The following is a 57027-nucleotide window of genomic DNA, read 5'->3' on the forward strand; positions in this document are numbered from 1 at the left end:
TGGCACTTGATAACTCCTTCCCCACGGGAGCATCCCCTGGAGGCACTACAATGATTCAGTGGCCTGTGGGAGATGTTCCCTTTAGTAAATGGGGTACCAAGTGCAATGGAGGCAAGAGATTATCAGCCAGCTCATGCCACCTGCCCATGCTGTAGTGGTGCTGGCAAGCTCAGGAGTGGGCCTTGCCAGGTCAGTCCTGTGATGGACCCTTAACCAGTGGGCTCTAAACTGGACAACCACTGACTAGACAAATGCCATGACAAAAATGTTATTGCTAACTCTTATTTTCATGCTCATTCCGCAGGTTCTTAACCTGAACCAAGGCCTCAAATTTGTCTTGGATTGTCACTTCTGAGTGTGAGTCTCTGTACTGTACAACAGATATTGCATGAAGAAATCCTTATTACCAGAAAATTGGTCATTTGTACATGAAAATAAATTCATAACGTTGCAGGTTTCTTGAATGCATTGGGAGATGAGGGAATTCCATTTTGATTCTATGCTTTGATCTTCCAGTTCTTATGCTGAAAACCATCTTGAGGCTTTCAAAAGAGGAGGATAGAAATTAAAATAAACAATATGATGCAGGATATTTTGGCAATTAAAATGATTATAAGGGTTCATTATTTGCACACTGATAAGGAGGGGGATAATTTATATTACAGAATATTCCTAGGAAACCAATCAATATTTCCATGGCAACATGTCTGTTGAGTTCTGAGGCAACCGCACAAAAGTATCTGAACAGTTTGAAGCTTCCTTTGCTTAGGTAATGCTACGATAGGTAGCCAGATGAATACTTTAAAAAGAGAGAGTGGTCTAGTTCACCATAGTGGTCTAGTTCATAGTCCTATGAACTCCTCACAATATATTTAGAAATAGAACAATTCCTTTACAAATAATCACTTTATTTTTGATTGACATAATTATCATTCGATGTGATTTGACAAGGAGTACAGCATTTGTGAGTACATTTTCTCTCAACGGAGACTGGTCTTCTCTCAACAGACGAGCAACTACAGTACAGTGATTTTCAACCTTTTTCATTTCACAGCATACTGACAAGGCATCAGTTTTTTTTTGACAAGGCTCAGTGCACTGCTGGTGGGGAGGGCTCACATTCCCCAATGGCCCTACTAATAAATGACCCTTCCCCAAACTACAGTGGCACACCTGGGGACTGTTTGCAGCACACCAATGTGCCCCAGCCCACAGGCTGAAAATCGCTGCTGTAATATGTGCAGTTTTAAGTGATATGCAAGCAGCTGCCTGCCTTCGTGCAAAGGATTGGGATTCCGCCACATACTGGCACTCTTCTCCAGGAGCAAACTCACCAATGAGCATTCACGATCATTTCCAACCTTGCAGTGCTATATTAGCTTATAGATTAATTTGTGAGTACATATGTTAGCAGACTTGGTTTGTCCTCTCTTATCTTTTATTGTTTCTGTTCTTTTTCTACACATGTACCACCCATGTGCAAATACCAAGCTGGAAGAACGAGTCTCTGGGGACAAACCAACCTGAAAAGCAGCAAAACAAAGGGGCTGCTGTCAATTTTGTGGTTATGTCTAACACTTAATGAAAATTGTGCAGGTTATTTAGATGACGACTCCTGCACACAATTTGGTGTGCTTAAACTGCAGTGATTACAGGGAGACTGAAAGATGCATAACAATATTCAGCACTATTACCTTCCAGCCTGCACATAACTTTAATTTTATTAAGATTAATAAAGCAATGTTCATTGTACCAACTCCACATACGGTCATGGAAGTAAGTTCTACCAAAAATCAAAGGTAAATTTGCATAGCTCTCCACTGGCATACAAATTGGCTATGTAGCTGAGAGAGCCACTAACTGTGGAGAAGGACTTGCATGCACGTATTGGTACAATTGCCACAGTCACCACCACCCATCTTGGCTGCCCAAACTTGTTTGGAGACTCCCCTATGCTTCAAAGGTGGGTTGGTTTGTCACAGCAGAGACTGCTGTTCAGAATGATGGCAATTGGCCTACCAAGGACAGAACCCTACTTTGTGCAGATCTAGCCCTGGGCTTCTCTGGATTTTGATTATTTACTTGGCAGTTACATATACAGTTACTCACACATCTTAAGCAAAGCTGTAGATGTAACATGTCACGCTACATGTTACAATAAGCACGTAATTTGGCATTGCGTGTTTGTTGTTGGCAATTTAGGACGCAATCCTAACCCCTTATGTCAGTGCTTTCCAGCACGGGCATAGTGGTGCCAATGGGACGTGTGCTGCATCCTGCAGTTGAGTGTCACTCAGGGAGGCCTCCTCAAAGTAAGGAAATGTTTGTTCCCTTTCCTCAGAGCTGCACTGCCCTTATGTCAGTGCTGAAAAGCACTAGCATAAGGGGTTAGGATTGCACCCTTAGAGTAGCAGCTATGAGTGTGTGCAATTAAGGATGAGACTGTGGAGCATGTGGGCTTAAACATTTTGCAGACTATCCCCTTCCCATGATTTGCCCCTTGAAGGAAGCTGTCATTGCAAGTGGTTCTCTATGTTTTCAAGTAGGACGGGAGAGGGACAGCTGCAACAGACAGGCAGAGGATGTTCTTCCACAGCTGATTGGCCAGGGTGGGGGGAATGTTGTGCAAATAGGTAACCCAGACCTTGGCTGCCTGCCTCTAGTTTATGGTTTCATTCTCCTTTCACTTAGTAGATGCACTTGAATCTAATTAGTTCTTCAGGTTCAAAGAGTCACTTTGCACAGAAAGTTTACAATCAGGATATGAAAAGAATTACAAAATAGATATGTAGGGGCAAAACACACCGTTTGTATGCCATACAAAAATACTTCCATTTCAGTTGTTCTGTATACAAACTGTATCTTTAACTTGAAATCCACCACAAAGATTTTGGAAAAAACAGAGATGTTTTGTATACAAGAAATCTGATTACATTCAGCCTCACATGCAGCTCAAAGCAAATATAATACACATTCAATTCAGAAAAGTAATAACATTTGTATATTTAAAGGTTGATATAAAACATTTCAAGGTAAGAGTTATCACCTTTTTTTTTCCTGGAAAAAGCTTTGTGCATTTACAAGCTGTATCATAGATAACAATTCAAGAATTGCACATTTTACAGAGTACCTCTCAAGAAAAAAAACCCAGAAGTGACCCTATTTCACACTGCATGCAGATTAGTGCAGGAGCAGTAACCGACGACAGTTACAACTGAATGGTAATAGTTTTTGATTTTAGCAACTAGGGACCCAATCCTATCCAACTTTCCAGCACTGGTACAGCTGCAGTGCAGCCCCAAAGCAAGGGAACAAATGTTCCCCTAGCTTGAGGAGGCCTCTGTGACTGCCTCCCCACCACAGGATGCAGTGCACACCCCACTGGTACAGTTGCATCGGCACTGCAAAATTGGATAGGATTGGGGCCTAGGACATCTCAGAGATAACAAACATAAGCTTTCCATGTGCGACTGTGTCAAATTGACCAAAGGCACAGAAATCCTAGCCAACTACTGCCTGCCTAAAAGCCCAGGAAGCATATCATGACCATTATTGCACTATTTCATCATGTAATGTTTCATTATTCAATTAAAAACTATCTGGATTGATTTAAAAGATGTTCCCAATTAATCAGGCAACAGAGGTTTAACATTATTTCTAATGCAACTACTTACAAAATCCAGGGGTGGCCAATGCAGTCTTCGAAGTGGTATGACCACTCAACACAAGAGGCTATGCAATGGCCACTCTCTCTCTCTCTCTCTCTAACTAAGGCTACAATCCTATCCAACTTTCCAGCTCTGATATATCTGTGCCAACGAAGTGTGCATTAAGGTATACAAATACAGATGCATTTTATAAGCTAGGCTAGTTAAGAAGGCAGATATAGTTTAACAGAAGCAGATATAGTTTCATTGACTTCAATAGAACTGTGGTGGTCTCGTGCTTCCTGACTCCTGGGACCATGACACCAATCCGTCCGGTATTTTTGTTTTTTGCTACCACTAGTTCCTAGCTTGCCAGAGCCTCGCTTTCCACAAGGCCTTGAGGAATAAGGGACATTCCCTTCTGGGTTCTCAGCACATGAGTGCCAGTTTGGTACCTTGTATTTAGCTAGAGCTTAAGGTAGGACTGCAATAGAGACAACACACTGCATTGCAACAGAGACAGTGCAAACAAAACTGGGCTTATTTACAAAGGACACTTTGGTAGCAATCTTTCTCTTAAATAGTTCAGCAATGTAATTCCGCAGTAATACAGCTCAGTGATTTTAGTCCTTTTCTACCAACTCCCCACACTGAATGGCTAGGAGCTTGCTTTATATGAGAACCATTTAGTTAGCTGATTTTCTCTGAAAAATCAACTCTGCTTCCTGCTAACATTGTTAGTCTCCCTCTAGCGTGCAGGCTCCCTGCCTGCACATGACATTCTTCAGTTTAAGCAAGAAACATTCAGTTTAAACAAGCAAGTTCTTCAGTTAAAGCAAAAATACCTGTGCTGCCATTGCTATGGCTAAAAAAGAAATTTGGGCATGGGGGATCCCCCCAGATCCAAACCGTGGATACCAGATCTGCAGATTTGGGGGGTGCCTGTATAAATATTCTTAATATAATATATAGTGTACTCTTTGGGGCTGTTTAGTTCTCCCAGTTGGCCATTTGAGATGGCAACTGTCCTTTCCATTGCATCTTTTTTCAAACTTAAATGCTTTTTGGGAAAAACCTATAGTGTGCATTCTAACCAACTTCACACAGACAGAAAAAGGGAACTGTTTTTAACCTCTGTTCATGACATGAACATATGCTCCTACTTAATATTTGTAATTACAGAAGCATTTCTGCCCACGTTTTGTAGCATAATGGATGCCTCCATTTAGGTTAGTGCACACCATCCAAAATATTTATGTGCTGATATAACAAATTGAGGATTGAGTTGTAAATCATCTTAAATAAAACAAATAATCTAGCAACAGATTATTCCTGATCAAAGCCCTCAAACTACTTATATTAGAGAGTAGTGTCATGGAAGTTGGTGTGCTCCAAAGCAACAGGATTATTCAGAAGCAAGCAATCAATTTCTGGTTCTGGGAATTGAATGCATTCATACAAGATGTCCAGGACAACTATGGAATACAGCTTTTCTATAAGAGAATATCTTAATTACTATCAATCTAATATGAAAGACTCTGGATCAGAGTCCATTTCTTCAATGCTCCATCTTAACAAATCAAAGGAGAAAAATCTACTCCATTTCTCCAAGAAAAGTATTGGTGGCTCAGATCAAGAAAAATACTTTATAGCCTATACAATCCTATTTAATGCACTGTCAAGCTTATAGCTAACTGACCTCTTGAGTGTATTCTCAATGATATGCAAATGCATATTGCAGAGTAGTCTGAACACCAATTTACTAGAGCCTTCTATGTAATGTTTTAATTAATGTATTCTTATGTGAATAGGATTTCTGAGATTTTGGGATATTTGATTAGACACTTAGAGCACAATCCTATCTTGTGCTGTAACAAGCAGGCCAAGAGGCCTGTGCTGTATCCAGTGCAAGGCAGGCCCCAAAGTGACTCAGCCAGAGGTAAGAGGAAACTTTTCTCCTTATCTCCAAGTAAGCCACCACAGCCCCAATGGGTCTCCTAGAACTTACGCCACCTCTGGAGGTGGCATAAGTCCGAGGAGAGAGGAGTGGCTTGCAGCCTCTCCACACTGCTCAGGAACAGAGGCTAGAAACCCACATATCTGCCAGGTCCCAGCCCCACCTCCTGCTCCCCACCCACCCACTCTGGGACAGACCTTCCCCTGCTCCAAACGCCTCCCTCCCACCTCCTCTCCACCCTCCCCACAGCCAACACGAGGCTCCCCTGTGAAGTCTGCTTGGAGGCTGGATTTAGCATCCACAGGCTGGCGTGTGTCCCTGCACCAGCCCAGCCGACTCCCAAGGAAGCACAAACGTGCTTTATGGCACGTTTGTGACACTCCTGGGCCGGCACAAGGGACTTCCGCTGGCCTAAGGGCACCTTAGGATTGGGTCCTTAATTTTGTAATACTTAAAAAAAACTGTGCATTTATCTTAATAAGCATCCCAAATTAAACTGCAAAGGCACAGGGAGACTATACTTCAAAAGCACAGTGAATTGCTTTTGGCACCAAAAACCAGGTCCCCCCCCCCCCCCAAAGAAGCATATCCTTCTGTTTCTCTGTAGCTGAAAAAGTGAAAACTTTTACAATGCATTATTGGTACCCAACCGCTCAGACATTTAGACTATAATTTTGTACAGGGGTTTGTACGTAGTACAAGAATGTAATTACGACTTTTTGGCCTAGAACTTGAAAATCAAGTTACCCATGATTTCACTAATAAAGCAAGCTACTTCTACTTTTTTCCCCTCTATCAGTCATTTCATCTTTTGCATTCCATCAGTATTCTTGCGCAATGCATTTTGCGATGGTGCTCAACTGCATATTTGATGTTCCTTCATATATGGTGCCTGCAATAAACCATCAAGGTAAAAAAATGAATCAAATAAGCATATAAACAGTGACTAAATATGCAGTTAATGAAATAAAAATTCAAACTGTAATAAAGGCAGAGCAAAAAATACTATAATATTCCTACAAGTACTACAATGGGAGTAATTTTGGTAACTATTACGTATTAACCTTTGATTGAAAGCTGAAATTGAGTAAGAAATATCTACAATAAATGATTCACAAAAAACTTCTACTTACCAATCTTGCAGTCCCTGTAATACTTTTCAATAGGATAGTCTTTTGTGAAGCCAACTCCACCCATCCATTCAATACACTTACTGGCTGTTAGAGTTGCAACCTATAAAATGCACCATTAGCATGCTATGAATGAAAAGAAAAATAAATAACAATCCAGCATTTTATTTATTTACTTAATTTATGCCCAGCTTTATCTCCCTGAAGGGCGAGTAACTTCAACACTTATATTCGGTGATGAAGACCATCAGACAATTTGGGAAGTGTATTGCCATGTTTCTGTAATCACTGAATTAAACAATTATCAAATCAGATATAAGTATTATAGAAGATAGTTAAGGATATAAAATAGTAATGTTATAAATAGTAATAGTAATAGTATAAAATCCCAAGTTCAAGAAGAACCATTCCATTGGTTTTGTAAGTTACAGTGTTTCAATTGTAACACTAGCATTACAATCCTACCCACTTACCTGCAATTAAATCACATTGAATTCAATTGGACTTACATGTGAGTAAAAATGCTTAGAACTGTGCTGTACAATAATGTTCAGACTGTTAATGCAGACCCATATAAGTACTCAAGGGCAAACCAGAAGGTATGGGAGGAAAATTCTGTAATCTGGACTTTGGTCTTCCTGAAAAGTGGCACAGAAGCAGAGGATTTTCTTTCGGACATGATCAACAGCACATGGCATGGCTTTCCCTCTTCCAAAAAGCAGCTAATGGTCCATTAATATGGAAATTAAATATTATGGCAGCCCAATCCTAACCAGCACTGGCGTAGCGGGACAGCATGGCCTACGCTTTATCCAGTGCTGTTTAGGAGCAGGTTGGAGATCTCTTCGGGATAAGGGAACATTTTTCCCTTACTCCATGATAAGCCCCAGCATGCCCAAAGGGGTTACTTGGATCCGAGTCAGTGATATGATTGACACTAACTAAGCCTCCTGTAAGGTCTCCAGGCCTGGGAAAGGGACTAGGATATGGTGGAGGCCTCCAGGATGTTGCTTCAGCAACTACATTGGCTGCCCATTCCATTCCAAACCCAATTCAAGGTGTTGGTGACACTGGCGTACCTGGGGGGGGACAGACGGGGCAAATGCCCTGAGTGCCGACCCTCCAGGGGCACCTTTCAGAACCTCGCCCCCCCCAGCGCCCAGGAGCGCTGCGGAGAGGGAGCTTGCTGCCTCTCCGTCAGTGCCGACTGAGCCACCCCCCTCCTTTATAGGAGGATAGGAGACAGGTGCCCTAGAGAGGCACTGACGCTCTAGGGTGCCCATCTCATCTCCTCCTATAAAGGAGGGGGGGTGGCCCAGTCGACGCCGAGATGCTGCCTGGGAAGCAGCTCCCTGCTGCCTCCCAGGAGTGCTCCTGGGTGCCCCTGCTCCGCTTCGGAGGGCATCCCTCCGAGGCGGAGGGGATGTTTCCGGCCCGGGTCGCCCCTGCTCCACCTCAGAGGGCGTCCCTCCGAGGCAGAGGGGAAGCGGCATGCACCCCTCCGACTCTGGAGGAGATGCGTGCTGCTTCCCAGCCCCCACAGAGCCATCCATGCAGCTTACAAGCTGCGCAGAGGTCTCCACTGCAGCAGTCTGGGGCTGCTTCCAGCAAGCTGCTTCCTTGTTTTCAATGGGGGAACGGAGGAGGCAGCTGCACGGAAGTAATTGTGGTGACAATGACGTCACCGCAATTACTTCCAGGTCAGGTGCACGGGGGGGGGCGGAGAAGGGGGTCGAAACAGGGTTTGGGGGGCGGAATACTGGAGGTTGCCCCGGGTGCAGGGACCCCCAAGAACACCACTGGTTGGTGATTACCTTTGAAGCTCTATATAGCATAGGACCAGGATACGTCAAGTACCACCTTCCCCCTTATAATCCTACACATCTCCTACAATAATCAAACAGGGCCCAGGTTAGGATGCTGCTGCCATCTGAACCCAAGGAGATGGCAGTAAAGTGCAGGGCTTTTTCTGCCAGGGCACCATGTTTTGGAACCAACCATCAGAAAATCTGATGACAGCCCCTTCACTATATGCTTTCCAGTGAAGTTTAAAAACATTTTTATTCCACTTGGCATTTGAGGAGGGATGAACTTCCTAGGGATCCCTTTTTGATTTTGCACCTATAGGACTTTGGTTGTTGTTTTTATATTAATTGTATGTTACTGCTGTTTTTACATCTTTTAACTGCAACAGTAGCATTTTAATTGGTTTTATTTAATACTTGCATTAATTGTATTATATATTTTTTGTTGTGCTCCACTTTGAAAAGCAGCACACACAAAAAATCTCTCACATAAAGTCTACAGTAGGAGTTGTCGTGCTGGCAATGGAGACACCAAGCACCCACTGACCACAACCCCTTATCACTAGCAAAATGCTCCCCAAAATGCAAAAGACATTTGGAAGTACCTTCAGACATAGCGGCCACAATCCAGTATAGTCTGAATGGCCTTAAATGCATGTCATATTGTAATGGTTCATAGTCAGTGAAATAAAAACCAGAGAAAAGTCTCAGTAAGTGCACAAGGATCCTAGCCACAAGGATCCTAGCCACTGCCTAGGATCCAGAAAAGCATGGACAAGGACGGTGGCTTGTGTTTCTCAAAAACTAACAGCACACACAACCCTGCATCCCACATAGGACATGTCTACTGTCCATGCTATTTTTTTACTGTACAAAAAGAAAAAACCTATGAGGAATTAGGTAGTGTCATGTCAGCAGCAATTCTTACAGTTACAGCCATCATACTCCAAACCAGCTTTGTAGCACAATTCATATTCCTGAAATTGAAAGGGGGTCCTTCCCCCTTTTTCAATGCTGGTCTTAATGAATTCAGGAGTGGCTATTTTCCATCTGATGGTGTCTCCTTCTCAGCTTCTCCTCTTAAAAAGAGGGAGAGACAGAACCAGAAGAAACACTGCTCACACGTTTACAAAGTAAGCAACAAGCCAAGCTCTCCTGATTAATGATTTCTCAAAGTGAAAGGAACAACACCCCAGAACAACAAATACAACTTACCTCAGCTGCATAATATTTAGCCATGCTTGCTTCTTTTATTACTGGCTTGCCAGTTTCCACAAGTCGGGCTGCATTATAGGTTAGCAATCTCGCAGCTTCTAGCTGTACAGCTACATGAGCGATCTGATGTTGCATTCCCTGTAAGAAGCAAACTCTTCATTAAAACATGACTCAGGGGATAATCAACCCTCCCCTCACCTTATACACCTGAATCCCCATCTTATGAGTGACTGGATGGGCAAAGGGCTAAATCAGAAGTAATAATAATAATAACAACAACAGGTATTTATATACCGCCTTTCTTGGTCTTTATTCAAGACTTTATTCAAGGCGGTTTACATAGGCAGGCTTTATTTAAATCCCTTATTAAATAGGGATTTTTACAATTGAAAGAAGGTTCTTTCTTTCAAGAACCACTACATTCAGGTGTTTCATTCCGATCTGGCTTCACATTCTGGCCTCCATCCTCCCACGCCCAGAGCAGATGGAATAGCTCGGCTTCAGCTTGTCAGCTGCTTCAAGGTCGCACGGTGCCGGTGGCCTCGAACTGGTGACCTTGTGGATGTTATCTTCAGGCAGACGGAGGCTCTACCCTCTAGACCAGACCTCCTGCCAAGTACTTAAAACATTGGAAAAAAAGCAAGTATTTACTATCATTGCCATGCAACACTGCATTTTGTGATAATTATACACCAATTCAAAATAACATTCTTTAAATATGTAAATTATTACAGAAATCACCATCTAAGATAGCAACTGTTTCAAACACAAATGAATTCTGCAACAGGGTGGAGTCACACTTAATGCAACTACTAAGACAGCAATACAAGAGCCCTGGGGTAGATATGGATTAAGATCCACTGCTGAGAATAAAATGAAGTTTATCCCTAAGATAGGAGGCAGGAGGTCTCTTCTAGAGGGTAGAGCCTCCATTAGCCTGAAGATAACGTCTGAAAGTAGCCAGTTCCAGGCAGCTCTGTGAATGGTGAGACCTTGAAGCAGCTGACAAGCTGAGCTGAGTTATTCCACCTGCTCTTTGGTGTGAGCAAAGAAGTGTCTTGGCTGCCTTTCAAGTGAGAGATGAAGGAGCTGCTTGTCAGCCAGCGTGGGAGGCAACTGGGGGCCAGAAGTGATACCTGACCATGAAAGATCCATCTGAAATGCTATGTGGTTCTTGAAAGATAGAACCTTTCTGTTATTGTAAAAATCCCCTCGGGGATTTAGAGATAGCCTGCCTATGTGAACTGCTTTGAATAAAGTCAGAAGAGTAATCCTATAACCTAAAAGGCAGTATATAAATACCAGTATTATTATTAAGATGTAGTAGAAGCTTTTAGTATCAAATTTTGTGGTACCTCTTCTTTTAGGATGTCACAAATGAATGAAATAACCCAATGAAAAGCAGCTCCGAAGCTGTGACATTTTCTGCTATTAAGGATGACATTAACTCTGAGGAGATGCTTTTCAAACTAAATACCCTGATTCTAACGGGGCTAGCTGCAAAAGAGCCTTTATAATAAGGCCTATATCAATTGAACTATAACATCAGTCCTGACATCACCTCTTGTAATAAATGTTTCTCCTTAAAATTTAGACCATTTTCCTCCAAAATGCACTATTGTACCTGAAATTCAAATATACGTTTTCCAAACTGGGTTCTCTCCTTTGTATAAGGAATAGTGTGGTCAAAGCACCCCTGTGCTAATCCCAACATCTGTGAATGAAGAAAAAAATAAAAGAAAGCAAACATTACTTCTATGGCTTGTAAACTGCCTCAAAATACACCTTGCCTCTTAGAAACCCACCATGCGTTGCAGCTCATTAAATTAAAGGTACTTTTCACATACTTACTAATAAACAGTACATTAAAAAAATAAAAAGACCATTTCCTCACTTCTGCTTATGTTTAGGATGGGAGCATTAATGTGAAATATACTTCTCTTTTTCATTCAGAAACTTAACTTGGCCAAAGTACCTCCGCTCAGAAATACATTTTGACCCTTCTGGGCCTCCCCCAATATATTTGTTTGTAGTGCCACCACTACCTTAAATACTATATATTGTATACTATTTAGATAGGGCTACTTCACTTTAATTATATTATTATTGACAACCATTTTAATAGTTTGTTCAAAAGTAATACCACAAGAGAATCCGTTACATATTTTCTGTCCATCTCTAGGTATCAAAAATCAAAGTACTAAGATACATTTGCTACTAATACTCAAAGTGAAATCTAGACTCTAACTAGGTTCCAAGAACCAGGTAATGGGCAGCCCAATCCTTTGCCCTGGCAGTGCCACTCATTCGCATGCTGCTGTTGCGAAAGTTGCGTAAGGCACTTCGCCGTCAGCAGGCGTCACGCGGCACTGACAGGACGCCACAGAGTAGTGCCTGGCGCTAAGTATCCCCACCGCTTGGAGGGGAGGAGGCAAAACTGGACATGGAAGGGCGAGCTGAAGGGTGGATTGGGCCTGGGAGGGACATGGGGATGGTGGCAGATGCTGCTCCAAATCCAACCCCCCCCCCCTCCAAAGCTGTCCAAAGCCGACATGAGTCTGCTTGGTTTTGTGCCAGCTAAGTAGCTAGCACAGATCTGAATAGACCCATTGGGGCTTCTAGAGTTCTGCATGGGGTAAGCAAATATTGGTTTCCTTATCCTGAGGATACCCTCCAGCTCCTGCTCTGGGCCCCAGGCCACACTAGTGGCCATTGCAGCACAGCTGGACAATGCAGCACTAGAGCAGCATGCTGTCCCTCCATGACTTATAGTAACCCAGTTTTGAAAATAAAAGGCTTTCAAAAGCAGTTTGTCATACAATATGGGGGTCAAAGGAAAAAAAAACCTCTCAAAAATCCAAATGGACTTGTCCACACCCTCACTCTACCCAAAGTAGTTCTTGGACCCTAGCCCCGTGCTTAAATCTTACAGGAATCAATGGAACTAAAGTATCAGTGTTTGCTCTTGTGTTGAGCTGATACAGGGCAGAATAAGGATCATGCAACCCTACAACCTGCTTCCAATTTCTTAACCACAGAATAAAGGAAGTCACATTGTTATACCTACATCAGACCTCAGTATTTGACAGTATTACTCACCTGTGCCGCTATCCCTATTCTGCCTTTATTGAGCATTCCAATCGCATATTTATAGCCATGTCCAACCTCCCCCAATATATTGCTCTCAGGAACCTGAGGAATTAAATAAAATTACTCAGTTAATTCCTAAACCTCTTGTCTTTGCCACAGATTAGCATGCACTGAAGTTTCATACTGCAGTCTAGAAGCAAACACAGTGTTCTTTCTAGTACACAAAAATACTTTAAATTTGTCAATTAAGTATTACAACATTCATGCGCACTACCCGTCCCAATTTGCAATACATTTAGTAACTATAAAAAACAAAAACAAAAAAATCAAGTCATCAATATGCCAGTCATCTCAGTTCTATGCTTATCCAACTGTTGTGCCAGGGTTCTATAATAATGACAGAGAGCTTTAAAAGAATGACATTTTCACCTTCACATTTTCAAATGTTACAGGACATGTAGATGTTGCCCTGATTCCCAGTTTATCCTCCTTCTTTCCTACATGGAGGCCTTCTGTATCACGGTCTACTATGAAACATGTTATTCCTTTATAGCCCTTAAAAAAAAAGAAAAAAAGAAGACATTACTTTTACTGGAAAGAATTTCAAAAATTCTATGCATTTTACATTTTGTGCATTGTACTATGATGGATTGCAGTCAGTTATTCAACCCCATTCCAATCAATGGAACCACAGCACTTAAACAGCTGCAACTGACATTTGGATTTCACCTAAGACAGTCTAAATGGCAACGTTCTGTACTGCTGGTTGTGCAACTCAGTGCTAATCCCTCATTTGGATTGTAAATTCCTCACTGTGTCTGCCATTTGTTCCTGCATGGTTTATAGAAATCTGTCTATCCATCCCCTAAAATACTCCTCCATCTGGAAATGCCCTTGTGTCCCATTTCAAATACACACTTATCACCATTCATTTTAGTGTGCTGGAATTCCATGTTCTTCCATTTATAGCTGAACTGTTTTGAAGTGAGCGTAACCTGTTAACTTCAGCGAGATGACTTGAACCATACTAATTATTAGCAAGAACGCAAGAGCAGCCCTGCTGGATCAAACCAGGAGCCTAGTCAGGCCACTGTTGACAGAGACCAGCCTGCTGTTTCCATTAAGTTATGAATACAACAGCCTTCCTCTCTTGCTTGCCTCCCAGCAATTGGTTTGTGGTTCAGAAGTTGGACTCAGACCTGGAAGATCTAAGTTTAATCCTACTCAGCCACAAAGCTTCCTGGGTGACCCTGGGCAAGTCACTATCAACTCACCTACCTCACAGAGTTGTTGTGAGAACAAAAAGAGGGAAGCAACTATAACCACCACCCAGAACTCCGTGGAGGAAGGGCAGTATAAAAACAACACTTTATACAGACTACTGAATACTACCTTTGATCATGGAAACTTCACACAGCTATCAAAGCATGTTCCGTCTGGGAACCTAGACCTTCACGAATTTGTCTACCGCCTTTTAAAGCCAAAATGACCCCGCATTTCTGCTATCTTTTCTTTTTAAAGGGGATGAAGAATGTGGTTAAAATTCATAGTAGGGCCATTTTTCAGGAATTCACTTAAGTATCAAGCAGCTTATTTAAAATGTACAGCCCACCCTATCCTGAAGGCAAAGACATGCTTATAAAAGCATAAACCCCATGGCTAAACAGAATAGACTTGCATTAAAATCTCCTTCCACCTACCTACTGCACCTGAGCTCTAAAGCTAGCACAAACAGGCAAGCTTCTAAAAAGTGCTCAGTTTTAAACTTATAGCCCAATCCTAACTAAATCCTCCGCCCAATCATGCAACCAGAGTGCAAGCTGCATCCTGCAGGCAGGGGTGGGAGGCCGTCACGGAGGTCTTCTTAAGCTTATCCAGGGGTAAGCTTCCATTAGCTCAATGGATCACCTTGGAACTTCACCAGCAACTTGGCTGGTGCAGGTCCAACTTGAGCAAGGAAGAGAGAATGGGGGAAAATGGGATGAGGATATTGGTACAAGTTGCTACCGCCGATATCCACCCCATTCTGTCCACCAGTCTTCCTCCTCTCCTCCTAGACATTTCCCCCATTCTTTCCCCTTCCCACCCACGTTCCAACCCCACCACTTGTTTACCAGCTCTGGCAGGGGCAGAAGGCTCCAGCCCTGCTGCCTCTTGTGGTAGCCGTCACAAAATGACCACCACCAGCATGCTGCAAGTGCTATTGGCAATAATTATACAACAGCAGGACACTGTTTTCACAGTCAGTAAACCCTCCATGCGCTGGCCCAGACCTAGTCAGGATTGGGCTGTTTTCAAGGGGAGGGGAGAAGTTCCATAACCGGAGGGAGGAGCAGCCAACATGAGCAAAGTCACAGCTATTTACAACTATATCCCATTATGTCTTGATACGCTAATATCTTAAATGAAATCAAATGGGAACTATTTCTTTGCTACTTACTGCTGAAGGATTTGCATTTGCCATCACCAAAAACACTCCTGCATGTTCCGCAAAACTAATCCACATCTTTGACCCATTGATGATATAGCAGTCTCCCTTCTTCTCTGCACGAGTCTTCAAGGAAAACGCATCACTGCCAGAACCAGGCTCTGAAAGGCAGAAGCTGCCAATCTACCAGTTAAGAGAAAGTCAAGTCACTTCAGGTACGTTAATTGTACATACAGATTTTGAGCAGGCTGCAAAGTATTAACAAACAGAATATTTCTTTCAACTACTTTGACATCCATTGCACTTTTAATGGTGGACTTTGAAGTGAGTCATGAGATCTTGGCAAGATGGAATGACAAAATTAACTAAATTGATGCGCAAATAAGAGAAGGTAGAACTAAAAGTATATTTTTAAATGCAGCTAGTCTTCCACATTCTAGATCAGGGGTGCCCAAACCCCGGCCCTGGGGCCACTTGTGGCCCTCAAGGTCTCTCAATGCGGCCCTCAGGTTGCCCCCAGTCTTCAATGAGCCTGTGGCCCTCCGGAGATTTGTTGGAGCCCACACTGGCCCAATGCAACTGCTCTCAGTGTGAGGGTGACTGTTTGACCTCTTGCGTGAGCTGTGGGATGAGGGCTCCCTCCACTGCTTGTTGTTTCACACCTGTGATGCAGTAGCGGCAGCAAAGGAAAGGCCAGCCTTACTTTGTGCAAGGCCTTTTATAGGCCTTGAGCTATTGCAAGACCTTCATTCATTCATATAAGTTTATCTGTAATATATTCATTTATTTAAACTTATGTAAATTTATTCAAATTTTAAATGTAAATTAATTATTTTCTTCCCCGGCCCCTGACACAGTGTCAGAAAGACAATCTGGCCCTCCTGCCAAAAACTTTGGACACCCCTGTTCTAGATTACAAATATGATCATTACATGTTTTGATTCATACAAAACCTATTAAGGTATAATCTTGAAATTTCTTGAGATTTCTCATTGCTCTAATACACTTCACCATTGTGCTGGTCTTGGTTTTCCACCCAACCTCATAAATAACTTTAAACTAGAGAATGTGCAGTATCACACCAGATATCAAATCTTGGATACGTCAGAACTTTCAGCAAATATCAGGTCAGGGGACCTCAAAATACAGTCCTTGGGCCACATGCAGCCCACCAATACAGGTTGACCAGTCCACTGAGCCTAGGGGCTTTATAATTAAGTGCACCCTTCCCCATCCTCCCTCAACTCTCACCTGCTACCATGCACCTCCCTCCTTTGTTACGTGAAAATCCCATTTTTTCCTTTTAAGTTGTGATTTTTATATCTGGTTACGTATTATGGACTAAAACTCATGCAGGCCAAGCCTCAAAACACAGGACACACTTCCCCCAGCACACTTTTCCAAAAACCCTGGTAAAAGTCACAAGTTTACACGACCTCTACCTCTCCATGCACACAGCAACAAAGACTTTAGCAGCAAAGACTCCAGCAGCAAAGTCTAAAGAGCAAATTGTTGTCTCAATCACTGTAAATTTAAACATTGTTTAAATGTTTCCTATTGTTGTAGCTTAATCACTCTTAAGTACCGTATGCAGATTTGAACAGCCAGCTGCCCCCCCCCCAAGGAGGCCAGCCTTTGCTGATAGCTGACTCCTTGATCATCCTGTTTTTCTTGCATGCTCCACGTGTCCCACTGTGTGTAGTGAGCATGCGCATCCAGGACAGCTCTAGGCCACATCCGGGTCTAGGTCAGCATCCAGGTCACAGCAAAAACCCTTAAAAGAGAAGGCTGCCATGTGCTCTCTCTCTCTCTCTCTCTGGCTGCCCTCCAAGGCAGAGGTCCTCCATAGGACTCTTCCCCCCTCCCATCCAACTGCTCCTCAGGACAGGTAATTATATCAGGGGTGCTCAATAGGTGGATCGCGATCTACTGGTAGATTGTGAGGCAAAATGAGTAGATCGCGAAGCCGTCTCTCCAAACGGTTAATATGTCAGTTTCGTCTAGTGACTAGACAAAAGTCTAGTGACTAGTCTAGTCTAGTGACTAGACGCCGCTGCAGGAGGAGGGCTGGTGGGAGCAGTGTCTCCCCCGCCTGCCGCCTGCACGCGCAGCCCCTCTCCATGGAAACAGGGAAGCCCCCCGCCCCTTCAGAGGAGGACCTGCGACGCCTCCCTCTCCCTGCTGGTCTCGGGGCGCAGCCACAAAGAGTTTGGGGAGGGCGGGGAGTGGGGAGCTCCTCCCCCCATAGTGCAGCAAGGCTGGGCATGTGCCTCTTGGGGGGACCTGTGGCTGCCCCCAGTATGTGGGGTGGGGAGAGAGGAGAGGCCTCCCATGTGCTTCCTGAAGCATCTGGTGGGCCACTGTGGGGCACAGGAAGCTGGACTTGGTGGGCCTCCTCTGACCTGGTCCAGCAAGGGCTCCATACATCAAAGGGGGTGTCTGTCAGACGCTTCCTTCCCCCTGGTAGATCTCCGGGCCTTGCTGGGTTTCAAAGTAGCTCTCAAGCCAAAAAAGTGTGAGCAGCCCTGAACTATATCTTACGTCTGGAACCTTTTCCCTGTTTCCCCCCCCTTTCCCCATCTTTAGTCAGCAACTGGGTTAAGCAGACCAGGGACCCCTAAAATCCTTCCCTAAAATCTATCCTTTTCTGATCTCCTCAGAATGCACCAAATACACCACACGCAACCACCATGAAAGTTAGGTACACTGTATCCAAGTACTAGGATTCAAGTAGACATATACTTACCATTTTTCCATGTGCATTATGTATACCTGTGTGTTTTTGCAATAAAAATATAATCCTATTGAAAGTTATCTTTCTCCCAGTCTCTTTTCAAGCTAAAAAGGAATTTCTTTGCATTATGCTATCTTGTTATCTAGCCTGCGATCCTGAAGTTTCCAAAAGGGTAATATAATAATTCCCCTTAAAACATAACAGTCCTTTTTGGTAACACCTTGGCTGGGCTGAGTTGCTCTCATTGACAGCCCAGCTGAGAACAAGCAGCCATGCAGCTGCAAATATTTAAGAAAATTCTTGGAGTTATGCACAGTGTGTGTGCATTATTTTCTATAATTGACCTGCTCTAGCCCTCCATAAGGGCAAGACTGCATGATGTGGCCCTAATCCTGAAAGTCTGAAGACTGCGGGCCCAATCCTATCCAACTTTCCAGTACTGCTGTAGACAAAATGCTGCCCTAAGGTAAGGGAACAAATGTTCCCCTCCCTTGAGGAGGCCTCTGTGATTGTCTCCCCACCACAGGATACAGTGCACACCCCACTGGCACAGCTGCACCAGCCCTTGAAAATTGGATAGGATTGGGCCCTAAGACATTAAACTAAGGCATTAAACTAAGACAACAATACAAAATTTAGGCTATTAGCTAGAATAGTGTTTCTCAACGTTTGTCCTTCACTGTACCACTTCACATGGTCCACCTATTCAAAATACCATCAGAAGTAACTGGCGATGGCATCATTGCCAGTTTCTTCTGGGTTGGGAGACCAGTTGTGATGTGATAAACACCAGTAAGAGGCTCAGGGTAAATGGGAGGGCTTTTTTGAGCACGGAAAAGCAAGCTTTGGAGCTCTGCCTGCTGAGCAGAGCCTCCTACCACTGTTCGTTTGCATCATGTTCCTGGTCTCGCTGCCAGGTGGCAGGTGTCCAGGGGTCCTGTGAGTACCACCAGACACCACCTCACATACCACTGGTGGTACACATAACACTGGTTAAGAAACACTGAGCTAGAAGGCAAGTCCTAAACCTGTAATGTAAAGCCCTGCCTATTTTTCTGTAAATATATCCCAAAATACACTGAGTGATATCCTCACATAGGGTTAAACTTCTGTGTTGTCAGGGGAAAATAAGTGCCCATAACTTTCTTGTAATGTTTCTTGACAGATGTAAACAAAAAGTCTAAGGAATGCTGCTTCCTAAATTTCAAGGCATGCTGCAATGCCAACACATGAGTGCAAGAGTGGAAGGGACATGGAGAAGTTAGTCTTCTATCAGCCTTGGGGTAGGTAGGGTACACATACTTGTGAGTTGTGCAACCATGGTCAAGCAGTAGAAGGGCAATAGGAAAAGTAAATACTGTGCATCCAAATATATTTCATAATCCTTGATGGCATGTGGCTACTGAAGATTAAAACATTTCAAGTGAAGTATGAAAGATGAGACAAAACATACTCATAGCTTTACTCATTTATGTGAACAATACTACTTCCTTTCTGGTTGCATCTTGTAAGTTTGGACTGCAATTCTATGCACTAGGAGTAAGCCTCACTGAGTACAACGGGACTGATTTCTAAGTAACAGTGCAATCCTCTACATATTAAGTATAAGAAATGGCTTTCTCTTTCCAGACTGCACTTTATGGCTGTAAAGTGCATTTTGACTGTTCTAAAATGTGCTGCACCACCAGAATTCGTGTTCTGATGATACAGCAGCCCAATAGAATTGGACTGTTAGTTTCTTAGCAAAACAAGAATATGATAGAATTATGCGGCTCACTATTTAACTTGGTCAAAAGTATACTTCACTCACCATGTCTTTTGCCAACCTAGGCAAATAGGTTCTCTTTTGTTCTTCTGTGCCATAAGCTGTGAACAATTTATTGGTCAATGTATTCTGTAGTTCACATACAAGTGATACAGATGGGTCAACTTTGGCTAATTCCTCAGTCACCAGGATGGTAGAAAAAAAAGAAGATCCAGTCCCCCCGTACTCTGGGCCAAGCTCAATACCCATCAGCTAAGAAGGAGAGGGGAAAAAATACAGTTAATAAAATAACATTATGAATGATGAGACTCACAGCTCAGTCCTGAAAGCCACATTGGAAACACTGATTTCTAAAGGAACTGCCAAGTAACTCTTGTCTCTTGATCCTGACCACACTGACAAAACTTTCATTGAATGCAATGGAACCTCCAGGTAAACATGCATGGGATTGAGCTATCAGTGTGCTCAGGCACTCATGGTGAATATCTGCACCATGTAGTGAAACAATGTTATTGCCAAAGCAAGGAATCTTGAAATCAAAGTGGCAGACTACACAGGCCAATACACATTTTGCTTCCTTATATACCAATTCCTGGGTATATTTGGGGTGCCGATTCAAAAAATGTAATCCGTTTTGCCCTATCATGTCTAGTTTTGGAGACATGGCATAGCCTCTTTAGTGAATGGTTCAAGCAGCTTCCTCATGAGGAAGCCTACACCACAATAGAAAAACCTCATTATCTCCACATCATAACCAATGTACAAAAGGTGCACAAACCCCTTGTTCAAATAGACCTTGTAGTACAGAATCATCCAATTTTGCCTCTGCATCCATTTTTTGTACCAATGGTGCAATTCGTTCTTGAGCAAATTTTTTTACTGTAAGGAAGAAAACACACAAACAATTAATTTAGCACTTAGCAAATCAAGGTACACTGTTACCCTAAACAAATGTAATTTCAGAAAATGGGCACTGTCAGTTATTGTGCAGCCAATAGCATTAACAGCCCCAAGTGGATTGTGGTCTTTTGACTGAAGTTTACCTCTCATATTGGCCTGTGCTTAACACTATTGTGGGAGAGGGAGAACACTACTGATCCCCAGCATACCCTCCAAAATAACATAAAATATGCTCTTAGGCTTTGAAAATAATATTTAAAACAGGTTGCAATTATGAACAGGAAAATTGTTTAAAAAACAATTTTTATGTCAATGATGCAATGTAGTATTATGAAGAATGTTCCTGCACTTATTGAAAAAAAAATTGACAAAGCCAACTGTGATCAACTCAAAGAGGTTGAATGGTATTCAAACATATACATTACCCATCTCCTTCATCATCATCTCTTCTTCAGTTAACATCTGAAGTGGAGCATAAGTTATTTCATTTGTGGCTAGGTTTGGCATCGCTTCTGACTGGGAAGATTTAAAGGCACAGGGACGAGTTATCCAGAAGCTTGTATGCAGAGGCATATTTTGTCTTAGCTGGGGACAAAGAAAGAGAGAGCAATAGCACTACAGAAATCAAGCTGTCTTGGAGTTACACAGGCTCTCTGGGCTTCCTACTGTGCTACTGGAAGGAAGAGAAGATTCAGTGAGATGTGGTTAAAAAAACTTCATCACAAGGACAGAACTGTGACAAGGAAAGATATTTTGAAATGGGGTACTCAGGTAGGAAAAAAAATGGAGGGAGAAACTCTGCTTATAGGTGAGCCTACTTGATGATTCCCTTATGATTATAAACAGCATGAAGAACAGCTCCAGTATACAATGCCTGCTGTCACTAACATATATTTTCATTATTAACACTATTTATATACCGCTTTCAACAAAAAATTCACAAAGCAGAAAAAATCAAATAACTAATGGCTCCCTGTCCCAACAGGGCTCACAATCTAAAAAGATGCAGAACACCAGCAGACAGCCATTAGAAAAGACACTGCTGGGATGAGGAGGGCCAGTTACTCTCCCCCTGCTAAATAAAAGAGGAGCACCCACTTGAAAAAGTGCCTCTTACTCAGTTAGCAGGGGTTATATAGTCAATGAAATAAAGAACTGGACTGAGGTTGCTCTGCAAAAGTTTCCCTCTTAAGGGATGTTAAGCTGTATTTCACCATAACATTTATGATGAATATTTGCAACTAAATTCATAAAATTCATAAGAAGGTCACACTCCAGGATGAGCCTTGAGATGGGTTAGGGTCACAAAAATATTAAAAACATGGAATACGGCAATAGGTCAATTGAATATTTTTTTTTTTAGGTTCAGTGGAGCTCTACTGTGTTCTATAGTTCTAAAATGTTTTGAAGTAGGGAGGGCCATTAGGAACACTAGTATTAGCACCCCTACCCCTCAAATTGTTGTGTTGATTCTGGCACAAGCAGTTTTTCCAAACACTGTAATATGAGAAGATATAACTGGCAAAATTCCCTTGCCCTAACATTTAATGCCCTAGGGCTGAAAGGTGTTTAAAAAAACAAACTACATTATATGAGTTTCATGGTCAAGCAGGCATACTAGTAGCAATGGTTCATAAAATTTTCATTCTGTGCTTCAAGTAACATGAAAGTACGTAGAATTCAGCCAATAAAAGGTCAAACTGCAATAAATTTGCTACTCTGTAAGGTGTTCCACAAAATAACCTTCTTCCCACATCACCAACTACTTTGGCAACTTTAAATCAAGACATGTGACATCACAAAGCCCCATTGGTTAAAACACATTTGTGTACAAGCCACTAGGTGAAAGGACCAAAATGTCTGTATGTTTGTCATCATAGATCTTTATGCAATTTGAACTATACCCCACCATGCTGCATGAAAAGACTTTTTCTAAAGCTATTCAAATCTGCTAGGATTCGCCTTGCACAAACATATCAAAATATGGGCTACTTTATGCATTTCTTGCCAAACAAGAACTCTGTGCCAATTTCCTAAACCAACCAGGATTGCACAAAAGACTGTTTTAAAATGAGACTTTGGTCTGCAGTTCATGATGTACCTTAACCCAATACGCCACAGATACATCTTTCTATAAAGGCTCATTCTATAAAACACAAATTTAACTATGCGCTTCCACTTTCTTGGCCCCTCTACAGCCAGATTATAACCATAAGGAGAAAACTGCATAGGATGGTAAAGAGCAGATGTGTAACTAGGGTGAAGTCTGAGGGGCATCCACCCCGGCTGCTGTGTCAAAGGGGTTAGCCCCTCTGGCTCTGCCCTAGCTACTAAGGAGGTGCTGGCAGCTTCAAACCCTGTGGAGAGGAAGCCTCCACAGGAGAAGGAATGGGAGCATGAAGTCACCAGCCTGGAAGTGACCTCATGAGTCCTGTGACATCACTGTCCCGGGTGCCCGGGCAGTGAGTTACACCTCTGGTAGAGAGTCTGCCCATGCCTTCTCACTCTCCATATCGACCATAGAAATTATTCCTTTCTAAGGAAGGGGGTGCTAGGATCAAGATCACCAGGAAATCATGCCCTCTGAAGGGGAAGCTGCACACCCTAAAACGTGGTGGGTGGGGAGGCAGGTGAGGCAGAGCCTTCCCCCTGGAGTCCTTTGAAAAGCGTGTGAGATACAGGGTGGGGAGGCATGTGAGGCAATGCACATGGTTTGAATGAACATGAACACCTCACACGCCAATGCTTTTCAAAGGACTCAGTGGGGAGGCCCTGCCTCCCCAGCCAGGGCACGACCCTGCCTGAAGCCCAGCATCCGTGCAAGCCACCTGCGGTGCTCTGGGCGCACATCCCTCCCTGCGAGCAAGACTGTCCCCCTCCTCCTGCGCTGCCACCGGACCGGAGAGTCAGCAGCGGAGCCCACCGGTCTGAGCTTGCAGGTGGAGCACGTCCAGGGACTCTGCAGCCACCGGCGCCCTCGCTCACCTGCCCGCAGCGCCTGAGCAAGGACAGCGCGCCTGCCGCTGCCATCGCGACTCCCAGCGTGGCCTCCAAGAGAAGACGCCGTCCCCTGCCTCGTCCCGCACTGCCAGCTGCGCACGGCGAAGCCAGAGCCGCTAGGGGCACTCCGAAGAGACGGGGAGGGAAGGGAGGCTGCCACGCCGCTGCTCTTCCGGCTCCTGGTGGAATCCAGCTGCGGGGCCAGGGTGGCGGGAGCGCTCGGCTCGGGGCAGAGCCTCCTTTGCGTTGCAGGGCTTTGCGAGAAGCAGCGCCCCCGCCTCGGCTCACTGGGCGGCTCTTCCCCCTCGCTGGATGGCGGAGCACACAATATGCAGCTCTCTCTCATGTACATATTCTGTGTGTATACCTGGGCACCCGCAGATTATACTCCTGTGCCTTGAAGGCTGAGGCGACAGGCAGAAGTACATCAGGTGAAGCCCTTGCACTGTACTCAGCAGCAGTTCCATGTTGCATACCTGTGTGTCAGGAGGCACTTGCCTTCCCTGCACTCGTTTCTTTCTCCCCCAATGGCTCCACGGTGTGTGTCGCCTTTTGCTTTGTTTTCAGATTTTGACTTTTAGGGCCCGATCCTATCCAATTTTTCAGTGCTGGAGCATCCGTGCCAATGGGGGGGGGGTGCACCGCATCTTGTGGTGGCGAGGCAGTCACAGAGGCCTCCTCAACGTATGGGAACATTTGTTCCCTTATCTTGGGGATGCTTTGTGGCTGTAACTGTACTGGAAAATTGGTCCTTAGGGCGCAATCCTAACCCCTTACGTCAGTGCTTTTCCAGATGGCTTTCCGGACAGATGGCGGCACTTTCCAGCAGTGACATAAGGGCAATGCAGCTCTGAGGTCAGGGAACAAACATTTCCTGACTTTGGGGAGGCCTCTGTGAGTGATACCCAACTGCAGGATGCAGCACATGGCCCATTGGCAACGCTATGCCAGTGCTGGAAAGCACTGACGTAAGGGGTTAGGATTGCACCAAAGTGTTTAATGTTAAAATTAATGTTTAAACACTCTGTGTTGATGTTTTCTACTTACCACGGTTGTGTTACCTGGTACTTTTTATTATTATTTATTTTTATACATTGTAATTATTATTATTTTTCTACTTAACAGTGTTGTGATACATTGTACTTTATATCATGGAGCTTTGCGACACACACACACACACACACACACACATATATGTAGCTTGGCCCCAGCAGCCGCCCAGGCATGTATATAAATGCGAAACTGTAACTAGTTATATATATAAAAGTTACAGTTTATATGTGTGTGTATATATATATATGTATATATATTGTCACTCTGTGTATGTGTGTGTATACACACACACGCATATAAACTGTGACATATATATAACTAGTTACAGTTTCGCATTTATATACACACACACACACACACACACATATATATATATATATATATATATATATATATGAGAAACTATAAGTATATATATATAGTTCCTACAGAAGTTCTTCTCCAGGGTTGCCCCCACTCGTGACGCCACTCAAAGTGTCGCTCTGAGACCAGTGTCTGTTCCCAGGTCCCGGGCTCTCGCTGCACACAAGCGGAGTCTGTGGCTGCGCCTGAGATCCGGAAGTGTCTATACAGCCCCTTGAAGACTTTCCTCTTGGAGAAAACCTTTTGGCCCCGCCCCGCCGAGCGGCGTGAAGGCGCGCATGCGCGTCGGTGGAGGGGCCGCCGAATTCTCGCGGGAGCTGACCAAGGGAGGACGCGGGTCGCGCCTGGGTTCTGGAAGACACAACAAACATGGAGACGGCGACGGCGCTGGCGACGGCAGCGGGGGGAGTCGTAGGCGCCGGTGGCTGCCGCGTGTGGCGGAGGTGAGTGGCGGCGGCGTCGTCCTTCCCCGCCTGGCCGGAGGGCGGCGCTCCTCCCTCCCGTGCCCGGCTCTCCCGCTGCTGGTGAAGTTGGGAGAGCGGCTGGAGGCTGGCAGAGCCCTCTGGTGGAGGTGGGCTGGGCTGGGCTGGGCTGGGGACGCGTCTGAGGTGGCGGCGTCGCCCTCCCGCTGGAGGGGAGGGGAGGGGACTGTCCTCTCCCAGGAGGCTGTTGCAGGGTCTCCTGCAGCCGCGGGCAGGAGCAGCCTGGCCCCTGCAGCCAACCAGGCTGTCCCAAGAACAGTAGCCACACTTACCTAGGGGTAAGCCCCATTGACTATCATGGGACTTGCTTCTAAGTAGACAGCAGGCATGGAGTGGGCTGCAAGCCTAGCCACACTTTCTTGGGAGTAAGCCCCACTGACTACGATGGGACTTACTTCTGAGTAGATATGCATAGGAGTTGGCTGTGGGGCTGCAACCCTATCCACACTTTCCTGGGAGTAAGCCCCATTGACTATGATGGGACTTACTTCTGAGTAGACAGGCGTGGAGTGGGCTGCAAGCCTATCCACACTTTCCTGGAAGTAAGTCCCATTGACTATGATGAGACTTTCTTCTGTGTAGACAGCAGATGCTCATACAAGAGGTGAAAGTAACCTCTTTTCACCCTGGTGGCCACCTAGAAATACAGCAACGGTCTGATCATTGTGGATGTTGTGACTGTGAGAGCAAAAGTGGTCTAGCAAGCTGTTTTGAGGAAGCAATGCCTTGTCAAATCTCTTCTCCCCCCCTCCCCCATAGACCCACCATTGGATGCTAGACTTATGCTGAGAAGGTAGCTGCATTTCTTAATGTTATTATTATTCCCCAGGTCTGTCTGGCACAGCAGTTTTCAACCTTTTTCATCTCATGGCACACTGGCAAGGTGCCAAAACTGTCAAAGCACACCAGTAGCATAGCAAAGGGGGTACAGGGGTAGCAGTTGCACTGGGGGGGCAGCAACCTGAGCTTGACACTAGTAGCTAAAATTGTGAAAACTTTGATATTTTAGAATAACACTGTTATACTGTATACTAGTGTTTCTCAAACTGTGGGTCAAGGCCCACTATTCCTGTTGGCAACCTTCAGTCTCGAAAGACTATGGTATCGCGCTCTGAATGGTGGTTCTGGAACAGCGTCTAGTGTGGCTGAAAAGGCCAATTCGGAAGTGACAATCCCTTCCACACTGGGAGCAAGTGCAGTCTGTCCCTGGTCTGTCTCCCTGGCTATGGGCCTTCCTTCTTTGCCTCAGTCTGTTGGCCAAGTGTCTCTTCAAACTGGGAAAGGCCATGCTGCACAGCCTGCCTCCAAGCGGGCCACTCAGAAGCCAGGGTTTCCCACTTGTTGAGGTCCACTCCTAAGGCCTTCAGATTCCTCTTGCAGATGTCCTTGTATCACTAGGTGTGTCGTGAACCAATTTAAAGTGGGTCCCCATTCATTTCAATATTTTATTTTTAATTTATTAGACCTGATGCTACCATAGTATATGACTGCATTTGGGGAAATGTTACAGATCTGTACTTTCAACAGGCATATGCATTTAACAATGATTGATGACTTTTAGAGTCTGGGAAATCTCCTCCTGCCTCAGAGCTTGTGTTTTTCGATGTATCTTCTGATTTGGCTATTATGCCACCCAGGTCAGATGATCTATTTAAACTGTTTAGTCTCCTTCATTGAATTCAAGCACTGCAGCTGAACTGAGTTGTGGATTAGGCTGATGTCACAAGTTCATCAATGCTTGCAGAAATGTCACTCTCTTTGTATCCTAGCAAGCTTTTCTAGCAAGGTGAAATTGTATCCATGGCCATCTGGGCCTTTTTCCTTAAGGATGCATGCTCTAGATCAATGTTTCTCAAACTGGGTTGGGACCCACTAGGTGGGTCGCAAGCCAATTTCAGGTGGGTTCCCATTCATTTCAGTATTTTATTTTTAGTATTTTAGACTTGATGCTATCATGCTATGTGACTGCATTTGGGGAAATGTTACAGATCTGTACTTTCAACAGGCTACTATGCATATGCTTTTATCAATGATAGTAAACGGGACTTACTCCTAAGTGTGGGTAGGATTGTTAAAATTTTCCTGCTTGATGATGTCACTTCCGGTCATGACATCACTTCTGTTGAATCCTGACAGATTTAATTCTAAAAAGTAGGTCCTGGTGCTAAAGGTTTGAGAACCACTTCTGAATACCATTTGATGCAGAATTTAATGCAGAATGCAATGAAACAAACGGCATCAAAATATCTTTATTCTATCAAAAGTTATAGTCAGAAAATAACCAGAAAATAAAAATACAACTGCATTATGTAACAAAAACTGGATTTTCTTAACTCAAAACTGACCAGTGAGACTGATTCCAAGAGCCAATTAGGTGGTGTTATGATATAGCAGGAAACTAGTAAGGTGTTAATATTGGGGGGAGGGGGACTGGGGGAGGTGGCAGAGCAAATGAGTGACAAGTTGCTGGGGGACAGAGGCAAATTTTTCCCCATTTTCACTTTTTTAAAAGCCCTGGCCTGCATAATTTCAGGGCATTATTTTGAGCTCAGCACTGGGCTGCACAATCACAAGCTGTGCCGCTGAGGCACACCATCAGTTTTTTGACAGTTGACACAGCACACTGTGCTGCTGGCAGAGGACTTGCACCCCTGAATAGCTCTACTAATAAATGACCCTCTCCCAAACTCCTGTGGCTCACCTGTGGACCATTTGCAGCACACAAATGTGCCACAGCACAGTGGCTGAAAATTGCTGGTCTAGTGGCTTGTGATCTGACTGTAACAGACTAGAATGGTGGTCTAAATTGACATGGTATGTCTGGGGTTGATAAGACTTGTGCGTAAGATGCAGTTTGGTGATACAGAGAGATCTTGAGTGGGGGTGAGAAGTGAGACAAGGAGAGATAATTGCTCCAGGCAAAGGATGCACTGAAACACAATGCACAGGGACTGAACATAAGAAGAATCCTGCTGGATCTCACAGTGGTTAGCCAGATGTCTGGGGGGGACGGGACTCTCAAGGGAAGCATGATCAATACTCCTCTCTCACTATTACCTTTCTGTAATTATATTCAGGGGCATAGCTTGGAAAGGGAGACTGGCAAATTAAGCTAGCAGTGGATGAGTTTATGGAGTGGGAAAGTTTAAAAGGCAGTGATGGAGAAGACATTGACCAAGGTTTGCTGCAGAATGTGTACTTGACAGGACACTGTGGTAGTCATTCCCAGCAACCTAAGGAGCATACCTATATAATGTATTTGTGTGTGTCCCACACATGCTTACACACTGTATATTTTTAAGCAGACATATAAAACCAGCTCATGCATACAGTGTAATATGTGAAGTAGCTCACAGTTAAGGGCAGAGAGGTGGAGAACTTAAAAAAGTAAGGGGACAAATCCTTTTGATATGAGTAATGACTAAAAGCTAGAGTTGAAGGGAAAGAATGTGGGAGAAAAATGAATTTAGTCAAGGTATGCTGAAGAAGGAAAGGTATGGTAAGGAAAACCATCTAGCAAGGAGGACCTTGCCTGGGTCTCAAGAGGTGGAGGCCAAGGAGGGTGGTATTCCATAGTCTGGACCTCCGGAGATCTTCTGACCAAGGTCTCAGTCCTATCCAACTTTCCAGCACCAGTGCAGCCAGAATGCAGCCCTGAGGTAAGGGAACAAATGTTCTTATACCTTGAGGAGATCTCTGTGATTGCCTCCCCACCACAGAATGCTGTGCACATCCCATTGGGCACAGCTGTACCAGCTCTGGAAAATTGGATAGGATTGGGCCCTGAGAGAGATCCCAGTTCTAATGTAACTTGCATTGGTTCTTCTTGCTTATTGTCTCTTCGGTTTCTTGTTTAAAATTATGTGAATTGTTACAGTAACCATAGAAATCTAGAATTACATAAACTGTGGATAAGTGATAAAAGATGAAGTGAAAATGCTCCCAACAGAATTAGAGCTTATTTATATTGCAGCTCTTCAGAGATACATTTGCAACATTATAGTTGAAGCTGCCGGGGATTCTGCTGCTCCACATCCCTTCAAGCCTCACTGCCCATGGTCCACAGGGATGAGGAAATGGTGAAGCATTGCCAGCAAGCTTACAAGTGACCTCGCTGCATGATTATTGTTGCTCCCTCTGTGCAGTTCCTAGAGGAGTTGACTAGGTAGAACATTGCAAGCGAGTGCAGAAGTTACACAGTTGCTATGGCGTGATGTGCAGTCCCTCTGTTTGAAGCTTTTTAGATTGTTTGGTGTGTCTTGTTGGCTGAGCATACAAAGCTGACCTGCTTCAATGACAGCAGAAGCATAGTTGCATATCTTAGCTGGATCAAAGGAATGACTACTCAACATATTTTGGAGAAGAGCTTTTAGTATTAGGTCTGTTGCTCACATTAGCCACTGTTTTAGGGATGAAAGTCATCTAATGAGAATAAAGCAACAAATACATGGTTACAGAGGATTACTGGTGACTGATTTGCTAATCTTCCTCCCTCTAGGGCTTTTGTTTTGCCTCTGGAATTGAAATTGGCCACTGGCAAGCTGTGTTTTGTTTTGGATTTGTTGTCTTCTTCACATGCTGTAAAAGGCCTAATGAATTTGTCTCTGGCAGAAAATGGAAACTTCTAAAAAAAATTATTTTATTTTTAAAATATCCCACCTTTCTTGCCAAAAGTGATTCAAGGCAATTAACAATCAAATGAAAAAACAAAACACACAGTAAAGAAATTATAAAACACAAAAACGGTAACTAAAAATCCCCAAATCTGTAACTAAAAAGTTAAGTACAGTATTTGCTGCCAACCACACATTGCTATCTTCCATGAAATACATTCAAATGTTATGTGAATGGGCCTTGAAAGTGATGTGATGTGAATGGGCCTTGAAAGTGATGTGAGTGACTTTGACTATTAAGAGCCCAACTATGCATGTCTACTCAGAATTATGATCTATTATAGTCAATGGGCAGCCCAATCCTGAGCACCCAGGCTCTGCGGCACCGAGAAGGGCTGCCGTTGGATCCTGCACCTCCCGAGGGGACTTTCATCCCCTTCCCCCGAATAAGGTAAGCAGCCCTGCAATGGGGCTACTCACTTTACCGCCGACTGAAAGGTTGGTGGTAAGGTAAAGGCACTCGTGTAGGGCACGCAGCCCCACAGAGCTCCGCGGTCCCACCTCCCATCCCTCCCCCAGGCACACCTCCAGCCCACCCCCCTCCCTGCGTCACACCTCCCTGTCACACCTCCTCCCTGCCATCTCTCCACCCCCCACCATCCTCCCCCCTCGCCGGAATGCCTCCTCCATGCCCCACTTGCCATGCCGCTGCTCAGCGGTCCGGGAGCCTCTTCCCCACCCCGTGCTAGCCCAGCACTGGCTGGCGCTGGGCTAGCAACGGTGTTACCATAAAGGGCTGTTATGTTTAAGGGAGTTATTATATTACCCTTTTGGAAACTTTAGGACCATAGGCTGGATAGCAAGACAGCGTAAAGCAAAGAAATCCCTTGTTTAGCTTAAAGAGGAGACTGGGAGAAAGGTAACTTTCAATCAAAGGATTATATTTTTATTGCAAAAACACACAAAGGTAAACATAATACACATGGAAAATGGTAAGTATATGTCTACTTGAATCCTAGTACTTGGATACAGTGTACCTAGCTTTATGATGGTTGCATGTGCTATGTATCTGGTGTATCCGATAAGAAATCCGGAAAGGATAGGTTGTAGGGAAGGATTTTAGGGGTCCCTGGTCTGCCTAACCCCGTTTGCTAACTAAAGATGGGGGAAGAAGGGGAGAAATAGGTAGGATGGAAGGGAGAGAGTTTTAGACGCAAGATATATTTACCTGTCCCGGGGAGCGGTTGGATGGGAAAGAGTCCTAGGAAAGACCACTCCCTTGGGAGGGCAGCCAGAGAGAGAGCCATGTGGCGGAGTTCTCTCTTAAAAGGGGCTTGGCTGACCTGGAAGCTGACCTAGAATGACCGGAAGTATCCCAGAGCTGTGCACGTGCTCAGTATACACAGTAGGACACGTGGAGCATGCAAGAACATGATGACTGGGTATATGCCATGACTGGGGGAGGGAGGCAGTTTGCATAAGGAGTTTAAGAGTGATAAAGCTACAACAATATACTTCTTCCTCCGGAGGTGCATGCTTGTTTTGCATAATCAGGAGACATTCCTTGACTGGAGGAGGGGATGTAATCACCTTGAGCTTTGCAAACTTGTGACTTCTACCAGGGCCTTGGACTGGGGGAAGGGTGCCCTGTATTCTGAGGTTTGACCTGCATGAGTTTTTAGTCCATGTACATACAAAATCACAACTTGGAAGGGAAAAGGAGATTTTCACGTAACAATGGCGGGAGCCCGGAGGTGAGGCTGGCAAATGTGCCTTATGTACGTTTGTGACAGTGCTCAGCGGCACGGAGACGTGCCACTGAGCACAGGATTGGGCTCTGAGTTTACTCCCAACTCAGTTGTGGATACGATTGCAGCTTAAGTTTGAGCATCAAACTTAAATGCCTCCCCACACAGAGCTGAACAAATATCAGGCTTGTAAACACTATCAAAATGTAAAGCACTTGAACAGTCCAGTGCCTGGTGTATTTTCTAGCTCTGTATGGGAGTATGGAGTTGTTCAACTGCAGCTAGAATTTACTATGAAGATCCCAAGCAGTGTTTTGTACAGCAGTGTCAGCTGAGTAAAGTAAACATTCCTTTTTTGTCTGAAAACTATGCCATGGGATTATCCATGTTGATACTGTATCCAACAGAATTAAATGGTCTACATCAATTTGAAAGGGAATTTTTAGTACAGGGAATGCATTCGTTTATTATCACATCTTTATACCTCTCTTAAAGAGTACAGGATTACAGCTTGTTTGAAAATGTGGAACTTCAATTTTACATTTTGATTTCCGTTGATATTTGATCTTAAAAGGCACTGATGTATGTGCAGAAGTTTCAGACCTTATAAATATCACCAAATTCTGGTCTGTTACTCCTGAAGTGTTTGTGCACGATTCTGTTTCCCTCTTAAAGGCATACACTACCAACATTTACAGCGCAATCCTATGCCTGCCTAGTCGAAACCCCAGTTTTTCAATGGATCTTATTCTCAGGAAGATGTGTATAAGATTTCATAAGATCATAAAAACAGCCCCACTGGATCAGGCCGTATAGGCCCATCTAGTCCAACTTCCTGTATCTCACAGCAGCCCACCAAATGCCCCAGGGAGCACACCAGATAACAAGAGACCTCATCCTAGTGCCCTCCCTTGCATCTGGCATTCTGACATAGCCCATTTCTAAAATCAGGAGGTTGCACATACACATCACGGCTTGTAACCCGTAATGGATTTTTCCTCCAGAAACTTGTCCAATCCCCTTTCAAAGGCATCCAGGCCAGATGCTGTCACCACATCCTATAGCAAGGAGTTCCACAGACCAACCACACGCTGAGTAAAGAAATATTTTCTTTTGTCCTAACCCTCCCAACACTCAATTTTAGTGGATGTCCCCTGGTTCTGGTGTTATGTGAGAGTGTAAAGAGCATCTCTCTATTCACTTTATGCTTCTCATGCATAATTCTGTATGTCTCAATCACGTTCCCCCTCAGGCATCTCTTTTCTTTTCTCTTCAGCCTTAGACTGCAATTTTATGTGCAGTAACTTGAGAGTAAGCCCCATTACACTTGATAGAATTTATGTACAAGTAAACATGGATAGGGTGTGTTATTAGACTGCATCGTCTGCAGAATTATGTGAGAATAAGCCCTCACCTAATGCTGTAACTTTCAAATAACCATTAACTATGTCTTGGTTTGCACTATTAATTGCAAAGTAATGTGGGTTTTCTTTCTTTTTCTCCTAATGCAGTATTCAACAAATGGAACCCAAGTTAACTTAAACCTGTAAGAAATGATAACAGCAGAAAGAAGGTAGGTAAAAAGTTTTTGTAAATAAAAACGTTAAGCACCTGTTGGAAGTGATGCTAGATATGTCATTTACTTTAAAAGATGTGACTAAACAAAGTACGGGGGGCTGTATCTGTGGATTCACTTATTCACGGAACTGCCCCCCTCCCCACGTGCACTCCCTTGCCTCCAGAGGGGTGTCTAAGCCCAGGAGAGGCCGCACATGTCTGTCTGTGGCCTCTGCTAGGCTGAACCTTACAGTAGAAAAAAAATCACTTCAGTTTTTTTTGTAAAACCCGAAGTGATTTTTAATTCCTTACAAGGCATTGGGAGGCGTGCGTGGCAGACCCACACAACTTGTGACTCTCCAGGATCAACAGCTGCAAACTTTACAAGTTTGCTGGCGCTCCCCCCCCCTTTGGTAGTCTCAAGAGGATTATTGAGACCTCGACGGTTCAATATATATTGTTTGAATTGTGCAATCCTGACTTCATGTGATGTTAGGGCAAATCTGGGTTTCAACAAATGTCTACTGCTGTCATGTGACATTTTTGGCTTTAGTGCGTAGTAGGCCATTTACTATTTGAAAATTGGCATATTGCTGGTTCTTTGCTCTATGTTTATTATTAAAGTTAAATTTTCGAGTTTGAGATGGTGTTTAATTTCTTATTAAAGAAATAGAGTTAAATATATAATGCAAACTTAGCTTTTAGTGCAAAATACATTTTAATTTTGTTTTCTTTTTTGTAGGCTGGCAGTGCATTAATCCAAGAAGTTTATTTTCCATATAAAATGGAACTTGCATTTCAAGAGTGGATTTTTGATGTCTGATTCATAGCTTTGAAGATGGCTTGGTGCAATAAGGTAATAGTGTTTACTTTTTAAGAATCTCATTTTACTTTATAAATCTAGATACAGGTGGAATCTCGGTATCCACTAATTTGACTCACCACTGTTGCCTTTAAATGCCTTGTAACAAGGAAGAAAGCACCAAAATCCAATTTCCTACCTTCACGCTGTTAAACTACACTAGTTGCAAGCTTCTCAGGGTTTAAAGACAGCTTTAAAGACACACTTCTGAGTTTCTTGCTCCTCCATCGTCACCCCAGAATGCATTGGTACCACATTCAGCCACTAGGTGGAGTGAATAATCAAATTATTTACCCCATCTAGTGGCTGAATATGGTATAGCACCTATACCAATGCATTCTGGGGCAACAGTGGAGGAGCAAGAAACCTAGAAGTGGGTCTTTAAAGCTCTTTTTCCACTGGAGGTTCTGGAACGGAACCCCCATTGGATAATGAGGCACAACCTGTACTCTTTAGTACAACACATTTTATTTGGTGAAAGGGTACACAAATGTTTGGTCTTCTAGTTTGCTACATTTTCAGTGGAGATGTTAGGAGCATAGGTGGAGATTGAATTTTCACCTGGCTGTTCTAGTCTCTCCTGGATCTCTAATTTCAGTAGAATTCTTCTTTCTCCACCTGATGCTCAAGGGCAGTGTTTATAAGTGTGTATTTTTTGTGGTCAATATCTTGTGCTGCTGCTAATTGTCTTCCCTGATGGGGTCCAGAAACAATTATTTCAATCACAGATTCCAATATGAAAAGTGGCTAAGAAGGTATTCCCCGATTCATTTAAAAACAGCTCTGTAGGAACCATAGTGCGTTCACCCAGCTGAAGCTGGTGCACCAACTGAAACCGTACTTGAGCCATTTGGATCTGGCATTGGTGACCTGTGCTTTAGTAACTTCAGACTGCATTACTGCAATGCACTTGTATGTGGGGCTATCTGCCAAAACAGTTCAGAAACTGCAATTAGTGCAGAATGCTGCGGCATGAGTGGTTAAGGGGGCCAGATGTTATGACTTGACTGGACCACTTCTCCAGCAGTTACACTGGCTGCCCATCCACTTACAGTCCCAATTCAAGGTTCTAGTTCTAATTCTTCCAGGCTTCCAGGCTACCTGAAAGACCACCTCCTTCCATATATTCCAGCCCACTCTCTCAAGTCAGCTGAAGGGGCTCTTCTACAAGTGCAGCCTTTGTCCCAAGTGCTGTCCAAGTGAGAGGGGTGGCAGCTCAGGGATAAGCTTTCTCTGTGCCACAGCTGTGGAATGCCCTCCCGGGGGAACTGAAAACTGCTCCCTTGCTCATGGGTTTTCTATGAGGTCTCAGAACATACCGGTTTTGTCTGGCATTTGGCTGCTGAGTGGATATTTGCCCTCTGCGCTTCTGTCATACTGTTGTGACCTGATGGTCTCCCTGGACTTATCTGTTCCCCACTGGCTCAATGAGTTTCTTTTTTTCTTTTTCCCTTAAACTTTGCTCTGTTTTGACATTCATTTTTCACCATGTAATGTTAAAATTAATGTTTTACTGCCTTGCTTGATGTTTTTACTTGCTGTGATGCTCTGTACTTGACTATAAAACTTTGTAAGTTGCATTGGGTATTTGCTTCGGCATGGAAAAGGTGAGGTTTAAATTTCTTAAAATAAAATAAATACTGAGAATCTGTCCAATCCTATCTTGAATAGAGGCTGGCCAAATGCTTCTAGGAAGCTTTCTCCAGGACAAGAGAGCAACAGCTCTCCCCTACTGTTTGTCCCATCGCCAATCACTTCGTTGGTATACTGGTTGTGTACTTCTGACCCTGGAAGTTTAGCTATCATGGCTAATATTCATTAATGGACATGTCTGTCATAATTTTGTCCTGTTTTGAGTTTTCCCAAGTACTTTGACTGGCCGCTATTATAAATTGAATGATGCAATAAATGGGCCTTTTTATCAGACACAACAAGATGATGCTCCCGTGGCCTTCAGAACTTGCACTGCAAAACCAATATATTTGGCAATGGGAAGGTTAGTGGGATTAATCACAACACCTGACCAAAAAAATCCTTTTCAGATAGCTGTGATTTTAAAAGATTAAGTAACTTATTGTGGTTTGGGCCTTTGTAGATTAAAAACATTTATATGTCAGCATTTGCAGAAAAACAATTTTCAAAAGTGATAATGGTGAAACCTGTATAGAATCAAATAAAGGGGATTTAAGACTGGAATTGCTGAAGGATGAATGCTTTTGAAAAGGAATTTGTACAATGAGCAACTGAGGTGCTTTTACCAGTTTCATTCCTGATATTGGAACACCTCTCTGCAAAGACAGCCATAGCCAAATAGAAGAAAGTTGTTAAAAATGGGGTTTTTCTTCCCTGCTAGGAAACCTGGGATTGGTGTGTTCTCTCTTTTGTCTGATGGCCTGAAGAAAAGTTCAGAATGTTTTCTCCATAATAGAAAATTTCAGGTATAAGCTGTACTTAAATTATTTTGGGGGGAAAGAATATTATTCTTGAAGATTTGCCTCAAAGGGCTGCTATCCAAGGCTTAATCACTGTAAACTACACATTGTTTGCATTAGTGAATAAAATTGAACTGCAGAGATTTTGCTTCTCACCCACTGGGCATTTTCAACATTGCACCAGAAATTTTAGAATTTGTTTTAGGAATATACAACATTTAATAAAAGGCAGCAAAGTCACAAATTCCATAAACACAATACTGGCTTGAATGAACTTCTGAATGTTGAATGAACTTTTGTAGTCAGGCCAGCTAGCTGCTTTCTTATAATATGAATTTGGAAAGCAGGGTATAGATGCTAGGATTCGGCAAGACTGTGAATGCTCTTCCAAGAAACCTGCCATCTAATATGGAATCTAAGGATTCAAAACAGAAACTGCAGTTTCTCCTTTGCTTTTCTTACCAAATTATGAATGCCCAAGTGTTTCTTCAGAGTGGTGTTGTTGCTTCAGAATATATATTTATATATCATTGCAGACAAACCCCTGAATCTGAGAAAAGAACTTAAGATTTGTGAAGGATTTGGAGTGACATGAATAGGAATGTTTCTTGCTATGAATTGTACAGGTTTTCAGCTTTATGTTGAATATCTTACAGCTAGTATGACATAGCAGCTTAGGGTGTAAGGCTAGATATGGACAGCCCTACTTCAGTTCTTGTCTCTGCTGTGAAGTTCATTGGCTGGTCTTGACAGATCAAAATCTCTGAGCTGCACTGTTGACAATAAATAACAATTTTAAATTGTTTGCTGTTTCCTGTGAATCTTCATTTTATATTTCAGACCCACAACATTGTGAAGTTGTAGAGTGAATATGGGTGAAAAGAAACCAGAACCTTTGGATTTTGTAAAAGATTTTCAGGAATATCTAACTCAACAGACTCACCATGTGAACATGATTTCAGGCTCTGTTAGTGGGGACAAAGAAGCAGAGACTCTTCAAGGAGGTAAGTTAGCCTTTGGTGATGTTGAACTTTCATTCAAAGTTTAAGTAAAAAGCTGGATAATATCTAGGAAATCTCCTTCTACCTGTATCTGAACCAGGTATTTTGTATATTGTATCTGTGAAATAGTATACACAATAATGTCAAGGTATAGCAGTGAACGTCCTAGTGTGTATTTTGATTTCATCATGTTACATTTTGCAGCAGGGACAGAAGGTGATCAAAATGGTCTGGATCATCCTTCAGTTGAAGTCTCACTGGATGAAAACTCAGGAGTGTTGGTAGATGGGTTTGAAAGAACTTTTGATGGGAAACTAAAGTGTCGATACTGTAACTACGCCAGCAAAGGAACAGCACGTCTGATAGAACATATCAGAATCCACACAGGTATGACTATGGTTTTTGTAGCTATGCAGTAATTGTGCAACATGTTGTTGGGACAAGCACACACATACGTGTCCCTGTATTGTATTAAACGGGCATTATGTTCTCTAGTCAGGAGACCAGGTGTGATATTTTAATGGTTTTTCCTTTTTTTTTTCCCAGTAACAAACTTCTGTGACTCAATCAAGTGCCAAGTAAAACTTGGAAAATAAACCACATGAAGTAGTTGATGTGGAACTAATTAGGAAAATGCTTTTGCCTATTCTAAAAATCACTGTTTAGATTCCTGATCTTGTTATTTCTTGTACTTGCCAAACTTCATAACATGTTTTTTGAGTGCTGCCAGGCATATAAGACATTCATTTGACTATTGTTCATCTGATAAGTATTTCAAGTTGCAGTTTTAGAAGTTCTAATACTTTTTTAAAATCAGTGGCTCAGTTCTAGCTATTTTCTCTCCTTTAAGATGTTTTCTGTATCACAGTGGTAAAATCTATGACTTGTATTCCTACAGGTGAGAAGCCGCACAGATGCCACTTATGCCCTTTTGCATCAGCCTATGAACGCCACCTGGAAGCTCACATGAGATCACATACTGGTGAAAAACCTTATAAATGTGAATTATGTTCCTTTCGCTGTAGTGACCGAAGCAATCTTTCCCACCATCGCAGACGCAAACATAAAATGGTGCCTATAAAGGGTACAAGGCCTTCCCTTAGTAGCAAGAAGATGTGGGGGGTCTTGCAAAAGAAGACTAGTAACTTGGGATACAGCCGAAGAGCACTAATTAACTTGAGCCCACCTTCCATGGTGGTTCAAAAACCAGACTACCTTAACGACTTCACCCATGAAATCCCAAACATTCAGACTGAGGCATATGACAGTATGACAAAGCCAGCAGAGACTGGTGGCTTGCCAAGAGACCCACAAGACCTTATGGTAGATAATCCTTTAAACCAGCTATCGACTTTAGCAGGACAGTTGTCTAGCTTGCCTCCTGAAAACCAAAACCCACCCTCTCCTGACGTTGTACCGTGTCAAGATGAAAAGCCTTTTATGATGCAGCAGCCTGCTGCACCAGCTATTGTTCCAGCTGTGTCAACAAGTATTCCTCAGAGCTCCTCCCCAACGAGCCCTGATCCTCGTCCTGCACAGACTCAAAGAAACTACAGTCCAGTGGCAGGTCCTAGCAGTGACCACAGTGCCCATGCCAGTACCCCAAGCATAAGTAATAGCCAGCCAAGTACTCCAGCACCAACTCTTCCAGTTCAGGATCCTCAGCTTCTGCATCACTGCCAGCACTGTGATATGTATTTTGCTGACAATATCCTTTATACTATTCACATGGGATGTCATGGATTTGAGAACCCTTTCCAGTGTAACATATGTGGTTGCAAGTGCAAAAACAAGTATGACTTTGCTTGCCACTTCGCCAGAGGCCAACATAACCAGCATTGATTGGATAAGAGTTACACCATGCTTTCATTTATCTGTGTGCGTTTAAACACGTTGCTGTCTATCTCTTACTTGCTAACGGAGAAGTTGCTTGTTCTGTTCGAGGAATCAAAGTAATTTAACATTGGAAGCAAATGTCTTTACATCCCGTTATGATCTGTGGGGGACATGCTTATTAAACATAGTAGTTTCCTTATGTAGTTCCTAAAATGAAAATGAGGTTCACAGTGCAATTACACTCTTCTGTATGGATCATCGGTGCAGCGGTGACCTACATGAGGCAGATCTCTGGATCAGCATTTGTCTTCAAGTACAGCACCCAGTCCTTCACATTAAGCTGGGCTACATTACTCTAACTTAATTCTGTCATGTTTAATGCACTCAAATATTGTTAATGTAGAAGCTATACTATTACGTATGAACAGACTGTCCCCCCAGCTGCTACAAAATCTTTTGTGTGAATTAAAATAAGAAAAACTTGTCTTCAACTAAACCCAAAATCTGGTGCCCCCCCCTCCCAAAAAAGTAGCTGTACTGAGTCCTTTAAAGCTACCTTGGGTAACACTATGTGATAATGTGGAAAGCCAGAAGGACAGCAACTTAAAAAGAATGCATGTAATGTGAATTAGGGTACAAAGGCGCCTGCTTTCCAGTACTACTTACCTGTTTAAGAAATACAAGGAATCAGCATCTAGTGTTAGATGCTGTGACTTTAAACATTGCAGAAAAAGAAAACATTAGAACAAAATGGGAAATGTGTTATTCCATAATCTTCATGCCTAGTTTGCATTGCTGACATATATACTGTCTTGCCTTCCATTTGTGGCATTTTACACACCTGGGTACCGGTGTTTTGAGATGGAAACGAAGTAGTCAGGAGCATATGAGCTGACAATTCATTTTTAACATGAGTCATCTTAATTATGAAAAATTAATGCCTTTTGTGTTTAAGGGTTGTATTCTCATGGAAACAGATCTTGTTCCATGGTGTTCTGGTTTTTGTTATAGTTTTGGATTATACAATGCAAGGAGTGAAGGTGAAGAATCACTATGATAAATAATTGCAATAGATGAATAGTGTAATATTATTGTAGTCCACTATTCTTTTTTCCCTATTGTATGCATTAGGATTGTACAACTATCTAGGAAAGCAAATAGGCACTTTAAACAAATTTATGCTAGCAAAAACTATGGTGTGCTAGCTTATGGGACAGGAATCCTTAATGTTAGAGGGGGGAAAACTTATTTTGACATGCACTTTTATTGTATATCTTTTTTTTACTTCATGGGAAATGCAAGAAGACTCTATACTGCTGTCTTTTGCATAACAAGTAAATATGCACATACAAACTTTCAACTATGATAGAGTGCATTTTATGTTATCTGCCCCTATAGATGTGCATTCTTCTAATGGCCAAAATAGTAGCATGAGTTAGAAAACCCTGTTGACTCACTTATGCCACCTTGGCTGATACAAACAGCAACTGGTCTAAATTCTATGCTAACAGCCTGACCATATGATGTGCAGATTATAGTTTTGTTTGATAGTGACTCATTTGAAGGTCTACTATTGCTGCAAAGGAAGCCATCATGGCTGCTGTGTTTTCCATAGTGTTTGCAGTCTCATAGCTGTGCCACAAACAATAGCACTACAAACACTCGTACAAATGTACAAGAGGTAGAGGTATATATTCCATGGTAAGCAGCACAGAGCCAGGCATAGCATTCTGCTTTAGCTGAAGCACAATAAACCACTGCACAGTGATGTGGCTGAAGCACACAGTTTGACTCAGACTTCCCATTGTGAGAGAACATTACTTTATCCTAAATAAACTTGGAGTGAAATTAAAAACTGAAATTAAGATCCTAACAGAGTTAGTTGGTGGCAATTTCTAGAAATTCCATAGGTACCTTCTACAAAGTTAATATTAATGAAAGTCTCTTAATACTTTTGTGTACTGTACTAAATATTTGCTTTCTAGTAGGCAATACTTCTGAATACAGAAGTATTCAGACAGAATGTGCTTGGAATTGCCTTCTGAGTCTCTAAAATAGATCCTCTCAAATCTCACTGTCATGAAACACTTTAGTGATATGTGTTATATCCAGGAAGCCTGTGACAAAATCCCCATTTGTTTTTGTTCTGGACTGCATGACAGAACATGCTATGTTGTTTGTGTGTTTAACCTCAGTCCAGGGGATACAGTTAGTTCAGCAACTCAGCTTAAATAAAAGCTGTTGATTTGTACAGATTCATAGTCTGTAGCTGACTCATTTTGTTAAAAATTTCTATACTTCAATATAATTTGTTAAATGACAGCCTAGTGGTGGACTCTCCTCCTTCCCCAGTCCTCTTACCAGAAACAGACGTAGAGACTTTCAACTATGGAGAGAAATCAAAGTAGTCTGATGGTACAGTATGAAGAGAGCAAAAGAAGTGGTGCTGTTATAGACTGCATAGCAGTCTAACGTTAACTTTATAGTTAACACTCTTGTTAGAAATGTAAAATATATTGAGGCCCACAGGCAGGGTAGGGATATCAACTTTGGGAGAGGGAACCAGGATCCTATGCCTCTTATAGTTGTGCAGTGGCTAATACTCAAGAGGTACAACTTCTCCCAGGATATGGCTACACTGCTGACCACGTATCTGTCACACAGCTCTTAGAAGCAAAAGACCCCAGCTGGGAAAGAGAAAATAGAAACTCTTGGTACTATTGCTCTAGAAAAACTTTAGCCCCAGAGCTGCAAAGATATGTAGACCAACACAGAGGTGGGAAGAAAAATGACAAGAGGGGCCTGCAAATAACTTCATCTAGTAAGGAGATGCCAAAACGCACTCAAGAATTCATGAATGTCTTGAAAGCCAGTGTACTGCTTTCCCAGCTCTTAACTGAAGAGTAAGAGGTAGGATATAGCAGTAAGTCTGGTATTTCATGGGCATGACCCCTTAACAAGGGCACAGAACTGCAGGCTTTAAAAAACACATACTGCCTCATTACCATGTGCCAAATAGCAAGCAAAATAATTAGATATTCTAATAACGTCTAAACACAGCAGATTGTATTTTCAGCTGTGGCATTCCAGTGTCTTGTTTCCATAATCTTGTACTGATGTTATAGCTTTACCATGTATCTGCTGCAGTTTGAAATTAAAATGTAACTAGTACCTAGTCATTTCTCCAAACAGTGGCACTAGCAAGCTTCACAGTCAAAGCACCAGAGACTAACTACATACAGATTTACAGGATCAGCTCCAAGATACACAGTTTGTTGGACCTCTATTAATAAAGCCTTATTAAATGTTATAAGGAGTCTGTGCTAAGTTACATTACCAAAAGGCCTAATGTCTTTTGCAGATACATATCTATTTTGCATTCAGATAGCAGCACTGTGTATGATGTGGTTGGTAAAACTTCAGTCCATAACCCAATTATGTTTTAGTAGCCTAGTTGGCATTGATGGACTATGGATTCCTGCCTTACTGTCTTGCTCTTTTAACATTTTACAGTCATGTGCTATTCAGGATAATTAACACAACTGCTAATCTTTTAGACAAAAGACTGTTAATTGTGGACTATGGCTATAGCAAGAAGTTAAATTATTTACAATGCTTAGAACAGCAACTAACTCAGAACATCAGCTGGCATGATGCTGCTAGTCACAGATAAACCATTCTGTAGCCCATGGATTTCAATGGGAGAGAGAAGCATATGCTTAACTCACCTACTGCAAATACTTGGCTCTAAAAGATTGTATCTTTGAGTGTCTTCTCTGTGGTTTGATTCCTATTTAACTTAATGGCAGTACTGGAAAGGAAGTGCTTGGCCTTGTTCTATTGGTTATTTTGACATGTTCTGTTACACTTTAATGTTTTTCATTTTGACAAAGGGAATGTAATTTGGAAAAATATGCCAGCAAAGATCTGTTTAAACTGGTGTAATAAAAATGTATAGCCAACAGAGTTCTCACTGCACAATAATTCCCTGCTGAAGCATTTTTTTTTTCACCAAGCACCCTTGCAATGTATGCTTCTAAGATCTGCTTTGTGAATATGTATTCCAATGTAAAGAACATATTTTGTATGGACAAGTTGAAAAACACCTTTGAATGTGTAGTGATGGCTCTTTCCAGAAACAAAAATTAATTCTATTTAGTGTAATTCATATTGTGAAATGTCTTTTGTAAAAAAACAACAAAGAATAAAATAACTCTTTCTAATTATTCTGGCTTTGCCTATGTGGCTGCCTATGTTCAGGGATACCCAGGACTAGTAGATAGGGTATTGAGTGTGTGCCAATGTTGGTGAACACAAGTGATAACACATTACAGCCTACATATAGACAATTGCCTTCATTGCTTTGCTATGATGAGAATCTGTACCGGCTTAGAAATGGAAGGGTAAGAGTAGCTTCCAAAGATTATCTATACCCTCCCAATTTTTGCAGCCTGTTCTGAAACAGGTTTATGTTACACCTCACTTTGCTTTCTAGCATTAGTTTCACAGCTGCTGTTGAAAGTTATTTAGGATTCAATAGTTTAATCACAGTGGGTCAGGATGAGCAGTGCTGTTGAACATGTTCCTTTCAATCTGTAAATGATTGCTATGCAGAACATTGCAGTTGTTACAAATATGGATATTTTTCAAGCAGCTTTCCACTTGTGGTATCAAGGGCTTGCTTAGTTAATATGTAACTTATTCAGCAAATGACTTCTAGGCCCTGATGACTGTTCATAGCAGCAGTGAAGTTACATACTGCAATTACTCTTCCCCACCCATCTTCCCACTTTTCAAAATTCCACATACAAGGCTGTAGCTTTTGATTTATTTTTGAGTATACTGTATATAAACTTCTCTAGTAACAAATTCTCCAGTTAAGATGACCTGAGAAAAAAATAAAAATTAAGAGGCTATATAAATATTTAAGGCACATATTCTTTCAGGTTCATAGGTGCATCTCTTTGTTTACAAACAGATTGGTATTCATTTATTTAGAGATGTAAAAATTCAGATTATCAGAAATATTTATTGAAAATTATTACAAGCCATCATTGTGCAAAGTGATCTCAGAGTCACTTGGTCCTAGGTATCTCTTAAGTGCTTAACAATTCCAGCACCATGGAGAAATAAATCACAAAGGTGAAAAGTATTGCTTTTAATCCACCTTCACTCCCTTCTGTGGGAGAAAGATAGGCTATATAATAAATAAATAAATGCCCTTTTAATGGTAGGTAATAGACTAAACAGCTAGGATTACTCCGTATTAGTCTATTACTGTGTGGGATTAATTTATCAAGCCTTTAGAATTATTACTTTTCACCTTAGGAAATACATAAACATAACCATAATCCTAAATCAGGATAAAAAGCAGGACTCAGACTGTCCAAAATACAAAGATTTTCAGATTTGTGTGTGACTACCAACAGTGATAGTGAAATTCTGCCCAACAGAAAATATATCAATAGTAGTTACCTTTACATACTTTAAAAAAAGTGATTTTTATCTTTGTGATAAAGCAGGGCATACAAATATGAGAACTACATATATGAAAGCAGAGTTTCCATATGTTCTTAGACCTTTTTAAAAATTTCAGTACGTTTCACTTTGCGATACTCAAGTCAGAAGTACAGAGAAATCATATAAGGGAAACATATATGCCACCCCTTAAGAAAGATGATGAAGCACAATCCTAATCATTGCGATGATCCATTAGCCAAATTTTACCTTGGACCTCCTTAGCACTGTTGATTTTTCTCTTTCCCCGCCTTCCTTTGATCATGTTGGTGTTGAGAGCTTCTGCTCACCTTCTTCAATGCAGTACGAAATATTTGAGCAAGTTTTTTTTTGTACAGGTGGCTAGCATGGAAAGCCCTAGAGTTCAATCTACAAGCAGGAAATAGCTTATGCCTCAAACTGAACTGATTTCATTTGACACATACAACTGCTTTGCATTCTAAGGGAGCATTAGGCACCGTGCATGAAAACTGACTATGACATAGCTTGACTACGTATTTATGTCAAGTGCATGATCACTGCTTTATATCCCATTCTCTATTAAAAAACAAATATTTTTATCTATGTAACATATTTTTTAAAAATATCCTCTGCCTGTTGGCTGAATAAAGACATTATATTTATATCAAATTTATTATTTTGTGGGCAACATAGATTTTTCTCATTTGCCTTCTGTCTCAATTCTTCCAAGAATTCCACTTTCTGCTTATTTAGTTCTTCTGCCAAGGTCTTCATCATATGAGGGTTAAAATTTTTCTCTATGGAAACAAGCAAAAAAATAACTAATTTAACTTCAGTATCCTTTTTAAAAAAGGAGGTGGGGTCAGCTTGTGAAAGAAAACATGGGTGGGTGCAGACAGTGATTTAAAACTGATCAGTTGCTAACGTCTTTGGAAGTGGGATACTAAAGAGAAATCTTTCTCAAAGAGCTCCATCTGCACACAGTTCCTTATCTATGCACAAAGTGCTGCAAATACAAAAAGTCTCAAAAAATGTATACTAATGAGCTCTAACTCATACATACATCATTGTAAAAAATATCCAACATCTAAGGGAAGCAACTGAAGAGAGGTGGAGTCATCTGAGCATACATGTTGGTGGATGCCTGCAGATCCCATGGTCAACATCAGTGGTTTATAGATGCCAGTGGGGAAAATTTCAAGCACTTGATCTAATTGATTAAGAGCATAATTCTAAGTGCTTGTTGGGCCAGCACATGTCCCTTGCACCAGGACAGGAGGATCACAAACATGTTGTAAAGCACATTTGCGCCCACTCTGGAGTCAGCTGGGCCAGCACAAGGACGTGTGCTGGCCCAGGGAGACTGCATCCAACCTCCATTGCATGAAGCCTGGTAAGTTTGTGCTGGCTGAGCTTGGCCGGTGCAGGGCCATTGAGAGGAGGGGGAGGAGATGGGGGAGGTGTTTCAGGGCAGGGAGGGCAGGCCTGTGAGTGGCCAGGTGGGGCCAGGATCCAGCACTTATGCCAGATCCTAACCCCATTCCAGGGCAGCCCAGGACAGCTGCCAGCTGCTCTGATTTGTGCCACCTCCTTAGGTAGAGCAGATCCAAGTAGACCCATTGGGGCTGCTGAGGCTGCACCTGGGTAAAGGGAAATTTCCCCTTGCTTTGGACCAAGACACAGCCAGCCCCAAACTTGCGCTGGATACAGCACAGGTCCACTGGCTTGTTAGGAAAGCGCTGCAATTGAGTCAAGCAACTGCTTCTATGTACATCATATGCAGTATATGTGTGAAATATAGTATAACAAATTTGACACTTTAAAGTATGTGTACATTCTATAAATTAAGGGTGAGAAAGTTTATGCATGGGAACTTTCACTGCCTTTCCCACTGCAGACTCCTGCGACCCCAACACACTCTTGAGGATTCAGCTTTTTAAGGTGTCCAGGGAACTGAAGGGGAGGAGGGAGCATGAAAGTCTTTCCAGTTCTGCTTCTCTGGAGCCAACCCAATGGTTTATCACATTGCAGAAGTGCTTCTTTGAAATGTAAATCTATGCCAAGCAGTAGTTAAACTATTTTCAGAAAACAGAAACAAGGCCTTGCTGGGCATACCTTTAGCACTCTTCATTGTCTGAGAGACCACTCGCCTGACAGCTTGGTCAGCTTGATGAAGAAAACTGGTTGCACAGATATTCCGATCCCTCTCCTAGCCAAGATCAACAAAAGTTATATTTTGATAGACATGAACCATCAGAAGACAACAAAAATGGATGGGTAGCACTTAGTATAGCTTGCTTGGGAGGCAAAATAACCCTGGATAATATCCAGAATTTGGAATGTTTGCTAATTGTCTTGCCCCATAGAAAAAAACCATATCATTACTAATGATATAAAGTAGTTCTCTCTTTTGCCATTTCAGAGCTAGATTGTCACCAGAGCAGAACTATGGCAAAAGGCCAAGGAGAAAAGCAATTTAGGGCACAATCCTAACCAACTTTCCAGCACTGAGGTAAGGGCAATGCAGCTCCAAGGTAGTGGAACAAACATTCCCTTACCTTGAGAAGGCCTCCATGAGTGCCACTCAACTTCAGGATGCAGCACATGCCCCATTGGCACAGCTAAGCCAGTGCTGGAAAGTTGGTTAGGATTTGGGCCTTAGCGTTATATCTCCACTGAAGCTCCCGAGACATTGTAGAAAAGCCAAGACGACATTCCACAGCACTCTCAAGCTATACTGCCCGGCCTTCAAATTAGCAATTGAAGTAAATCCCATGATATAGATTTTATAATACAATATAGAGAGTGTGGTCTAATGGACCAAATACTGGGCCTAGATACCAGCAGCCTTGAGCATGTCACAGGCAGAGTAAATATTTGTTTCACAGCATTACATCAGCAAGTTAGTACCAATAATGCACCTGTTTAAAATATTTATGCCCAACATTGCATATATGCAACAGGGATAAAATGTGTACACCTGTGGGTTGGGCAAAAATGAATAAAAAAGAAAACTACATCTATGATTCAGTGAGTGCTGTGAAAGTGGGCAAGGCTTTCTCTTTGCCTGCTATGGAAGGCTTGTATTAGTATTTATCTTCCATTTCTGACAACAGGACCCTGCCATTCGGGTGGTTCTCAGAGTTATTATACCAATTGTCTCCACAGCACAATTCACACCTTGAGGGTGAAAACAGAATAATCAGCCTTAGATTTCTCAGTAGAAAGCGAGTCTCCAAGTCTCTTTGACTTTTTTCACCACGTGTGCCATGTACCGCATTTTAATCCTCATACTGGATCCAAGAAATGTATGAGGAATTCTTTTTGTGCAATATTGCTTTCCTGGTGTACCTCTTCCCCAAAAGGTGCTCACAAGGGTTGAGGGGGCCCCTAGACTAATATGCAATGTGGTAGGGAGAGGCTATAGTGAGAAGAGACAACCAAGTGTGGCATCTTGCATAAGCAAAAGCGCTTTTCCAGGGAACTGATGGATTCACCACCCTCAAGTTGCACCTGAGGCCTGTACACTGCAACTTAACAGAAGAACACTTATTAGATAGATAATGAGTCTGTCTTACCTTTAGTTCTGTATTGTCTTCTAGTGGTTTCACTGGATTTTCCAAAGCAGTAGACAATAAACTGAACACCTGAAGACTGAAGGGGGGGGGCAAACAAATGTAAAGGTTAAAAAAATTAAACAGGAAGTACACATGTACTTAAACTTCATCAACTTAAAGCTAAAGATGGAACATTTGTTCACTGCTGGGGTCTAGGCAAAGATTCACCGATACCAATGGAGTCATGATTTCACCACTAAAGGATAGCATGGAACTGGAAGAGAATACTTCAGTTCAAATTACAATTCAGTCACCATCTTATATTTCCCCTGCTCAGAAATGGTTTAGTAACACAACTCAGTTCATGGGGCATGTAACAGTACCTCCTGCTGTGCACTCTTGGCTCCTTTTTTCTGACATGACTCCCCCCCCCCCCCGGCTCTTGAGCTTGACATGAACTCTGGTATGCACACAGAACTTCTATATGGCCTTGATTCATCAAACACAAAGGACTACTCTGATTTGACTACATACTTATCTTCAAAAGCATCTTCCATACTCTTCAGAATGATACTATTCTGCTCCCATGCGTATTTCTCTGGACTTGGAACTTCTATTTTCTGTCTCATTGTGTAGATGGTTTCTTCAGGTAGTGGCTGAGTCCTCTGAGAATTTCTCTCTAAACAGACCTCAACCTGACAATCTAGAAACAATTGACAGAAGCCCAGCGTATCTAGAAGAACAGCAAAAGATTTCTGCATCAGTCATTTTAAATTCATCACAACTTTTTTGAAGGCACCATATAACACAGATAAGCCACATACATCTAAAGCCTTGCACATCACCATTTTATTATAAAGAAATCAAATAAGCGAAATAGTGCAGAGCTGAGTATTATAAAGACAGCTATGCAACAAAGTCTGCTTTGCGACTCTTAGACAACAGGTTGTGGAACTCCCAGATCTACCTTAGCCTCAAGATACTCTCATTCCATTACACCCTGAAAATGCTCTTGCTTAAGGCTGCAATCCTATACATACTTTCCTAGGATTAAGCCCCATAGAACACAATGGGACTTACATCTGAGAAGATATACATAAGATTGCTCTCAGAGAACCTTAACCTTGCCTAGGCAAGGCCTTGTTTAGTTTGCTAGCCTGCTATTTTATTGTTATTGAAGCTCCTTCTTCTGAGCATTTTAAAATAGAATTGTAAGCTGTACACAAGATAAGAGCAGGGAATAAATAAATATGGGACAAAGTTGTCATTCGGTTAAAGAAATGTTAGCAGATCAATTTAAATTGATTAAATCACTGAAATACACTTACATGTAAAACAATAATTTTGCATAAGGATAAGCATGCTTCTTTTATATTTAAATGATGCATATGTGTGGCGTGCATAATCCCAGAAAAGAATGTTCTCTTCTGTGTGTCCAAGGGGAATTTAAGATGATGCCTTCACCACCTGCCATTTTTGAGAGTACTTGTACTTGAAATATATATATTTTTAAATCTGCTGCCCAGTTGAGTGGGGGAAGGAGGGCTTTTTGGTCAATACAACCCTAATATTCAACAACTGCTTTCAGCCTGGTTCAGTGTGTTATGGTATGAGCAACAGCCATTTCTAGGATCAAGTTGGCAGACACCAATATCTGAACAGAGCAATTCTACCCAGATTCATCACTGCTCTAGAAGCAACTGCTGGAGGTCCTATGCCAGTGGCTAGTAACTGATTTTACCATGGTATTAGAGTATACCTTTGGGATGGATAGGAGTCATAAAGAACTGCAAGTGATTTAGAGCCAAACAGTTGCATGCTAAGTTCCATTTGTGCAAGGGGAATGGAATGCAAAAAATCTGAATGAATTGAATGGAATAAATTAAAAATCACACATGCAAAAAATCTGAATGGAATCTGGACTTACTTTGTGCTTACAATATGTTTCACAAGCTGCCATGCATAAAATTGCCAGCACTACAGTGTTGTGCAATTTGTTTAGTGTATGGTTATAAAACCACATGAGGACTCGCACAAAATTCTACCTTATTTCCACATGTGCTTCTAAGGATGCACACTAAGATTCTATTCTGTTCATCAAAGAAAGGAACCTCTTTTAACCATGACATTTCAAAGACATGGTTTGTACCACTATCAGACAGAGCTACCAGTTTAAAACATAAAATCAAACTTACATTGTCGAGCTAACTGGTACACTTCATATCTCATACTCCGATAATAAAAATTGTCATCTAAAATAAAATAGATTGGACTGAGAAGGGTGATATCTATTATATATTGATGAGATGCAGAATCTTCTGGAAATATTAATCCTTGCTCTTTCAAACAGCACACAAAACTGTCCCATGTTTTTTCCATTCTGTTTGGTGGAGGAGAATAACTTAATCCTTTCAGAAGAGTCTGAAGAAAGTGTTCAAGGTACAACAATAATTCACGCCGATACAATCTCCAAGGAGGCATCTATAAAGAAAAAGACCAATGATTTATGTTTTTATTACAAGATACCCAACACACTTTGAAACCGAAATCTTTGCTATTTGCAATCATGTTATATAAACAGCACTCATCTGCTTCACATTTGAGCACACTGCAGTTCCTTTTGGTGAATAATCAACTCTATTCTTTCTTCTGTCCCACAGAATAAAGCCCATCACTTTAATTTAACCAAACACCTCATGATCCACACACTTTCCTGCAAGAAACCGAGCGCCACAGTTATGTTGTTAGCGCAACTACACACTTGAACTTCAGAGTGGTAGCAGTGCTCCTCTATAATAATCAAAACAAGGAATCTTGTGGCACCTTTAACACATTTGTTGTGGTAGAAACTGTCATGGATGAGAGTCACAAAAACTTGACTCTGGTCCACTAAAAGTGCAACCCCATGCATTTTTACTCTGAAGTGCCACTGTGTTCAGTGGTACTTACTCCCAGGTAAACATGCATAGTATTGCACCCTAAAGTTCATGCCATCTATTTGCCTTTGAAATGTTTTTAAAGACTCCTTTTTGCTTCTGCAGGCAGAAAATTAACTATCACCTGTGAATCACTGCTGCGCTGGACAGGCCTACTCTGATAGCCATCACTTCAATATTGCAAAACAGAACCCTGTGCTAGTCTTATCAGGTTGTATCCAAAGAAACTCAAGTCATGACTAAGTCCCTTTCAAATTAATGGAACTTAAGTTAACAATGATACTAACTTGTGATATTAACTTCAATAGTATTTAATCATAATCAACTTTCTTTGCCTTTGACCCCGCAAAAGCACAGCAATTGCAAATATTTAGGTGCAAAACAGTAGACAAGATGCAGACTGATAATAACTACCAGTAGCTTTTTTAAAATTGTGAGTTTTAAAATATGTGGGCAAATATCAATCCTGTCATATTAACAATATAAACATTTTTCACTTTGCTTAGAAGTTCATTTTTGCTTAAAACAAAATATTTTGCAAAACTTTCAGCTTGCCTACCTAAAACATTTTTTTAAATCATAGAATTTTTCAGGTAATAAATGGATGAGTTTTGTCATTTATTAATAATTTAATGAGCAAAGCACAGGCCAAGATACTTCCAAGGAAGATGGACTGACCACTTGCTGTTAATACATTTATAAAACTTGAGAGATGTCACATTAATTCTGAAGGAAAAAGCATTGGATGGTGAACCTGAATTCAAATGCAAGGTATGTGAAATGGGACTTCCCAATGAACTGAATGAGGGCTGAATCCTATCCAATATTCCAAGGCTGGTGCAGCGCTGACAATGGAGCATATGCTGCATCCTGCAGTAGGGGGGCAGACATGGATGCGACCTCCAGGTAAAGGTATGCTTGTTCCCTTTCCTCGGGGCTGCGGCTGCACTGGCATTGCTAAGTTGGATAGGACTGGCCCCTAAGACTGCAATCCTATCCACACTTACCTAGGAGAAAGCCCCATTGACTATAATGGGACTTACTTCTGAGTAAACATGCATAGGCTTGGACTTTAAGGCTGCAATCTTATCCACACTTACCTGGGAGTAAGTGCCACTGACATTAATGGGACTTACTTCTGAGAAGACAAGCATAAGCTTGGACTTGAAGGCTGCAGACCTATCTTCACTTAACTGGGAGTAAGCTCCATGGACTCTAGTGGGAATTACTTCTGAGTAGACATACATAAGAACAGCCCCACTGGATCAGGCCATAGGCCCATCTAGTCCAGCTTCCTGTATCTCACAGCGGCCCACCGAATGCCCCGGGGAGCACACCAGATAAGAAGAGACCTGCCTCCTGCTGCCCTCCCTTGCATTGGCATTCTGACATAGACCATTTCTGAAATCAGGAGGTTGCACATACGCATCATGGCTTGTAACCTGTAATGCAGTGGTATTCCTGGTTCCTTTGCACCTGAAGGGGCGGGGGCAGCCAGGAGACAGGATCGCCCCACTCAGGGGGGCTGCAGGGGCTTGGTGCACTTGCCCAAGCCCCCTGCAGCCCCCCCCCGGGTGCGGGGAGCCCTGCGCGACCTTCAGCAGGGCTCCCAGGGGGCTTGGGCAAGTGCACTAATCCAGGGGGTCGCGCCGCTGCCTCCCCCGCGAAGACTTACTGCGGGATTCAAACTCCCTGCGAATTTGAAAACCGCAGCCGTCATGGATCTTTCCTCCAGAAACTTGTCCAGTCCTCTTTTAAAGGTGCGGGCCAGATGCCGCCTCCACATCCCATGGCAAGGAGTTCCACAGACCGACCGCACGCCGCTGAGTCATGCAAGGCTCGGACTTGTAGACAAGGCAGAGGCTGCTGCGCTGCAGGAGCCTCGAAGGAGCGGGCGCCCGGACAGAGAGCACGGCGTGGGGGGAAAGGCTACTGACCGACGACTGCGGCGCCTCCCGCGCGGAGCTGGCCTCGCACCGGCCGAAAGCTTCGGGAGGAACGAGGTCGTCGTAGGAGAGGAGGACGCCCCTCCACCCTCGGCGCTCCTTCAGGGACCGGCTCAGCGCTCTTGCCGCCGTCGTCTTGCCCGCCGCCGGGAGACCGCACAGCAGGCACAGCCCCAGCGGGGGACTCCCCGCGCGCGCTCCCTGCGACGTCATGGGGCGCTCGGCAGCTCTGCGCCACGGCGGCCTCGCCCTCCGTGCGCCTGCGCGAAGAAGTGAAGCTCGGGCGGAGCGGCGCCTCTCCAGTGCGGACGCCCAGCAGAGCTCCAGCAGGGGGCGTCGCTGAGCAGTGCGCTGCTCAGAGCCCGCTTGTTCCGAAACGGACTTGAAACTGATCGCTGCCGCTGCCCACGGCAGGGAGAACCAGGCAAGAGGCTGCCTGAGAAGAGCCTCAAAGGCCTGCGGGTCCCCTCGAAAACTGGCAAGTGGGAAGGCGGCACAACCAGCGCCCTCACTGAGCTGTCCACGCTCACCTGGAAGCCCCACTGCCTCTGCTGGGCCTTGCTTCTGAGTAGACCTGCACAGGGTGGGGCTGGGAGGCTGCAGTCACATCCCCACTTACCTGGGAGTAAGCCCCATGGACTCTAATGGGTCTTACTTCTGAGTAGACCTGCATAGGATTGAGCTCTAAACCACTAGATGGTAGTAAAGGTGACTTTCTTGCAGCTACCTTTTATTTTGGTGAATTGTTTTCTGCCTCCTCTGCTGAATGCTGCCCCCCCCCTCACAAACATCACCCTTGGGGTAGGGAAGGACTAGGGGAGATTCCCAAGTCAACCAGGATTTAACCCTCCTCCACCTACACCATCCTCCACAAACCCCCAAGAGCAATGTTTATTTATTTAGCTTACTCCAAGCCCCAGGTCCTATTAACATACATGTCCTAGGTTAATTATTGCACTCAATTTTCATGTAAAAGATTTTTATTATAGCTTTAAGGGAGCTTCAATTGCTCCAATAACATATTTACATGAATTACAGTAGCTTAAAAACAAGAAAAGATCATATCTAAAAAGAGGCTAAAATTACCATCTTTCAGGTCTCTCAGCATTTCTTCCAGTATAAAAGCTGTTAACCCCCACCTCCCTTCCTCCTGCTGTGTGTATTCAGGCACCCATGCCCAGGTTTTATTCTTTAAATTACTAATGCACTACACCTGGGTAACAAACACCTAACTTAATTCACCTTAAAGGGAAAGGCACTTGCCCCACCCCGTGACACCCCCCCCCCCCAAATTCCAACATGAGGCTTCTCATGTTCAGCTAAGTAGCTGGCACAGCTCTAACCCTCACTGAGCAGGCTGGGGCTTCAGCCTGCTTAAATTAGCATAGAATGCAGCCTTTTGGTGCCAGTGCTCCTGTGTCGGAGAGGACTGGGCCCTCAATGAAATGTCACAAGTTGCCGAGCAGGAGCAAAAGACATCAGTGAGCACCTTCGCTTCTGAATTTATCACTACACAACTGCTATCAGGGGCTTGGATAAGTTACCAGTCTGGGGCTGCAATCCTAACCACACTTTCCTGAGAGTAAACCCCATTGAACAAAATAGGACTTCTGAGTAGACCTGGTTAGGATTGTGCTCTGGAATTGCAAGAAAAGTTCCAGGTGGTCACTAGCCTGTCACAATACTTGGCTAGTGGATTGCACTTGGCTTAGTGCATAAGCTGGACAGGCCTGCTGGCTTTAGGGTCAGAGTGTGCATTCTAATACCGAGCTAGGAAAATCTGCATTAATTCTTCAATCTTATTCCACTTGTGCATTTGCAAAATATATTTCCTTTACAACACATATTTATCTAAGCAGCAATTTTAATTAGTACACATGATAACTTTAACAATTATTTTGAAGTGGAAGAAATTATTATGATACATTCTATTTTTTGCTTACCATAGTGTGATATTCTTTAATCATTTTTCACAGAGATGAATTCACAGAAAACTAGGTCCCACTACAATTCTGTGGAACCTATCTTGAGTGCCAAAAATATAGCTGTTGTACAGTTTAATGTATGCTGGATCCTCAAAGTGATCCACATCCTTTGAATTACCCTTATGACTCAGCAGCGTTATTAGACTACACACCAGCACGCACCATTATATTTTATTACATTTAACTTGGAATGATAGCAATCAAATTCACTTGTGCAAATAAATGCCCTTACAAATGATTCTAGAGGTATAAAATTCACAGTAGTCAAATAGTATATTCTTAAATGTAAAATAAAGGCACTTTGGAAGGTTGTGAGAAAAAGATTACAGCCTACCTTACTCACAGGAAACAAACACCTGTAAACCTAAGCCTCAACCAGTGCTTTGTCCATTTTAATGTAAAAAGAAAAGGCATCCTTAAAAATATTAACCATTTGTCCTGCTACTTAAAAAGTATTTCTTTAGAAATTTCCTATCAACACAGGGCCCAGTCCTCAACCGTTAGCACCGGTCCACCACTGGTGCATGAGGCACGTCTGCAGCCCTCAGCGCTGGTCCAGCGCTGGTGCTAGCTCAGCACCGGTGGATCCCCGCTGCCCCACAGCTCCATGGTAGCCCAAACAGCAGGGCAGCAGTTGGTGGGGCATGGGGGAGGTGTGGAGGAGGCATTCCAGGGCGGGGGGAGGGCACAGAGAAGGCATGCTGGGTGGACGGAGCAGTCCTCTACATCCCGAGCCTCCAAGTCAAGCCATGGGCCCAAGGGCTGCCACAGAATCAGGTAGCCCCATTATGGGGCTACTTGCCTTACCCAGGGGAAGGGGACAAAAGTCCCCTTCCCCTAAGGAGCCGGTGGCGGCTGCCCTATTGTGTGCAGGATGCTACGTCAGCTGTTTTGGCACCGCGGCAGTCCCGGTGCAATGGGGAGCTCAGGATTGAGCTGCTCATTACAAAAACAGTTGCAGTTGACCCAGGTACCCTCGTATTCAGATCCTTCCATGCAACAGTGGGCTGTGCACATGATGATCTCCACTGGCGTACCAATGGCTGAGAACTCTGAATTTGGAAAATACCAATCACCTGCTGAAGAATCAGTTCCCTTCCACAACCAGACTAACGCTGTCAAAGCTGAGATTACTAACTATTCAGTTAGTGTTGCATGCAGGGTATATAAGCACCATGTATGTACCTCTCTTCAAGTCCCCCTCCAAATGGTGAATATAGTTTTTTTTTCTCTTCCACACATACCACCTTTTTGTGCACATGCACCCAGTCCAGAAAATCTATGTGTGCATGGATGCCTCCTTCAGTGCACTGACCACCTTTGCTAAATGGGGCAAATATGGAAGAAAATATATTGGAAAAGTACTAATGCAGGGGTTCCCAAACTGGTGGGTCGTGACCCCACTAGCCTGGGAAGCACTGGTCAATGCCCTTTTAAGAGATGGGTAGAGGAGAAAGCAGCAACATGATCCCCAGGATTGGGCTGCTGCTGGGGAAGGGAGGGGGGT

General features: G+C 43.0%; 3 protein-coding genes across 6 annotated transcripts; 1 reads left to right on the forward strand and 2 right to left on the reverse strand.

The window, feature by feature from the left end:
• Nucleotides 1-5836: 5836 nt before the first annotated feature.
• ACADSB (acyl-CoA dehydrogenase short/branched chain) lies at nucleotides 5837-23783 on the reverse strand. The gene is made up of 11 exons (XM_066620871.1): nucleotides 23657-23783; nucleotides 21097-21256; nucleotides 20550-20650; nucleotides 19817-20023; nucleotides 15285-15455; nucleotides 13274-13399; nucleotides 12854-12946; nucleotides 11379-11468; nucleotides 9755-9892; nucleotides 6738-6837; nucleotides 5837-6496 (listed from the first exon to the last, which is right to left on the reverse strand). The coding sequence occupies exons 1-11, from the start codon at nucleotides 23699-23701 to the stop codon at nucleotides 6426-6428; spliced, it is 1302 nt and encodes a 433-aa protein (XP_066476968.1). The 5' UTR covers nucleotides 23702-23783; the 3' UTR covers nucleotides 5837-6425.
• Nucleotides 23784-25408: 1625 nt separating this feature from the next.
• IKZF5 (IKAROS family zinc finger 5) lies at nucleotides 25409-43908 on the forward strand. 3 transcript variants are annotated; one of them, XM_066622300.1, is made up of 7 exons: nucleotides 25409-25530; nucleotides 33442-33503; nucleotides 34230-34343; nucleotides 36703-36787; nucleotides 37622-37785; nucleotides 37987-38169; nucleotides 38681-43908. In XM_066622300.1, exons 5-7 carry the CDS (start codon nucleotides 37653-37655, stop codon nucleotides 39622-39624), a joined length of 1260 nt encoding a protein of 419 aa, XP_066478397.1. In that variant the 5' UTR covers nucleotides 25409-25530; nucleotides 33442-33503; nucleotides 34230-34343; nucleotides 36703-36787; nucleotides 37622-37652; the 3' UTR covers nucleotides 39625-43908. The 3 variants fall into 3 exon arrangements, with proteins under 3 accessions (XP_066478397.1, XP_066478399.1, XP_066478398.1); XM_066622302.1 differs by having other exon boundaries at nucleotides 37990-38169; XM_066622301.1 differs by lacking the exons at nucleotides 25409-25530; nucleotides 33442-33503; nucleotides 34230-34343 and having other exon boundaries at nucleotides 36625-36787.
• A 531-nt stretch (nucleotides 43909-44439) lies between these two features.
• PSTK (phosphoseryl-tRNA kinase) lies at nucleotides 44440-53763 on the reverse strand. 2 transcript variants are annotated; one of them, XM_066620856.1, is made up of 6 exons: nucleotides 53527-53763; nucleotides 50849-51134; nucleotides 49188-49386; nucleotides 48675-48750; nucleotides 47212-47305; nucleotides 44440-45893 (listed from the first exon to the last, which is right to left on the reverse strand). In XM_066620856.1, exons 1-6 carry the CDS (start codon nucleotides 53746-53748, stop codon nucleotides 45697-45699), a joined length of 1074 nt encoding a protein of 357 aa, XP_066476953.1. In that variant the 5' UTR covers nucleotides 53749-53763; the 3' UTR covers nucleotides 44440-45696. The 2 variants fall into 2 exon arrangements, with proteins under 2 accessions (XP_066476953.1, XP_066476954.1); XM_066620857.1 differs by lacking the exon at nucleotides 53527-53763 and adding an exon at nucleotides 53265-53513.
• Nucleotides 53764-57027: the final 3264 nt, after the last annotated feature.

The sequence above is a fragment of the Tiliqua scincoides genome, chromosome 3 (assembly GCF_035046505.1).
Source record: "Tiliqua scincoides isolate rTilSci1 chromosome 3, rTilSci1.hap2, whole genome shotgun sequence".
Taxonomy (NCBI): Eukaryota; Metazoa; Chordata; class Lepidosauria; order Squamata; family Scincidae; genus Tiliqua; species Tiliqua scincoides.

Excerpts from the sequence above, each read along its gene's own strand:
- ACADSB (XM_066620871.1), bottom strand. The coding sequence starts at position 23,701 with ATGGCAGCGGCAGGCGCGCTGTCCTTGCTCAGGCGCTGCGGGCAG. Across the intron at positions 20,651-21,096 it reads GATGATGATGAAGGAGATGG|TAAAAAAATTTGCTCAAGAA; the intron begins GTAATGTATATG and ends TCTTCCTTACAG. Across the intron at positions 6,838-9,754 it reads CTAAATATTATGCAGCTGAG|GTTGCAACTCTAACAGCCAG; the intron begins GTAAGTTGTATT and ends TGCATTTTATAG.
- IKZF5 (XM_066622300.1), top strand. The coding sequence starts at position 37,653 with ATGGGTGAAAAGAAACCAGAACCTTTGGATTTTGTAAAAGATTTTCAG. Across the intron at positions 37,786-37,986 it reads AGCAGAGACTCTTCAAGGAG|CAGGGACAGAAGGTGATCAA; the intron begins GTAAGTTAGCCT and ends TACATTTTGCAG. Across the intron at positions 38,170-38,680 it reads ACATATCAGAATCCACACAG|GTGAGAAGCCGCACAGATGC; the intron begins GTATGACTATGG and ends GTATTCCTACAG.
- PSTK (XM_066620856.1), bottom strand. The coding sequence starts at position 53,748 with ATGACGTCGCAGGGAGCGCGCGCGGGGAGTCCCCCGCTGGGGCTGTGC. Across the intron at positions 49,387-50,848 it reads GTACCAGTTAGCTCGACAAT|ATACGCTGGGCTTCTGTCAA; the intron begins GTAAGTTTGATT and ends CTGTTCTTCTAG. Across the intron at positions 45,894-47,211 it reads GACAATGAAGAGTGCTAAAG|AGAAAAATTTTAACCCTCAT; the intron begins GTATGCCCAGCA and ends TTGTTTCCATAG.